The 54157-nt window shown below is 39.9% G+C and overlaps 1 protein-coding gene and 1 pseudogene across 5 annotated transcripts; one reads left to right on the plus strand and one right to left on the minus strand.

The window, feature by feature from the left end:
• Positions 1 to 251: 251 nt before the first annotated feature.
• LOC123393595 lies at positions 252 to 939 on the plus strand (annotated as a pseudogene).
• A 3403-nt stretch (positions 940 to 4342) lies between these two features.
• On the minus strand, positions 4343 to 52436 carry SLC35D2 (solute carrier family 35 member D2). Of its 5 annotated transcripts, XM_013048355.2 has the most exons (14): positions 52196 to 52320; positions 48356 to 48488; positions 43568 to 43601; positions 41210 to 41296; positions 37019 to 37086; positions 28439 to 28510; positions 27524 to 27592; positions 22069 to 22171; positions 20467 to 20559; positions 18651 to 18691; positions 14745 to 14826; positions 6826 to 6904; positions 5710 to 5792; positions 4343 to 5062 (listed from the first exon to the last, which is right to left on the minus strand). In XM_013048355.2, the coding sequence occupies exons 4-14, from the start codon at positions 41294 to 41296 to the stop codon at positions 5006 to 5008; spliced, it is 834 nt and encodes a 277-aa protein (XP_012903809.1). In that variant the 5' UTR covers positions 43568 to 43601; positions 48356 to 48488; positions 52196 to 52320; the 3' UTR covers positions 4343 to 5005. The 5 variants fall into 5 exon arrangements, with proteins under 5 accessions (XP_012903809.1, XP_012903806.1, XP_004777462.1 ...); XM_013048352.2 differs by lacking the exon at positions 48356 to 48488 and having other exon boundaries at positions 52196 to 52436; XM_004777405.3 differs by lacking the exons at positions 18651 to 18691; positions 48356 to 48488 and having other exon boundaries at positions 14759 to 14826; positions 52196 to 52436.
• Between the last annotated feature and the right edge of the window lie 1721 nt (positions 52437 to 54157).

Genomic DNA, 54157 nt, shown 5'->3' on the forward strand with positions numbered 1-54157 from the left:
GTCACTAGGGGTCAAGCAATGCGAAAACACTCTCCATGCGTTATCTCGTTTAATTCTTACAATAACACTTGGAGGAAGGTGCTGTCTTCATCTGATGGATTGCATGGCTGTAGGCTGAGGAAGGAAAAGGCCTGTAGTTACCATCTCTGTGCCTTGCACACCTGCTCTGTCCTAGCACTTGCCACACACCCAAGCGGGTGTCCATCCATGTGCATCCATGTGTCCCGCACAAGATTTTGCACACTGGCAAGCTGAGAAGTTATTTCCTGGAACACAGGAAAGATTATATTAATGCTTATGGCCACCTCATGCCTGAATGTGGAAGGATGACATATGCAGAAAATCAGATAGACCAGGACGCTCAGACATTGGTGAGGATCTAATCAGAGCTAATTCAGCAACGAAACACACAAGCCCACAGGAGATAATTTCCAGCAAGCACAGGAGTGCTATTTCGGATTTCACAGAAGGTTACTTTAAAACCATATACAAACTTTACTCAGGACAAAGAGTCACCGGATTTAAGCAAGTGGTGATGAGAAAAAATTGGAACCAGAACCAAATACAAAGCCAAGAGAATCCACGTCTTCTGAGAAAGTTCACAGAAACCTTCAAAATTCTCTGAAGGAAAAACCTGTCCCTGAGGAATATCCAAACAAGACTCTGAGCAAAGCACAACCTGAATCCGGCTCCCGGAGAGACAGCCGAGGGGAAATGAATTATTCCCAGAAGAAATACAAATGTTTGGAAAAGAAAATTAATGCCTAATCGGTGAAATCAACAGCCTGTTGGATGAAGTGGGGCAATTCAAAGGAAAAGAGGTTGAAATTTCCAGACTCTAATCTAGTCACAGAGAAGCTTTTACAACAAGAAGCCGAGACTGATGGTAATCAGCAGTTAGTTGTAGAAGTAACTGAGGATATGAAAGGAGGGCGATAAAGAGCGGCTTCTGAGGGTGGGCGCTCCTCTCCCTAGCGATCTGCTCCCTCTCCTTGATCTTGCTCTTCCTCAATCCTTAGGACAGCTTGTCCAGGCAACGTCTGCATCTGTGGCGGGCTCTGCCCAGTTACTCCCGGCAGAAGATGCGCTGTCTGGGGTCTCCGGCATCGGAGTGTGCTTTGTGACCAGATGTTATCCCTGACCCGAGACAAACACCTGTGCTCTCACAGAGGGTACACCCAAACCTGTGGTTTTAAGCTTATTTTGTAGCTGAAAAACAATGAAGTTGAAAAGAAAGGAGAAAACTAAATTCAAACAATTGTTGGGGGCGGGGAGAAGAACTGACTTAACACTCTGGAATTATTGACATATTATTGACTTCACCATTTTCCTGAGGGACACATACTATAAATATAACTGTGTGTATATGTATATATATACATTATATATATAATATATAACTCTTCTCTAAACTAAGTTCAATTCTTTAAGGAAACTCAGCTGTCCAAAACTCCAGTATTTGAGATACATTTGATATGCAAGGAAAATATTAAAACATCAGGAAAAAGTCCAAGTTAACAAATGGTGTCACTGTTATTTGCAATACAATAGGCAGAAGTAAGCCAGATATCAAGGATATTAAACTAATTTTCTTTGTCCTACCCAGGATGGCTTTTACAATATCTTTCAGTAAGAAAAAAAGAAATCTGGAGACCTGAGGCATGAGGCTACATTTCCTCATTAGCCTCCTTGATCGTACAAATCCCTTTCATACCACCTCTCCACACCCAGCTTCCTCAACTAATCTTAATTCAAAAACCAGATTGGAGCTCCCACCACCGTCACAGGGCAGGAAGCTGGGTCTTTAGGGATCTTCTAGAAACTGCAAATGCTGCCAGGCTGCTCGTCGTGTGCCCTCTGCTGGCCACACATGGAAGCAGGAGAAGTCTCCACAGAAAGGTAAAAAAAAAAGGGTCATGTAAGAAAAGGCCAAGAAAAAGATTCAGGGTGATTGCAGAAGAAAAAAAACAAAAACAAAATAAGAATCCCCAACAAGGCATCCTGGCTATGAAAACAAACAAAGGATTGACCATATTAAGAGTAGAAAAACACAAAATCATCTTCAAGGATTCGGAAAATAAAAACCAGAAAAAAATTGTTGGAAGAAAGCAAAAATGTGCTGCCATTTTATTTGTCAATGAGAAAATGAGAAGTGGGTTTTCACAGTTTTCAAATCTTAGCATTTTTGGCCTCTGGGCTTCAGGACTGATGCTCAAGACACAGGAGGAGGAGGTGGACACAACAACTCGGGGGCCCCACGGTCACACTCTAGAAGTTTTTCCAAAGTAAGGTTAACCAACGAAGGACTCCTAGAACTCAACAACAAAACACACAACCCAATTCAAAAATGGGCAAAGGATTTAGAAAGCCATGTCTCTAAAGACATACGAATGGCCAACAAGCACATAAAAAAATGTCCAACATCACCAAGAATTAGGGAAATACAAATCAAAACCCCAATGACACAATCACCTCACACCCATCAGAATGGCTACCACAAAAACAAAACAAACAAAAAGCCCCCCAGAAAATAACAAGTGAGACAAGATGTGGAGAAACTGGAGCCCTTGCACGAACGTAAAATGATGCAGCTGCTATAGGAAATGGCAAGGATGCCCCGACCGTGGGGTTTAGAGAGCTTGGGGCTGGCAAGCTCATCAGTGTGTGGGAGGGCGGTGGGCCCAGAGAGGGCATGGAAGCTCCAAGATCCTTCCCACACCTCTTCCTATGCATCTCTTCTTTCTGGCTGTTGCAGAGCTGTATTCTTTGTAAGAAACCAGTAACAGAGAGTTGAGTACTCTCCCTGAGTTCTGTGAGCCATTCCAGCAAATTATCCAACCTGAGGGAGGGAGTGTGCAAACCCCTGATTCATGGCCAATTGGTTAGAAGCATAGGTCACAACCTGGGACTTGGGATTGGCATCTGAAGTGGGGACAGTTTTATGGGACTGAACCCTTCACCTGCGGGGTCTGCCCTCCCTCCAGGCAGTTAGAATTTAATTGAATTGTTGGACATGTAGTTGGAGTCCAGAGAGAAAGAGAATTCCTTGATAGGAGGGAAAAACTCCACACATTTGATGTCAAAAGTGTTCTGAATATAAAGGAAACAAATTTTAATATCCAAAAGAATTAAAAGTAGGGTCTCGAAGACACATGAGTACACCCATGCTCTTAGCAGAGTTATTCATAAATAGCCGAGTGTCCATTGATAGATGAATGGGTAGCCCGAATGTGGTATATCCAACCATATGATAGAATACTATTCAGCCTTCAAAAGGAAGAAAATTCTGACATCTGCTACAAGGATGAACCTTGAGGACATTACCTTAAGTAAAGTAAGCTAGGCACAGAAAGACAAACACTGTGCAATTCCATGTAGATATCTAGAGCAGTCATATTCATAGACACAGAAAGTAGAATGATGGTTGCCAGGGGCTATGCTGAGTTACCATTTCATGGGTGCAGAGTTTGTTTTGCAAAATGGAAATATTCTCGAGATTGTTTACACAACAATATGAATATACTTAACACTGCCAAACTATACATTTAGCAATGGTTAAGATAGTAAATTTTATGTTCTATGTGTTTTACAATTAAAACTAAAATTTTTTTGAAAGATAATTGGAAACAATGCATCAATACAGTCACTCCTTCATTTGCTGCTCTGCCCCACAGCTGGCTCAGCTTCTAGAAACTTAGAAAGTGAAAGCTAGCAAGGGTTTGGAGATCCAGTTCAACTTTACAGATTAAAACAATGGAGGTCACAGTAGCAAGGTAACCTGAGAAGGTATCAGGTGGGTAGTGATGGAGATGGGATTACAAGGCTCCTGTCCACCAGACTGTCCACCACCCTACACCACAACCCCAACAAGGATGGCCCATTGCTTTATTTTATGTAGGCTCCATACCCAGCGCGGGACTTAAACTCATGACCCTGAGATCAAGAGTCATATGCTCTTCCAACCGAGCCAGCCAGGACCCCAGTCCATTCCTTGATGGAAATGAAAATAATAATGCTTATCGGTTCAGGGCTCCTTCCCACACACCACTGCTCTGGGAGGTCAGATGAACCTATGATGAAATGTGCCTTTGGTTAAAATCAAGGTGATTGGAACTTCAAAGGCCCCTGAACAAACCTGGGGAGATGGGGAGAGAAATATGAGCTACTTAAATGTGAACAGGGCACATGGAGAGTTTTTTTGTTTTGGGGGGTTTTTGTTGTTGTTGTTGTTGTTGTTCCCATTGAGTTATTTTGTAATAGTTTCCAGCATGAGCCTTAAAAGGAATATCACCCTTCAGGCAGAGTCTTTCTGCCTATCTAAATAATGTCACAGTATGACACCTGCCTATAAATTATTTTTTATTTTACTTTGATGATGGGGAAAAGATATCAACATATATGATGAAATCAGAGCTAACAACTAACTTGTAGTTGATGGGCTAATTTTATTAAAATAAGGACATGTTTGTTTAAACTGAAAACTGTTCTCACTGGCACTCTGCTTTGTCTGGGATCCTTGAAATTAAGGCCAAGGTGCTGATAATAATGACTCTCACACCGTCGGCCATTTCCGTCCTCTTAAATGCACATGGTACTGGGCGGGGACAGCAGCTCAGAGATGCGGCTAGCCGACCAATCAGTTCTCTGCCCGCCCAAAATCCTTGGTTGCGGTCCCTTTCCTCATTGGTTTCCTCTGAAAGATTCGCTTTCAGATGGTAAGGCTTTGCCCAAATAAGCTTCCCAGGGCTGGCGATGGCTCGCTGTGCAGCAGCATGTGAGGTAGATTCTCTTCGCAGTTGGCAGATGCTCCTGCTGTGCTTTCACCGGGTGTCTGAGTGTTGTCCGTGACCAAAACGTCTGGCTTCAGGTTCCTACAGCGGGGATGCCCTACCCCCAGCCCCGCCCCCCAGTCCCGCCCCGCCCCGCCTATGGTCCCAGTCCGCAATCCTGCCTCAGATTCTAACTCTTCAAAGCCTGAGGAATGTTTTCTTCGTCCACAGGTTGTTTAGGGTTCAACTGGCCGCTCAGAGTTAAAAAGGAGTATCTCAAGCCCCCTGCCATGCTGAAAGGAGAAAAAAAGTGCAAATAAATAAACCTCACAGGTAGTATCCCTGGTCTGTACAAAATATACCTCTTTATAGATCTTGCCAGAAGGGAGTGATTGAGACCCCTGTTTTTCTCCTAGCTTGTGGCTCACTTGATGAGAATTACCCCCTCTTAGTTAGAAATCTTTGGAGGCAGAAAAAGAGGAGATCAATCCCATGCAAAACTTTGGAGAGAAAATAAATATTTATTACTGAATAAACTATACTGTTATCCTAAGACAGTGTTCCATAGAACCCAAAAATGCCTTTCAAAAGTGTATCAGCCCCTCCTCCCAATATCATTAATGTATAGTGCTTTGACGGAGCAGGACCTCAGGAAGGCCCACTTCACAAAAGGGAGGCAGACAACTTAGACTTTTTTTTTTTTTCCTGAGAAAGACGTATGACTTAAATTCGGATCTCAGCCCCCTGAATTTTCATCACACACATCACGATCTACATGAAGGAGCATGTCATAAAAACAGATGAACGGAGTGATTTAAGTAAAATTATCTTAGAAACTAAAATGTCAAAACACCTCCCGTTCCTTCACTTGCAACAGATTAATCGCACTTTTTAAAATTCATATTTTACTAAAATGAGTTCATTTAGAAATCCCACTCACCAAATATTTAACCCTACAAAGTTTAACATAGAGAAAATATAGTCTCCACCAACTAACATTCCAATGTAGGCAATGGATACATTCTGCAGAAAAAGAGAGAGGATTAGTCATTTTAAAAGGGAAGGATTTAGGGGCAAAATACATATAGATGGTAAAACCTGAGACTAAATATTGTAGTTACTTTTCCCAGAGACATACACAGTAGCTGCTCACAGAATGTTGAATGAATGAAAAAAAACCATTACATATAGCTTTCCGTGGCATGATAATTACAGAACACTGCATCATTCATGCCCCTTATAGTTAATACACAGGAAAAGAAAAAAAAAAGATGTAAGCATTGAGCTGTAATCAGCTTTCCAGATCCCATCTCTTCAGCATCACTGGCTGGTAAATTTTATCATACTGAACCCTAAACTTGCATGGATTAGACATCCAGCAAATTCCAAGCAGTGCCCTGCCCTGTGTATTCTAGGAGGGTCCAGGCGGCCAACAGACAGTCTACTGCTAGAGCAGACAGTCTTTCTCACTCGCTCTATTGGTGTGATTGGAAAATCAAAGCAACTGTGGGACAGAGCACAGAACACCCCGCCCTCCTCTTCACTGCTGTGTTTATTCAGACACACAGACACAGACACACTTACACACAGTCCATGAGTTTAGTACCTTATACATTGTGCATATATCTACATTAAAAACAGGTCTTCACAAGGCTTCCCTTTCTTAGTCAACAGGTTCTCCCAGAACCAAGTTTACAAACAAGGCACCTAACAAGGCATCTTGGTGAATACAGAGATTTGGGCATTTTTTTCTGCTTTGTTTACTTCATTTTCTCAGACCCTCCCCTCTAAGACCATCCTCGAATTAAAGGTCGTAATTTGTCTCTTCTTTTTAAATTAGCAAGCCCTCCCTCTCGTTCATGGATTAGGGGATGAGAAGATCTAAGAAGAGGTGACCCAGGTACAGCTGCGAAGGTCACAAGTCTGCACGCTTTCTCTACCCACCCACCCTCACCCCTGCCCCGCCCCCATTGCAACCATAAAATCTAACCCTGCTCCTCTTGTGAAGACTGGATTCACAGCCAGTTCCCCATTTCCCAAGGCTTCACCTGCTTACCTTGATGGCTCCAACCACTGCTGTTGTGAGGGCCGAATTGTAAAAGCTGCACAGAACTGTGGAATACATCAACAGAAACCTGGGGCAAGGAGGAAATGCTTGGATGCGCGCCTGACTCGTGGGGCAGAACAGATTAAGAAAAGTCTATGTATCACCAACCCACAAGTACTTCAAACAAATGGAGACAACCCTACCATGAAGAGTTTATAACCTACATCTTCAAACACCCCCATTACAATTCCAGCTTTCTACAGGAAAAATGGCCCAGCTGGGCACTGGCCAAATTTTCTGCCTTAGGACTTCTTTTCATTCTGTCTGTGCATTTCCCATTATGTTTCCATGTAAAGGCGGAAAGAATGGGGAGTTTCTTTTAATGGTCTGAAATCTTTTAACAGCTGGGTCACAGCAATGGTCTTTAATCCCTGGGGTGCATCAGAATCGCCAGGCACACTTTGTAACACACAATGATGCCTGACAGCAGTTCTCCCTCAGCTGGTTTGAGGTGGGTCCCTCGGCTGGGCACAGCATCGAAGCTCCAACAGGTAATACGAATGTGCAGCCACTGAGAACCACTGGTGTGCAGAAGGGAAAATCAACAAGGGATTGCTGGCTTTGGATGGAAGAGACTGAAATTGATGGATTCCACAGTAATCAGACCACAAAAAGAAAAGGCATCCAGTCTGGTAAGGAAGAAGTCAAACTTCCACTGTTTGCAGATGACATGATACTATATACAGAAGATCTGAAAGACTTCACCAAAAAACAGCAAGAACTGATAAGCGAATTCAGTAAAGCAGCAGGATACAAAATCAATGTACAGAAATCTATTGCATTCCAATGCACTAATAATGAAGCAGCAGAAAGTGAAATTACAACAACAACCCTATTTACAATGCACCAAAAATAATACAAAACCTAAGAATAAACTTAACCAAAGAGGTGAAAGACCTATACTCAGAAAACTATAAAACATTGGTGAAAGAAATTGAAGATGGCACAAAGAAATGGAAAGACACTCCATATTCATGGATTGGAAGAACAAATGTGGTTAGCATGTCCATACAAAGCAATCTACACATTTAATGCAATCCCTATAAAAATATCCATAGCATTTTTCACAGAACTGGAACAAACAATCTTAAAATCTGTATTGAACCACCAGAGACCCTAAGTAGCCAAAGCAATCCCATAAAGCTGGAGATATCACAATTCTAGACTTCAAGTTATATTACAAAGTTGTATCAATCAAAACAGTATGGTACTGGCACAAAAACAGACATATAGACCAATAGAACAGAATAGAAAACCCATAAAGAAGTCCACAATTATATGGTCAATTAAATGTTGACAAAGGAAGCAAGAATATTCAAGGGAAAAACAGTCTCTTCAACAAACAGTGCTGGGAAAACTAGACAGCAACGTGCAAAAGAATGAAACTGGTCCACTTTCACCATACACAGTAATACTCAAGATGGATGAAGGACCTAAATGTGAGACTTGAAACCATAAAAATCCTAGAAGAGAACACAGTAATTGCTTTGACATTGGCCATAACAACATCTTTCCAGATAGGTCTCCTGAGACAAGGGAAATAAAAGCAAAAATGAACTATTGGGACTACATCAAAATAAAGAGCTTCTGCAAAGCAAAACTGTAAAGTTTGTAATTATTAAGTTTTTATAGATTTTGGAGACTACACCTTTATCAGATCATTTGCAAATACCTTCTCTCATTCGAAAGGCTGCCTTTTAGTTTTGTTAGACAAAGAAAAATACCATATTATCTCACTCATATGTGGGATTAAAAAAAAACAAAGTAAGTGAGCAAAAGGGGGAAAAGGGGGAGCCAAACCAAGAAACAGCCTCTTAACAATAGAGAACAAACTGATGGTTACGAGAGGGGAAGTGGGTGTAGGGATGGGTGAAACAGCTGATGGGGATTAAAGACAAAAGAAAGGAAAAGGAGAAAGAAATTAATGGATTCCACATGCCAATAACACTCCTGTGCCCTGTGTCCAAAGTTAATTCACCAGCCATTCAACATTGATCTCTATATTGACACTTACTGCTAAGAAAATGACTAAGGAATTGTGACCAAACACCAATCAAAAAAAAAAACATATATATAATATATATATGAATACAGAATCCAATCAGAAGAAATATGTTCATTCCAATCAAGAAGTAAAGAAAATTAGCTTCAACCTAAGTGGGGCACAAAATTCAATCCACCCATAAAAGATACAAAGAGATCATAAGGTGTGTTGGATTTTAAAACTAAATCCCAGTTAAGAGGCATAAGCCTGAATCCCCATGGGCAGAACAGAGGGAATCAGACTCTTAGGAAAGGGCTCAGCCTATGTCCCTATGTGTTAGGTAGTCTCTTCTGAAAAAATTTAGTGCCCAGTCCCCAGTCCAGGCCAGAATCTCTCTTAATAACAGAATCCAGATCACAAATCAACACAGTAACCACTCGGCCTGAGTGTGTTTCTTACCAGGATGGATGGTAAAGAAAAAAAAATCTTAAGAGCTAAAGCACACCAAGCTTTTATGTTAAGGAAGAAATTCCATTATAAACTTAAATTCTGTAATCTTCAGAATTACTATATGTCTCTGTGATGAAAGTAATTACAATAATTTGACAAATTACAGGAACCGACATCTTGGCCTCTGTGGTTTGAAACTGAAATGTACAATGGGATTAGACTTACAGCTTTCATTGGAGAGAAGTAAGAAAACCTGTGTCAGTCTGAACACAGTATTTGACATTTAAAAGAAGCTGATTTACCACATTTCTAAGTTGGGTTTACTAGATTTCAAAGAATTGCTTAGGTTTGTGAAGCAACCTGGCTCATAAGCTTTGCAGAGGACCTCATTAGGGCTTGAAGTAGCTGGAGAAAAATCAGGAGAATCATATTTGTAAATATAGTTTAAAATGCTTACTTTTTTTAATTCACTGAGAGGTAAAAAAAAAAAAGACCAACTTACAGTAAATTGTTTAAGAGATTTTCATCAGCTAAACTTGTGTTAATAAGCCATTAATCAAACAGTTAAATGTCCTTATGTTAATACAAAAATTGCTAGTGTCATAAATAGAGCAACAGTATTTTTTTTTTTTAAGATTCTATTTATTTGACAGACAGAGATCACAAGTAGACAGAGAGGCAGACAGAGAGAGGAAGAGAATCAGGCTCCCCACTGAGCAGAGAGCCCGATCCCAGGACCCGGGGATCATGACCCAAGCCGGAGGCAGAGGCTTTTAACCCACTGAGCCACCCAGGCACCCAGAGCAACAGTATTTATAAATTGAACCTAAAGCCTTAAAAAATATCAAAGTTTTTTAAATGTTTATAATTTTAATAAATTCAACATGAATCCAGAACCCCAGGAAAATCCTATTCATGCATAAAATAAAAAGATTAAAAAACTCAACGTGATGTTACTGAGTGCCTACTCTGTTCAGCCCAGACAGTACGAGTAGATAACCCATAGCATCTTCCCTGGAGGAGGGAGTCTAATAAAATAATAGAGATTATAGCACAAGGGAGCGCTATAACCCAACCTAGGGACACAGAAAAGTTTCCTGCAGGCCTCCTGAATGAATGCAGCCTTAAACCCAAGGCAATCGTGGATATTATTTTTATTTTTGCTTAAAAATTCCTACTCTGGCGTTCCAATCATGCAATGTTTTCTCCATCCTACGTTTTAGTGAAACCACCTCCACCTGCATTCAGAATTGGCTGATACCTTGGATCCACGCACCATATGAGTGTGGGCAAGTAGGACACACACTCACCAGCTGGGCTGAGCACAGGAGGAGCCCCCCACCCCTTCTCTGAGGTCTGGGGGTGTCTGAAATAGCCATGTCTTAAGTAAGAGCCTCTAGACAAAAGGCTGCATTTCTCAGTATAACCAGTAGGTGTCACCAGAGAGGCTAAAATAAAACGGTAAGTAGTCTTCCAATTTTCTAAGAAACAATCTATTTCTACATGCAAATAGGCACCTATGTAGTCCTTTGGCTAAAACGACCAAGGTTCTAAACTAAAAGAACCTCCATTAACTCAGTACAAAGAAAACCAGACCACTTTTAATGCTTAAAATGTCAACTTCTGCCTGACAGTAGTTTTGATTTTAGCATCTGTGAATTTATAAAATGCAAAGATATTTAAAAATAGCTTCCTGCCATTCTGTATTTCTAAATCAGATATCATCTATGTCTACTTGAAAAAGAATAGCACATATATGTGATTCACATTCAGACAACAGATGCCAGCAGTATGCTTGGGTTTATAAGTCCCCAAGAGATGGACATGCTCATGAAGAAACCCCTAGAACAGAACTCCTGCTCCAAGGTACTTACTCTTTCTGAAAAGAAACTAACTGATTTACCCAAGTTGTATGACACACTCATGGTAGTCACAAACAGTACTCGAATGACCTCCTTTACAATGTGTCCTGGTTATCATTCTGTGAAGGTGCATTTACATAAACTTAACTTTACACTCCTCCCATCAACCACAGTGGTACCCTAGCACAGTATTCTAATTTCAGACTTCAAAGAATTTCAAGTAATCTCATCTCACCCATCTCTTGTAAGAACATACTCCTACCCAAGGCCTCAGTGGTATCCCAAGGATGCCAAAGTCATGGGGTTTATATGGTCCATCTTCCCAGAGCACCAATTTTACATTAAGCTTTGGTTTACTGGGAATGTGGGAATATTGCTCCTGTGCCCCAGCTATCCTCAGAATCCTGTTTTCTTTTATGCACACATTATAGTAATTATTAGGGATGGGTCAAGAAATAGAACATTTGTTATCCTGTGATTTAAAAATACTTGGTACTTTTGTGTTTTTACTGAGAAATATATTAGGGCTTCAATGGGACCAAAGGGTCTGCTACTGGGACAGAAACAGATTAGGATAATCATTTCCAAAGCCTGAGGGCTGGTGCCAGTTGCTGGTATGAATGAACCAGAACCCATAATTTTTCAGCAAGATTAAAAATACCTGCAGAGCTAGCTTTTTTTTTTTTTAAAGATTCATTCATTTTAGAGAGAGAGTATGTGTGTCTACAAGTGGAGGGAGGGCCAGTGGGAGAGAATCTTCCAGCAGACTCCCCGCTGACCACTGAGTCCCATAGGGATTGATCTCACGCCCTGAGATCATGATTTGACCAGAAATCAAGAGCCAAACACTTAACTGACTGAGCCACCCAGATGCCCCAGAGCTAACTTTTTAAAATCTAGTTTGTCAACTTAAATTTCAGTCTAAATTTTACTTTTGCCAGGGTGCCTGGGTGGCTCAGAGGGTTAAGCCTCTGCCTTCAGCCCAGGTCATGATCCCAGGGTCCTAGGATCTAGTGCAGCATTGGGCTCTCTGCTCTGCAGGAAGCCTGCTTCCTCCTCTCTCTGCCTGCCTCTCTGCCTACTTGTGATCTCTGTCTGTCAAATAAATAAATAAAATATTTTTTTTTAAATTTAAATTTTACTTTTCCCTGCGTTTAACTATCTTAGCGCCCACAATCCAGTTTACCTTCCTGACATAAACCCCCTCATATGCTTTATCAACAAACTCCTGATTACAAATTGCATTTCTGAAAGCTGAGTCTACCCTAACACAAAAGAAAATTAAAAGTCTGCCCTTTTTGCCATTGCATTCACTAATCATCCATTTTTAAAGTGTTATAATTTTGTAATTGTATATTCAACATGGGACAGGGGTTTGGTGGTTAGAAAACCCAAGTTTGAAATGCAAACTTGAAGGAGTTGAAGAAAGTAAGAAGCTGAGCATCACATTTCTCTGGAATCAAGGGTTGGGATGCCTATGTGTGAGCCCTGAGTCATTCCTTGAGCAGGGACCAAAGAAAAGGGGCGAGCCCTGTACCAGTTATCCTCAAAAGGGAGAATGTGCTCAGAAGCTTACAATGGCTTCTCTTACTATGAAGAAGTAAATATCCCAATCCTTTGAAAGAGAAACTTCAAGAAGGGATTCTGAAAAAGCCACCATACCAAAATTGAAACTTCCTTCCAGAGCAGTTTCAGGATTCATATTTAAGCAGTGAAAGAAAAGTACAGTTGACCCTTGAATGATGCAGGAGCTAGGGGTGCTGACCCCCTGCCCAATAAAAAATCCAGAGATAACTTTTGACTTCCCAAAAACATAACTGCTAATAGTCTACTGTAGACCAGAAGCCTTACTGAGAACATAGGTAATTAACACACATTTTGTATATTATATGCATTATATACTATATTCTAATAATAAAGTAAGCTAAAGAAAATATTATTAAGAAAATCATAAGAGAAAATGCACTTACAGAGATGTATGTATTCTTCAAAAAAAATCCACACAAAATTGGACCCACACAGTTCAAATATGTATCATTCAAGGATCAACTATGTATGTAATAGCAAAAAGATTTTGAAGCCATAGACTGTTGGTAGAACCAATTCTGGCTGGGGTGAAAACACACTGACCTCAAGAAATAGAAATACTGGGGCACCTGGGTGGCTCAGTGGGTTAAGCCTCTGCCTTTGGCTCAGGTAATGATCCCAGGGTCCTGGGATGGAGCCCCGCATCAGGCTCTCTGCTCAGCGGGAAGCCTGCTTCCCCTCTATCTCTCTGCCTGCCTCTCTGCCTACTTGTGATCTCTCTCTGTCAAATAAATAAATAAAATCTTTTTTAAAAAGAAAGAAAGAAATAGAAATATTAACAAGAACAACCACACTTAACATTCCTGAGCATTTTCTGTGTGTCCGCCATGTGCTGAGGGCTCATCACTCTAGCTCATTCAATCCACCTAACCCCATTCTGTGAATCACATACTTTATCTCATTGTTAAAGATCCCATTTTAAAAATAAGGAAATTGAGGCTCAGAGTAGTTAGATAACTTGTCCAAGGACTCAGAGCTAATAAGTGGCAAACCCAGCACATTTGATTCCAGAGTTTGGATGCCTAGCTGTTGCTAAGGTGCAATGATTTCAGTGTCCTCAAAAGACCCACTTTAAAAACAGACCTACCTAATTTTCATCTTTAAATCTGGTGAAACCTAAATCTTAAAGATTTTGTCATTTTTTACTGATTTATTTACAATTGGAATGCCTTTATGGCATTTTCATTTGCAAAGGGACTTCGGATGACATAATACATTAAGAACTTTTATCAAGAGTATTTGTTTTCTAAGAAGCACATTATTAAGTGGGGCAAAAATGTATGGAATTATATACAGATAGGGTCAAACCTCTGACAGGCAAGCCCCAGAGAATGGAGGCTCCCATCTAGGCACCGCTTACCACATCACCACTGAGGACAAAGACTTTGCAGAGGTTAGTTCTTGAGTTCCTTCAATAGTGCAAGTAAAACAAACAAGCAAACAAAAACAGGAACAGCATCTCATCAAGTTTATAGTGAAATGAGAAAATACTTTGAAACTCTGCTCTGTTGTTCATAGGGGAATCGGGGCTTTGAGAAAGGTACTGTCTAAGTTTGTGTGATATGGATTGAGTTTTTTTTTGTTGTTTTTTTTTTAATCAGAGAGAAAAGAAAAGATGGTTTGACAAAGTGTGACTCAAAAACATAGCTTGGATTTTATTTTTTCCGGGTCAAATGGGAGACAACAACTGAGAAAACTACAACTATTTCACTTAATTTATGCTTTCAAAAATTAATAGGCAACATCACGTTTTGGAGTAGAATGTGATATCAAGCATGACTTGCAAAAATAAAACTGTTTCATGCTTGCTCCTGGCCTTTCAGGCTGTGTTCCCAGGGACCCTGGGTCCCGTCCCACTCCTTGCTAAAAGGCTACTTTCCAGAGAAAGGTGGAGAAGCAAAGACAAAGGGGTTTTGACAGAGCAGACAGAATATATATTTTGACTTGATTTGTTAAGACATATCACAGATCAAGCTTCTACTTACGGATGATTTCTTACCCCAAAAAACAGGAAAGAAGAAACTGTATGATAAAGAGAACATTCTTCCATTCATTGAATTCAGTAGCCTATTATGTAAAAAAAAAAGAAAGAAAGAAAGGAAGGAAGAAAAGTAAACTAATGGTTAGAATATTAATTGCAGTTTAAACCAATGGCTTTTACCAAATTGTGTGTTTTAGTACAGGAAACACTTTCCCAAACAGAAAATACAACTTTAGGGGGCACCTGGGTGGCTCAGTGGGTTAAGCCGCTGTCTTCGGCTCAGGTCATGATTTCAGGGTACTGGGATCGAGTCCCACATCGGGCTCTCTGCTCAGCAGGGAGCCTGCTTCCCTCTCTCTCTCTCTGCCTGCCTCTCTGCCTACTTGTGATCTCTCTCTGTCAAATAAATAAATAAAATTAAAAAAAAAAAAGAAAATACAACTTTAAAAAAAACCCTAAGCATTTCCAGTTTGTAATGTTGGGCATATTACTTTTACTTCCCGAATCTCAGATTCACTTTACAAAACAAGGATCTTTTTTTAAAACATCTTCAAAAGGTCAACATGAAGATTTAATGAAATTGTTTAGAACCTGGCAGGTGGCACATATACAACATAACTATTGTTTCTGTGACTATCTCTCTACTAATCTGTGTTCACAAAATCATGGTTGGGTTTATTTTGTATAAATAATCTTAGAAGAAAGCTTATGATAAAATTAATAATGTTGGAAGGTTCAGAAAACTATGAACTTTTTCCAATAATTTATAAATGCTTGGGGTGCCTCAGTGGCTCAGTCAGTTAAGCATCTAACTCTTGGTTTTGGCTCAGGTTATGATCTCAAGATCATAAAATTGAGCCCAGGGTCAAGTTCTGGGCTCAGCACAGAGTCAGCTTGAGATTCTCTCCCTCCCCCCTGCTCCTCCCACTGCTTGCTCACATGCACTGTCTCACTCTCTAAAATAAATAAACAAGCTCGTTTAAAAAAAGAATTTACAAATGCTTAGTAAGCATTATGAACAAATAAAGTACCTTGTGTATTTACAAAGCAAGCAAGTAATCGGGTGGAGGAGCTGGGACAGAACATTTTACAAGACAGGCTCAACTCTCCAAGACTTTAGTCTTAGTCTCTTAGCTGAGAAAATGAAATTAACCCTCTTGGAATGACAGGCAACAATCAAAAGGAGCATTTCATTTGTGCTTTGTCCTTTGCCTGCACCCAAAAATGATTTTAAGGTGACTCAAGACTATGCATTATGTTAGTACTGGATAACATAATTGAATATCAGTTCTATTCACTTTCTCCTAGGCAAAACTTTATTAGCCAAGTTTTAGTAATTTTATAGATTTAAAGTTATTTAAATCTTTATCAAGTTTATAGTTCAGAAATTTTAGGCCAATTAGAATGGATTGTTCTCCAATTAATACATTTTTGCAATACTTGACATTGTTTCATTAGTGAGACTTTGTCCGCCTCTCTTAACAAAAACAAACACATTAAATGTTGATAATGGTTGAACCTGATGTATGGGTCCATGGTGTTTGTTATTACTATTTGTTCTCCTTATATACATAGGTTTGAAAGTTTCCATCATAAAATTATTTTCTTTAAATGCTTACTTGTGAAAGAAAAATAATAATAAACATGACTCCATCTTACTGGCAAGCCCAAGCCAATCAAAGGTGCAGAAAACATCCAAGGCAGTCAAAGACCAAAACCAAACAAAAAAACATAGAAAACAATCTATATCTAAAATTAAAATAGAACTGGAAATAATAGAAAACTATATGCTCTGAACTTCAAACCAAGGGTAGCAAAACATTTATTGATTCAACAAGTTGGAAGTATTTCTGCAAACAGTAAATTAAAACTATATATTCCTGAACCACTTCAGGGCCATGTAGTCATTTTCATAAAAATATCTGGATTCTTTGCCACTGTAAATTTTAGTAGATTTTAGCTTTATTTTGTTCCTTTAATAATGATAAAGCTATGCTGGTGACATTTTAAAAAATGATGTAGTAAGACATTTATTTTAAAACAGAGGGGCACCTGGGTGGCTCAGTCAGTTAAGCATCTGACTTTGGCTCAGGTCATGATCTTAGAGTCCTAGGATGGAGCCCTGTGTCGTGTTCCCTGCTCAGCGGGGTGTCTGCTTCTCCCTGTTCCCTTCGTCTCCTGCTCATGCTCTCTTTCTTGCTCACACACACACAAATAAATAAATAAAATATTTTTTAAAAAACAGAAATTAAAGATGAATAACAATACAGTACTGCTTCCTTTAAACTTACTATTGTTGTAAAAGTATGGTAGAGTATTAATCTTTTTATTTTGCATTTATGTGGGTTTTTTAATCAGAAAAATAAATCTTATTATTTATCCCTATTCATCAACTATAATAAACCATGTACTCTGAACCTATTGCAGCAATTCAAATGACTAAAGAAAGGTCACCCAATCAGTATTCTCCAAAGGCCTATACTGTTGACAAGAGGAGCTGGCGTTGCTGACTTTGCTAATCAGAGACAGAATCAAGGTGCTGTTACCAGATCTGTTGACTATATAAGTCCAAGGTCCAGGAGTGAACTCTAGTGCCGTTAGTCATACAAGTCTTACCACAACCTCTGATCTTTTCCAGTCAACCAGGAAAAATGACTCATCAAAGTACTTCTTCTGTTAATAAGTTAGCATTTTACCCTAATTCATCAATCAACTTTTGGCACAATCACCCCAAACTGCAAATAAAATGCAATTTTATAGACTAACAGACCTAACTACATAAGATCTCTTCTTTATTGTATTTGGTTCACAATCTAAAATGGATTCAACCATAGTTAAAAGTAACCAACTGAAAGAAACTTGCAACAGAGCAGAACAATCTTACTAGTGAAAAATACCAAATATTTTCTACAGGGATTTAAAAATGACTGGTTACAGAAACTGTCCCATATCTTCTGGTACTCTTATCATACAATACTTGTAATTAAAATAGAGTCAAAGTTTTAATTTCATGACTTCGTATTTTTTTATTTTTATAATAGACCTTTCTTACAGCTTTAAACACATTCTTTTTTTTCTAAATTATAATTTTCATATAGATTTTTTTTAATCTCTATATTTAGTTCTGGAATTACAGTAACTAGTAACCACAACTGGGGCTTGAAGGTACCTTCTGTTTGAAATCTTAGGAGCCTGGTCAAACAGAAGAGGCTAGCCAAGGGTAAATATTGAGAGAGTTTAGCACCAAAAGCCAGAACAGGAGCATTATATTCTCCTAGAACACCACTATTTAATAAGTTAAAGTGTATGTTCAGCCTCTTATACTTTCTAAAGATATAAGCACTAGGTTCTGGTTTTTCGTGCATGAAGGAAAGAAGCACTTTTCATATACAATGAAGTAACTGGGAGGACAGTGGAAGATGTGTTCCTCGAGCAGACTTCCTGGATGGATCCCCTGTATCTCTGGAAGTTATTTAAACACTGGGTTCATCTAAAAGATTAACATAACAGCAGTACCCTCTCCTCTGAGGGCTGTTGTGGAAAGCAGTGAAATAGTTCATGTACAATGCTTTGAACAAAGTCTGATAAGTCTTCAATAATTATGAGCTATTATTTTTATTATTAATTGAGGAAGTATAATTCTGCAATGTAAGCATTATAAGCAGGTGAAACCTCTCTTTAAAGGCTTATTTATCTTAGAGAAAGAGGGAGTGGGAGGAGGGGCAGAGGGAGAGAAACTTGAAGCGGACTCTCCACTGAGGGCAGAGCCCATTGTGCGGCCCATCCCACGAACCCATGAGATCATGACCAGAGCCAAAACCAAGAGTCAGACGTTCCCATGAGCCACCCAGGGGCCCCACCCAAGCACCCCACAAGCAGGCAAAACTTCTAAGAATACCTGTTACAATACCTGTTCATAAAGCAAAGGTTTGGATGTGGGAACACACATTCCTATGGGAACAATGTTACAAATTATTAACATGATACATCCAAGGGATTTAACTCATAAGGTACCTAAAATTCAGTTTCTGGTTACCATGCCATTCATAGTATTGCTGCTAAGTTCTTCTGCCCCCTCTTTTGGAAAGGGATTGTACCAATAAGAAAGTACAATTTTAAGAAAGAATGAGAAGCCCCAACATCCACCCTAGGAGCCCACAAGAGGCTGCAAACTTCTCGAAGTATTCAAACCCCGGAAAGGCTGCAGATGGGATCCACTCAACCTGTGTGCCCCGCAGATGCCTGCTGATCAGTACACACAGAAACAGTGTCCTGTGGTGGGTGAGCAGCCACTGCACAGGGCCCCTCTGAACCCTGATCCTGGGTCCTGCAACCAGAGACTTAGTGTCTGGGGCTTGGCTCTGTGGGCAGATGCAAGAATGGATGGTAAGTGCTGCCCAGCAAATTTTCTCGCATGAACTTAAGAATCTCCCTTAAGATACAAGAAAATGTCTCAGAAGTGTTATGGTTAGCAACTTTCTTTTTATTTATCTGTTTATTTATTTATTTATTTTTATTTATTTGACAGACTAGAGATCACAAGTAGGCAGAGAGGCAGGCAGAGAGAGAGAGAAGGAAGCAGACTCCCCGCTGAGCAGAGAGCCCGATGCAGGGCTTGATCCCAGGACCCTGGGACCATGACCTGAGCCCAAAGCAGAGACTTTAACCCACGGAGCCACCCAGGTACCCCGGTTAGCAACTTTCTGAAAAAGCAGTGGTTGGCATAGGCTGGCACACTTCAAAGCGGCCAGTAAGGATGCTATGGGCTGAATCTTCACCCTTCCTAAGAGATGGCCTCCCGCCAGCTGGGCCTCCTCTATTCCTAGACCATTTTATTTGTCTCTCAGGTGTGTGCAGCAAACAGGTGAGCAGGGCAAATACCAAACAACACATTCTCAAAATTCCAAATGTACCTTCCAGAATACTTAGATGCAAAACTCCATGATCTCTGGAATTTGCTTTAAAATATTCCAGGAGGAAAAAAAAAGAATGAAAGCAGATGGGAATAGATGAAATAAGAATGGCAAAATGCCAAAAAGTGTTGACACAGGGTGGTGGGTACGTGAGATTCATTGAATTAATCTACTTTGCATATGTTTCAAAATGTCCATTATAAAGGCAAGAGATAAATCCATTTTTTAAACGATCAAAATCCCCTTCTAAGTTACTTTTCCCAGGATACCCACATCAGCAAATAGAGATATTAAGACTCAAATTCAGATTTTTACTGTCATTCTTTTCAAAAAAGCTTCAAGTCCAGAGTTCTTGTGACTACTTTCTGCTGCTTCTCATGTGTCTGAAGATAACACCAAAGAAACGATTGTGCCAAAGGTGCTGCTGGGGATATCACAGGCCTCGCTTTCAGGGACCCTCCTGCTCATCCTACTTACCACCGTTACACACTTCCCTGCAGTGAGTGCCAGAATTTAACTATTAAGACTTTAAGAGGGGCACCTGGGTGGCTCAGAGGGTTAGGGCCTCTGCCTTCAGCTCAGGTCATGATCCCAGGGTCCTGGAATCGAGTCCGGTGTCGGGCTCTCTGCTCAGCAGTGAACCTGCTTCCCTTCCTCTCTCTCTACCTGCTTCTCTGACTACTTGTAATTTCTGTCTGTCAAATAAATAAATAAATAAATAAATAAATAAATAAATAAATAAAATCTTTAAAAAAAAAAAAAACGACTTTAAGAGTCTGCTCAGTCGGACTGTGATGACCATCCTCAGCTTACCTGTTGAAGGTCTCCAGTAGAGACACTAATGATAAGAGTCGGTATAATCATGAAGCAGGCATTGTAGAAAAGCACTCCATATTTCCCCAACTCCTACAAAAACAAAGAAAACACTCAATTTTAGAAATACAAAGCATCAGATTTCCTGGAGCCATTTGTACAATTGTGTATTTATGCAGAGTTAAAAATCTATTCTGACCAACTCTGTGTTGGAATATTTTCAGCAAATTCCTTTTTTTTTTTTTTTAGCAAATTCCTAATGTAAAAAGCTTCACTTCAAGTACATCATGATAGCAAAATAAACATTTATTTTATACAAAAATGACAGATAAAAATGGAGGGCCTCCGAGGTCCCACCCATCTTTACCATTCCGATTTTGTTTCTTTTTTCTAAGTATTGTATTCAGAATGGGAAATCTGGAACAAAATAAAGAACATTGAAAGTGTTAATATAAACAGAACTCCTTAAAAACATCTGCTCTTTCTGTCAAGGAGCAGCAGTGTTAAAACACCAGGTATCTCCTTTTCTAATCTTGCATAAATTTATTTTTCATCAAAGTGGCTACACCCCTTCTCCACCATTTCTCATAAAGGGTGACCTACTGGGACCCTCAAAAAGCAACAAACCTGTTTTTGTAAAATTGCCACCGGTTAAAAAAAAAACAAAGGGCCGTGCAGAAAAAAAACAGCTTGTAGAAACAGGTCTGTCCTTCTGAGCAAACTCCCTCACTCAACACAAAGAACTTGAAACGAGGCAACATATGCCTGGCTCATCCTCCAGGACTGCTGGAACAGCTGGGGCGGGGGAAGCACAAGGGGCCTTGGCAGGGGGGTAGCCCCGTGCAAGCAGGCTCATCTGCCCACCGGTCTCTGGGGGACTGCTCAACGGCTGATCAGGAATGGCACTTCTCCATGGCCAGGACCAGACACAATGGCCATGCCACAGAAGAATCTGAAGTCTGGAGGAGTTAAGGGTTCAAGTCACAGAGACCAGGAAAACTTATGTCACCCACATCTTCAGGCTCCCAAACTGGGGTTGCTTCAGAATACCTCCGACTTTGCCTTGCTCACTGAGGAGGACAGCAAAAAACTTTTAAGTTTATTTTGCCTTTCAAAATAATCTCCTCTTTACATACATATTCTGACTCTGCCTCGAAAATAGTGGTATCTTTTTCCTCCCTATCTGATTTTCACCCAAAACTTTGTAGGGTCAGGGGTAACAAGAACCCACATAGACAGGATAACTGAAAAGAAATCAGTGATTTGGGGCACCTGGGTGGCTCAGTGGGTTAAAGCCTCTGCCTTCGGCTCAGGTCGTGATCCTGGGGTCCTGGGATTGAGCCCCGCATCGGGCTCTCTGCTCAGTGGGGAGCCTGCTTCTCCCTCTCTCTCTCTGCCTGCCTCTCTGCCTACTTGTGATCTCTGTCTGTCAAATAAATAAATAAAATCTATAAAAATTTAAAAAAAAAAGAAATCAGTGATTTATAAAGCATACCATGTTAATTATATTATAAGCCAACTTTACAAATTCATTTCTTTTTTCATGCAATTTCAGGGGCCAGATGACAAAGCCTAAAAACCACAGGAGTGAAGATCTGGTACCTTGGGGTCCATTTTCTGTTTGGTATAAACTCCATTTGCTGCTGTGAAGATATCATTCAGGAATACAAAAATATAGCCTTCCAAGTTAAAGGCGAGGTCAGAACTGGAAGGAAGAACACAAAAAGGAGGATGATTATTCAGAAACTCACACAGCTTGGCCTTCAAAGCCTGCCTGTTTTATCTTTCCCTAATCAAATCCACTTGTGATGCTGGTAACGACCTTTTTTTTTCCCCTCTGGCATATTTTCCCCCTCTGTGGTTAATTCCTCTGCTCTGCCTCCAGACAAAACAAAACCAGGCCATCAGGTGGCTTCAATTTAATCATGAATTGCTTAACACCAAAGGGACATTAACCATCTTCCTTCAATGGCAAAGGCCTTTCTTTCACTAACAATCAACTGGCATAATCAATCATTGGTGATGCCTTCTTTTCTAAAGGGAGTGATTTGTCCAACCTACCCAATGGCTTTGTTTATTGTAATAAACAGGGCCATCTCCCCGTACAGCGCTGTGGGGACAGCTGGGCAGTTACTGGGACAAGAGAGATCGAATGAGGAACGGACACCTCCATCTGGTACCCAGCCGGTCACATCACCCACCGTGATGGCTGGGTACCCAACACACCCTGTCCAACGATAAAACAAGGCAGGGATCCATTCCTTCTCCACAACTCCTCTAAGACTCCCTTCTCCCCATCCTTTTGAACCATCTTCTCTTCAATTTCCATTTTATATAAATAATACTAGTATAAAAATGTTCAAAGAGGATATAAAAGTGTTCAGGGAGGACTAGTATAAAACTGGCTCAGGGAGGACAGAGAGAGCAGCTGAGCCCTGAGGTGACTAATCTACCACACTTGGTCTTACAGACAGTATGAGAGCCATGTCATAATTCAGAAATACTTAGCATCAAAGGGATTTCCTCTATACTCTCAGGTTCAGTGACTGGAGCCTGCAAATTTGACTGACAGTAGGTTAACAAGAGAAAGGGAATACAACTTTTATTAAATATTTTACATGTAAAGGATCTCATAAAAAATAAATCTCAAATAAGTAGTTAGACTCTGGGGCTTATATATCATTTTAAAAATGAAGAAGTTTGGATTCCAAGGAACAAATAAATTATGGAATAAACACTAGGAAATTTATAGGGGAAACTAATGGAAGAGAAGGATTATTGTAGTAAGGGTTATTTATGCAGACTCCTCTTGGTACTGATTCTCCATCACCAGTAATAAGAACTGCTTTCCTATTCCTGGTGCAGGGTTCAGGGTGAAGGGAGTAGGGGGACCACTCTTACAAAAGGAAATTTATGGTCTGCTTTTAGCCAGGAAAGGGGAAGACAGAGAATTCTTTCTACATCTGTTGATTCTCAATTAATTGCCTTCAGCTCAAAATAATGTTTATGCCTAAGTGGCCTATTTTGGAGTGGCATATCCTGATCCCTGAAAATTTTAAAAAAATAAATTTTTTAAAGACTATTTCTAACCAAAGAGAAGAGGAAAAAGTGGCAAAAATATCATCAAAATCTGAATCCAAATTAAACCAGATTTATTCAAGGCTTCTTCTGGAACTATTAACTACAAAGATATTTGTGAGAATGCAAATTAGTTTTCGATCATCATAAATCAGAATTCTCTGGCTCAATCACAAAAAATAGAATCTCTCAAAATAAGGGTCTTCCAAATCTCACGCCTACCCACATTTGGCTCTGTGTTAAGAAGAGTCTGATGCTGCATAAAATGGCAAAAAGTTGAATGGATTAAAAAAAAAAAAAAAAACTCAGGTTCCTAGGGGAGTGGAAAGGTATTGCTCACTTCCTCGGAGAGCCTGAGGGAAATTCCCACAGTTCTCAGGTCTCCTACTCCAGGGGCTACACATCCTCAACACCACTCATTCAGGCCACTGGTAAAAGCACAGAAGTTTGAAAACAATTTGCTTGCTTTAATACAGGAGAGCAGATTCATGGTTAGCACTTGTAGTTGTCATTTAGGGCTATTTTCAGACATAATAGTTTGACTTTTTCTGGCCATGTGACTTGTCTGTCAAGTAAAATGTAAGAGGAGATAACACATGGCAGTTCCAAGCAAAAGTCTGAAAAGCCAACACATGATTCCCCACATGCCTTCTTCCCTCCTGGGTGAGGAAAGAATTCCCTTTTGAGGCAGGGGTTTCATCAGCCTTGGTCCCTAAGTAACTACAATGAGCAGAGCACCCCCCCATCCCCTCCCACTATGCAGTGGGAGCAGAATATATTCGGTGTGTAAATGTGGGAGCTATGTGTTACAGCAGCATAAACTGGCCCATCTGACTGAATCAGCTCTACAGTAAGTTGCATTTGGATAAGAAGATCTTAATGAGAGGAGAGAAGGGTGGGGTGATGTCCAGCCTTCAGCGAAGGGTGCTTGTCACCCACCCAGAGAGTATCCATTATCTGGGTGCGAAAGAAGGGAAACGTCAAGAAGTGCTGCTCCAAGCTAGCTCTTGGGGGGAAATGCAATGCTCTGAAAACACTATTTACCCTTGCAGCTCATTAGAATATCATATGTGGTAACTATGAGCTGAATTTCCACTCACTGGGGCTGGAAATATGCCTCCAGAGACAGCATCTAAAGTGCCATTTCTCACCAAAGCCTTCCAGACATTTCTGTAAACGATTCTTTTAGAAAAGTGTACAACTGCCTCAAAGTCAGTAGTTTCCAAATTGAGTTCAAAGGAACTTAATTAAAGAGAGGCTGCCCAGGGGACACCCCAAAGCACTGTGGGAGGAGGGCACTTTCAATAGAGCACCTCCCTCTTTTAGCTCCTTTGCTCCTAGGACTTTCTTGGAACAAAACTTCAAGACTACAATAGGCTCTCAGTGCTGCCATTTCCTGTCCATGCTGGCTCCAACCAGAGGCCGGAAATTAGTGCTCAAATCAGGGGCCAGCTCACAGGAGGGCTCAACTCAACCACCGCCAGGACCGAGAAGGAGGACGTTACCAACAAAACAATAAATAACAAACTGTGGTCTAGGCAAGAAATTAACACATGTAAAATTTTTTAAAAAAATACATCGTCATTATCTGTCACCATCTGGCATGCCCTGTTTTCTAATCTGTTTCTTTTGCTTACTGTCTGTCCCCACCAACTAGAAAGGAAGATCCTCGAAAGCAAGGATTCCTGTCGTTTTGTTAACTGCTGGATTCCCCCTGTCACACCTAAGCCGACACCTGACAGTAAACACTCAACATGGTTTTGGCCACGTACTAGTATATAAACCCCACTTTATTGTTATGCCATTTGATTCACACAAAGATCCTATTAAGTGGGTCTATTTTTTTTTAATTAACATCTAATGTATCATTTGTTTCAGGGGTACAGGTCTTTGATTCATCAGTCTTATACAATTCACAGCACTCACCATAGCACATACTCGCCCCAATGCCCATCCCCCAGCTGCCCCACCCCACCCCCTCCACCCCCCCAGTAACCTTCAGTTTGTTTCCTGAGATTAAGAGTCTCTCATGGTTTGTCTCCCTCCCTGGTTTCTCATCTTATTTCATTTTTCCCTCCCTTCCCCTATGATCCTCTGTCTTGTTTCTCAAATTCCTCATTAGTGATATCATATCATAATTGTCTTTCTCTGACTGACTTATTTTGCTTAGCCTAACACCCTCTAGTTCCATCTACATCATTGCAAATGTCAAGATTTCATTTCTCTTGATGGCTGCATAGTATTCCATTGTGTATATGAACCACATCTTCTTTAGCCATTCATCTGTTGATGGACATCTGGGCTCTTTCCACAGTTTGTCTATTATGGACATTGCTGCTATAAGCAGTGGGGTGCAGGTGCCCCTTCAGATCACTACATTTGTATCTTAAGGGTAAATACCCCATAGTGCAATTGCTGGGTTGTACAGTAGCTCTACTTTCAGCTTTTTGAGGAACCTCCATACTGTTCTCCAGAGTGGCCACACCAGCTTGCATTCAGGTAGGTCCATTCTAATCTCTATTTTATAGTTGAAATAACTGGAGTGCAGGGAGGTTAAATAGCTCTGCCTGCTTATACACCTAGTAAGTGAAGAGACTAGAAAAGAATATCCACACCCTTATTTATTTTGCAATTAGTGATCCAGAACTTTTATTATTTTTTCAAGATTTTATTTATTTATTTATTTGAGAGAGAGAAAGAGAGAGAGCAGCGGTAGGGAGAGGGACAAGCAGACTCCGTGCTGAGCATGGAGTCAGATGCAGGTCTCAATCTAAAGACCCTGAGATCATGACCTAAGCCAAAATCGAGAGTTGGATGCTTAACCAACTGAGCTGCCCAGGTGCCCCCAGAGAGTAAGTATCATCCAAATAAATAAGTTAAGGAAACTAGTTTAACTGAAATTCATCCAATCTTTGCATTCTTCCCTTCATTCGGGCAGGTTTTTCTTTTCTATTACATTCTTTATCTTAAAGATGAGTAAAAATGAGGCAGAGAGGGGCTGAGAAACAGGTGACAAGAGCCAGGCTAAGTTCTGGACCCACAGAATATAACTGCACACAGGCTTTAACCACTAGGCTGTAAAAGCCAGGAGTCTGAGTGTCTGGCTTGTAACTGCAAACCTGGAAGTCCATATTCCTCCTCTTGCATATTAATAAATAAGACACTCTAGCTGACCCTGAACAACACAGGTTTGAACTGTGCTGGTCCATTTATCTGTGGATTTCTTTCACTAAATACAGTACAGTAGAGTAAATGTATTTTCTCTTCCATATGATTTTCTTAACACTTTTCCCCAGCTTCCTTTATTTTAGGAATACAGTATATAATACATAGAACATACAAAATATGTGCTAATCAACTATTTATGTTATCAGTAAGCCCTCCAGTCAACAATAGGCTATCAGTACTGAAGTTTTTAGGGAGTGAAAAATTAAACTCAGATTTTCCACTGTGTAGGGGGGAGAGGGTGTTGGTGCCCTTAATCCCCATGTTGTTCAAGGATCCACTTAGTCATACACTGGTATTGGCTCATGTCCCAAATATACAAATACATTTAATGAGAGCATGCCACCCTTGGAAACAGACTGCTAAGGCATCACAGGTGACAAAACAAATCAGCCTGCAAGGGCTTTATAAAGCTGTTATTCTTGACCAGATGCTGAAGAACTCTTCAAGTGAATTTCTGTATTAAAGACAAACATTCAGTAATAATAGCAAATAGTTTACTCCTTTTTAGGGAGAAAAGCTGTATTCATATCTTCTAATGTTCCCTTTACATGTTCTCAGAAATGTTCTGGCCAAGTTGGAACCCAGTCTGACTTTCACAGGAACACACGGGGAACCCACTGACATCAACAGACTTGTCTCTTGGCTGCTCAATTCAACTGCAGCCAGATGGAGAATAGAAAATGAGGGTGGGGCTGGGCCTATTGTCAAAGGCACAAAGAAGTTATTGAGCAGAAACAGTCCAAAGTCTTACCCAGCTGCTATGAAAGCACCAAGCACAATGGTAGAAACACTGACAATGATGCTCAAGGAATACTGTTTCCTAGATGGATAGAGAAGGGAAGGAGTAAGACAGGAAAAAACATAGATTATGACTCTTAAACTGAAAACAGACATTGTTCACAGTCTTATGGCTAAAATCTAAAGGACATCACGTTACCTAGAGAAAGCACTGTAAGCAGCTGTCTAATCTAATTATAAGTGTATTTCTCTGTTCTCATTGGAAAGATGCTGTGACAAAATGCAGAAGAGTCCCTGCTGGTAGTTCTAGTTGGTCTTCTATCAAGCATCCAAAGATTAGGATAAAATTCAACAGTAGGACTTACAACACTGGGTCATCATCCAAATTTCATTGCTAAATAATCTTCCCAGCAAAACTAAGATTCACCCTTTTAGATACCAGCCTGAGTGTCTTTATGAGAGATTTTTAAACCAACATTATATAAAAATTAATTTATTCCTATGTTATATTACAATCACTATATCAGAATGGATTTCTGGGATTTCCTGCATTTCTATCCTATACACATATACATGGACAATTTTTCCTCTGTATTCCAAAATCAGTGTACATTCCATCTGATTCAGGAAACATATTTACATCTGTTTTGAGGTTCTTGCATTTTTAAAATAATTTTCTATCATAAACACATATTACTAATCTAATATAAAATTACGATGTAAAAAAAAATCACACATTATGTTCTTAAGTTATCATGGAAACAGGAGATACTTTTAAGTGAATAAACCATGGGGGCCTAAGTTATTGCTACCAGCAATTCAAAACAACTATTTGGAAAAATAACTAGATGTTGAGAATTTGCTACATAAAAATAATGTGGGATGAGGAGAAAGGACACAAGAGGAATAGAGGAAAAACAAGAATCACCCAAGTATGATGGTTTCCAGGAGTAAAGTGAGTGGAATGGTAAATTTCCTGAGCACGGTGAACATCGGCAAGCTGTGGGGAAAAGATTCAAATATAATAACATCAGATGCCAAGTATTTTTTAACATGTTTTACATTTTTAATTAAGCTCATTAACTTTCCAAATTAAACATAGAAATTAACCTCAATTCTCATCTATACCATTAACAAATCACATTAAATAATAAAAAGAAACGGAGATTTAATAGTTTCATGCCACCTTCAATTAGCAATTATTTTCACTTATTAACAATTTTTAAAAATCATGCAAGCAGGGAGAGTCAATTATCATACGGTTTCACTTATTTGTGGAGCATAACAAATAGCATGGAGGACAAGGGGAGGTGGAGAGGAGAAGGGAGTTGAGGGAAATTGGAAGGGGACGTGAACCATGAGAGGCTATGGACTCTGAAAAACAATCTGAGGGTTTTGAAGGGGCGGGGGGTGGGAGGTTGGGGGAACCAGGTGGTGGGTATTGGAGAGGGCACGGATTGCATGGAGCACTGGGTGTGGTGCAAAAGTAATGAATACTGTTACGCTGGAAAAATAAAAAAATTTTTAAAAACTCATTAAAAAAAATCATGCAACGAACTACTGAAAAGATTGTGCTAAAACTACAAAGACCATGCTAAAAGATTGTATGCAATGTAAACCAACACCCCCTTCAGCAAATCGAGTTGGAACAATGTATCAATAGTCATTAAGTTCTGCTAACCTTGGACCTAATTATTTCTTGTTGGGACACTTACCCTGAAGTAATAATACAAAAGAAAGGAAAAAACCACGTGCACAAATGTGTGCACTGCAATAATGTCTTTGGGGAAAACATCAGAAACAACTTAAAAGTCACACAAGACAATGATAAAAATATATATATATGATAAATTTACCCGAGGGAACATTATGTGTTAACTCTATAATGTAAAACTTTATGTTACTATTAGAAAATTAATATTAAATAAAGAGGGCACAAAACTACATAGAGTCTACTACTAAAACAAGATGCAGTCCACCATATGGGAAAAGACTGAAATCGATGTTTAAAATAGTAAGCATACTATTTTAATAAATGTTACATAATAAATATTTTAATAAATGTTTTATTTATTTTTATAACATTATTATAACATTATTATACCATTATAATATAACATTATTATAACATTATTTTAATAAATGTTACATAATAAATATTATATTTATGTTAACATAAACATAATATTAATTATGTAACATTTATTATGTTAACACCCAGGGTGCCTGGGTGGCTCAGTGGGTTGAGCCTCTGCCTTCTGCTCAGGTCGTGGTCTCAGAGTCCTGGGATCCAGGCCTGCATCGGGCTCTCTGCTCAGCAGGGAGCCTGCTTCCCTCTCTTCCTCTGCCTGCCTCTCTGCCTACTTGTGATCTCTCTCTCTCTGTCAAATAAATAAATAAAATCTTAAAAAAAATAAAATAAAATAGTATGCTAACGGTGCCTGGGTGGCTTAGTCAATTAAGCATCTGCCTTCCACTCAGGTCGTGATCCTGGGGTCCTGGGGTCAAGCCCCACATCAGGCTCTTCACTCAGCAGGAGTCTGCTTCTCCCTCTCACTTTCCCTCTGTGCCTTTCCCCTTCCTCAAATAAATAAATAAAATATTTTTAAAAAATAAACTAAATAGTATGTTAGAGAATAAAATTATGGGTTATTTTTCCCAAAAAACTTTAGGTAATGAAGATCTATTCACTGTCTTTTAAAATATTTAAGAACATTTCACTAGCCGTCAAAACCCAGAGATTCTAAGACACAGCTCAGTGCACAGCCAACAAACTGCCTGGGCTGAAACAGCCCACTTTCATCTGCTTCCAGATGTGACTCTGAGAAGATGGAGACCTAGAGAAGGAAAGTCAAAACCAGAGCCCCAGGACAGTGGCCAGCTCCTCCTGACCAGACCTGAGGAGGGGTTGCATGTGATCAGTGATCCCACAAAAAGAGAGCAGGTACAGAAAGAATTTTCAGGAACTTTGTAACTTATGAGACTGGGTAGAACTGCCTTTTTCAAAGTAAGCCAAAAGTCAATTAATTCCTAAAAGTATTTTTACATGATGTCTTTTAAAAGCAAGTAAGGTATATTTAATGATGAAAAACTGAATGTTTCCCCCCTAAGATCATTAATAAGACCATAATGCTTGCTCTCAGCACCACATCAATTCAACAAGTACTTGAGATTCTAAATGGGGCAACTCCGCTGGAGGGGAAAAAAAGGCATACTGTTTGGAAAGGAAGAAATGAAGTTATCTCTATTTGCAGATGACATATATAGAAAACCCTGAGTAATCCACTAAAGAGTTATCTGGGCTAATAGTTAAGCAAGAGTGCAGGGGAAAAAACTGAATATATAAACATCAGTTATACTTTTTTTTTAAAGATTTTCTTTATTTATTTGACACAGAGAGAGAGAGAGAGTGCAAGCAGGCAGAGCGGCAGGCAGAGGGAGAGAGAGAAGCAGGCTCCCTGCTGAGCAAGGAGCCCAATGCAGGACTCGATCCCAGGACTCTGGGATCATGACCTGAGTCGAAGGCAGCCAATTAACCAACTGAGTCACCCAGGCGTCCCACATTAGTTATACTTCTATACACTAGCAATGAGCAATCCAAAAAGGAAATTAAAACAATTCTATTAATGATAACATGAAAAAGAACACAATTCTTAGGAATAAATTTAAGAAAAGAAGTATAAGACTTGTATACTAAAAACTACAAAATATTGTTAGAATATTAAAGAAGCATGAATGGAAAGATACTTCATGTTTCTGGATCAATAGGCTTAACATTATTAAAATGGAAATACTCCCCGAAATGGATCTATAGAGCCAACAGAATCCTTGTCAAAATGTCAGTTGGCTTTCCCCCCCAGAAACTGACAAGCTGATTCTAAAATTAATATGGTAATACAAGGAAACCAGAAAGCCAAAACAATCTTGAAAAAGAAGAACAAAGTTTGTGGACCCAATTTCAAAACTTACTACAAAGCCACCATAATAAGTATAGAAATATAATCAAATGAATAGGATTAAGAATCAAGAAATTTTTTAAATAATCAAGAAATAAATCCATACAATTATGGTCAATTCATTTTCAAGAAGGGTGCCAAGACAATACAATGGAGAAAGAAATATCTTTTCAAAAAAATGGTACTGGAACAACTGACTATCCACCCACATGCAAATGAAGGAATATGGACCCCTTCCTCAAACCACATACAGAAACTGATCTCACAATGTATCAAAGACCTAAAGTCTTTGTAGGAGACTTCCAATAGGAACTAAACTTATTAAAATCTTAGAAGAAAACATAGGGGTAAATCTTCATGACCTTGGATTAGGCAAGGTCTTCTAAGATACAATACCAAAAGCACAAGCAGCAAAAGAAAAAATTGTTAAATTAGCTCCATCAAAATTTTCAATTTATAAACGGATAATCAAAGGTGATACATACAAACAGTAGAATATTATTTAGCTTAAACAAACAACAAACAAAAAACAAACAAACCAAAAAGGAACAGAGGTGCCTGGCTGGCTCAGTCAGTAGAGCACTCTTGATCTGGGGTTGTGAGTTTGAGTCCAACACTGGACTTAGAGCTTACTTTAAAAAAAAAAAAAAGGAATAAAATTCTGATACATGTTATGACATGGATAAACCTTGATAACATTATGCCCATTGAAAAAAATTCATAATTTAAAAGGACAAAGATTGTATGATTTCACTTGTATGAAATATCTGAAGTAGGCAAATTCATAGAGAAAGAATGTAAAATAGAGGTTACCAGTGGCTGGGAGCCTGGGAAAATGGGGGAGTTACTATTTAATGGGTACAGAGCTTCAGTTTAAGATGATGCAAAAGTTCTAGAAATAGTGGAGATGGTTGCCCATCACTGTAATATACTGAATGCCAATGAAATGTACACATAAAAATGGTTAAAACAGGGGTGGCTCTGTGGCTCAGTGGGTTAAGGCTCTGCCTTCAACTCAGGTCATGATCTCAGGGTCCTGAGATTGAGCCCCACATCAGGTCCTCTACTCGGCGGGGAGCCTGCTGCTCCCTCTCTCTCTGCCTACTTGGGACCCCCCCCCTCTCTCTGTCAAATAAATAAATAAAATCTTTTTTAAAAATTGGTGAAAGTGATAAATTATACATTATGTATATTTTACTTTGTTAAATTTTTAAAAACTTAAAAATTTTGCTTCAAAATATACCATTTAGAGAGCAAAAGCCCGCAAAATAAAACTTTGCAATCATACATATAATAAGGCACCTATGTATATAAAATATAAAGAAGACAATACTTAAAAAGATGAATAACCCTATTAAAATAGGCAGAAGGTTTGAATAGATATATATAGATATATAGATAGATACAGATACATATCTATATGTATAGATCTCCAATAAGCACATGAAAAGATGCTTCACATCATTAGCCATCAGAGAAATGTAATCAAAACCACAACAAGATACTACTTTACAACTATTAAAAGAACCATAACCCAAAAGATAGACAATAACAAATTTGGCAAGAATGTAGAGAAGGTGTAGCCTTCTTACACTGCTGGTGGGACTGTAAGTTGGTGTAGCCACCTTGGGAAACAGTTTGACAATTTCTGAAAATATTTAAACAGAGAACTGCCTAATGACCAGAAATCCTCCTAGGCATAGATCCAATCAACGGTAATCCCATTCTTCCAAAAACCATGAAGTCATCTTTGTCGCACATTACACATATTAAACAGGAAACTGTGTTGGCTGATCCTTCACAATATATACAGCACCCAGACTGTGGCCTCAACATAACCTTTAACATTAAATTAACCAGGAGATCCTTGGAGAAATGGCAGGAAAACTCCAAGGTAAGCCTGGGACATCATGTGCCAAACAGCAAGGAAGTAATCAGATTACTGGGGGCCTAGAACATAAAAGCCTACTCAAAGGGGCTCCCATTGGCCTGAGATGGTATAATGTGAATATCAAAAGAATTATTTATAAAATGACTTGAAATATCAAGTAATGAAATAGATGAAGTGAACAGACTAGAGAGCCCAGAAATAAGCCTACACAAATATAATCAACTCATCTTTGACAAAGAAGCAAACATAATTCAATGGAGAAAGGAAGATCTTTTCAACAAATGATGCTCAAACAACTGGACACCTATATGTGAAAAAACAGAATCCAGATGGACCCTATACCTTTCACAAATAAAATCAAAACAGGCCATACATTTAAATGTAAAATGCAAACTATTAAGTTCCTGGAAGATAGCATAGCATAGGAGAAAATCTAGGTGATGTTGGTTTCAGCAATGAGTTTTTATTTTTATTTTTTTGTAAGATTTTTTTAAGTAATCTCTATACCCAATATGGAGCTCAAATTACAACCCTAAATTCAAGAGTCTCAAGCTTCACTGACTGAGCCAATGAGGCACCCCTTGACAATGAACTTTCATATATACATATATATATGTGTGTGTATATATATGTATATATGGCTTTTTCTTTTAATAGAGGGAAGTGGGGAGAGGCAGAGGAAGAGAGAGAATCCCAAACAGACACTCCTTTGAGCATGGAGCCTGACATAGGGCTCCATCTCAAAACCCTGAGATCATGACCTAAGCCGAAATCAAGAGTCAGACACTTAACTGAGTGAGCCATCCAGGCGCCGCTTGGCAATTAAGCACAGGGAATCCAGGTGGCTCAGTTGTTTAGGCCTCTGCCTTCGGCTCTGGTCATGATCCCAGGGTCCTGTGATCATGTCTCACATCAGGCTCCCTGCTCAGCAGGGAATCTGCATCTCCTTCTGCTCGCCACTCCCCCTGCTTGTGCGCGCTCTCTCTCTCTCTGTTGAATAAATAAATAAAATCTTAAAGGAAACAAACAAAAACAATACCAAAAGCATGATCCATGAGAGAAAAAATTGATATGGAACTTTATTAAAATTTAAAACTTCTGCTCTGAAAGACAACATTAAGAGAATGAAAAGACCAACTACTGACTGAGAGAAAATATTTGCAAAACACATATCTGACAAAAAAATTCTATCAAATAAATGAAAATTCATGAGTTTATAATGATAGCAAAAAACCAAAGATAAACAAAAACTCACTGGTCACCACTGAAGGTGACAGGACACTAATTTATTATTCTGAACATGTATAAATAAAGCTTAATCTTGCCTTTCTTGTGTGCCATGGTGAATGTTTGTATTTATTAAAGTTTAGACAACACATGCAGATGGGGTGATATAGTTAGAAAATCACCATATTGCAACTTGTAATGAAATAATGGATCAAGGAAATTATCATCAATGAATGTTAAAACCATTAGGTGACAGACGGATGGGGCACTTTCTAAGGAAGGGACCAGACTGATCCCTTAAAATTATTAAAAGGGGAGGGGTTCCTGGGTGGCTCAGTGGGTTAAGCCTCTGCTTTCGGTTCAGGTCATGATCTCAGGGTCCTGGGATCGAGCCCCTCATCGGGCTCTCTGTTCAGTGGGGAGCCTGCTTCCTCCTCTCTCTCTGCCTGCTTCTCTGACTACTTGTGATCTCTCCCTCTGTTAAATAAATAAAATCTTTAGAAAAAAAATTATTAAAAGGGGAATTGATCAATTTAATATCATTATAAGTAGGACACCTGAGGAAATTTTTGTGGGTGTTGAATATTGTGGTAATGGATTTCACAGATGTAGACACATAGATCAAAATTTATCATAATGTGCATTTTAATTATATGTACTTTATGCCAATCACACCTCAAAAAGCTATTTTTTAAAAAGTGGGGTGTGTCACCTGGGTGGCTTAGTTGTTAATCATCTGCCTTTGGCTCAGGTCACAATCCCAAGGTTCTGGGATTGAGTCCCATGTTGGGTTCCCTGCTCAGCGGAAAGCCTGCTTCTCCCTCTCCCACTCCCTCTGCTTGTGTTCCCTCTCGCTGTGGTGTGTGTGTGTGTCTCTCTCTCTCTGTCAAATAAATAAATAAATAATTTTTTTTTTTTTAAAGTGGGATAAAATATTTTGTGGTCCCGTGATACAATAGGAAGCACCCAACATACCAACAGACTGATCTTGCCTGAAAAACTGAACCTGAAGATGATCAAACCAGTAGAACCAACCACCCATTTACAGAAAACATGAGGCACAGGGAAACGCATTACATGATACCCTGCATAAACAATCTTTCTTCCTACTCAGTCTCATTTTCTAGTTCCTTCTCTTTTCCAGAAAGCCCCCTGGCACCCAAGCCATGCCCCCTCTACTCTCTTTCAGATGCACGTAAAAAGAGTTTTAAGAACACGTGTGGTAAAGATATTTCTAACACTGCTACTTGCTTGCTACTGGAGAAGAGTGCCGTATCGGTGAAGAGAAGTTATACCCATTCTGCAATGCATGTAGAGCATTTTAGAACACTTGTAATAGGGTGTTTCTAAAATCACTTTTTAAAAAAGAAGAAGCAGCTCTCTCTCATCTAGGAAGCAGAGACCCCCAAAGCCCTTCAGCGTGAGGGGCAGCGGCAGGTGCACTCACTCAGAGACAGGCCAACAGGATACATGGTAACATAAGGATAGCACCTACCACAAGACACTTTAACACAAATTTGAGACAAATAAGGAAAACTGATTGTCCTGAGTGAAAGAAAGAAACAAATAAACAAACAAATAAACAAGGAAAAAAAAAACAACTAAAATGTATAACTACAACCAACATTTCACATTTTGTTTTTCATAATCACAACCTGTCCTTTCCAAACAAGAGGAAAGATGACAGGTCTGATTTCAGTTGTCTGTTTTATCTGACCTTCTCCTTCTGGTCTACTTTCTACTTGCCCCCTGTTGCTCTCACCAAACTAACAAGGTTTTCCTCAATCTCTGTCATCCTTTGCACAAACTTCATTTTCTCGTTATTTATACCTGCATTCATATGTGTTAGTTAGGCTACACAGCTCGCATCCAAGTTTTCCAGTGTAGAGAGTGGCTTGGTCTTTCTATACTTCCATTTCCATTTTTATAGTGACCTTAAACAAAAGTAGTTAATCAAAGGACCCTAAAACACATGGAAATGCAAATTTCAGAAGTATTTAACACACTTAAAAATAACATCTGTCCCTTATTTTTCTCTGGACTAAACCTGACCTACTAAATCTGACAGGATGTTCCTGATTTTACAAAACCATGATAAAACCAGTTACTCAGACCCATTCATATAAGTGTATTGGATATTGGTTATACAATATAAATAAATCCACCTGGATAAGTCAGACATTCTCTGTCTTGATGCCCACAGATCTCACATTCTATGTTCAGACTTGAATAAAAAGGAAAAACATCAGCTTTTTAAGTTTTCTAAAAATATAAGCAAATTAAACTCAAAACTCCACTTAGTTTTCTTAAACTGGTAAATATGATTGTCTTCTGTACGTAGCCCAGGCAGTATATTCAAAATCAAATTTGGTCTTTGTACCACTGGAAATAAATGAGTCAAAAACCTCCCATCAACCATTCTCCTGCACTCTACCTTAATTTACTTGTGCTTGATAATCCACTTATGTGGTTTCCAACGTAGAGGAGAGGCAGAGGAAACAGCTTCCATAAAAAAAAGGAAGAATATTTGATTAGAACTCCAATAACGATTTTCTTTCACATAATGGTGACACTTCCTGTCAGTAAGCAAATCATTTGAGTCTATTTCCCTGTAACAACTGTGAATTTCCCACAATCTAAAACACATCATGAGTTTCTCCATGTGACCAAAATAGTTAGGTGGGCAATGATATCTATAATCATGGTGTGGTGGAGTGGATCTGCGCTGAAATGGAAACTTTGACCTTATCAACACTGGCAGACTATCTCCCTAAAGGGAGGCTCTGAATAAGCACCTCTCTTTTTTTTTTTCTTTTTTTAAATTTTTTATTTATTTTCAGCATAACAGTATTCATTGTTTTTGCACCACACCCAGTGTTCCATGCAATCCATGCCCTCTCTAATACCCACCACCTGGTACCCCAACCTCCCACCTCTCCGCCTCTTCAAAACCCTCAGGTTGTTTTTCAGAGTTCATAGTCTCTCATGGTTCACCTCCCCTTCCAATTTCCCTCAGTTCCCTTCTCCTCTCCATCTCCCTATGTCCTCCATGTTATTTGTTATGCTCCACAAATAAGTGAAACCATATGATAATTGACTCTCTCTGCTTGACTTATTTCACTCAGCATAATCTCTTCCAGTCCCGTCCATGTTGCTGCAAAAGTTGGGTATTCATTCATCCTTTCTGATGGAGGCACGGAGTATTATGCCTCCATCAGAAAGGATGAATACCCAACAAGCACCTCTCTTAAGTGTAGACCCCTGGCTGTATTGCTGAGTTGAGGAGGGGTATTTGTAGTTCGTGCCTCAGGTTCAGATGGCCCCTAGAGAAGGTTTACAAACTTGTTATCTATGCATTATGCACTTTTTTGGATGACAGCAAAGATTCCTATCTCACTGGAATGTCACAAGGCTGGTGACCCTTCAAAAAGTTGTGTCTACCAGCCACATTACTGTGGAGTTACTTTATTTGTTTTCAAGGCCTAGAATGATTACATATCTACCAAGGTTAAACAATGTACAGCAGTACTTGAATTAGGTTTCCTGAGCTCTGAGCTCCTGAACTGTTTTCTGATTGTCAAGAGAAATATTGTTCAAAACATACTGAACAAACACACAAAATGGAAGACCTAGGCTTCCATGAATGAAAAATATATATATACCCTTTCATAAGGTCACACAATAACTGGGAGAACTTTTTGACTGATATGATAACCCATAGCTATCCTGGTGAGTCTAGCATTTCTTCTTCCACTAAAAAGACATTAAGCAGTAACTCAGATAAGATATTCTTTGAAGGATTTTGAAATAGTAATTGTCATCTATCCCCCAAAGAATTATAAAATTTTATTATCAGGAGATTTGCTCAAGAAAGAAGACACAAAGAAGAGAGGACCTCAGATCCAGGACCTTCCCCTCTTCATTAATAGCATTCTGGTTGGCAGCCTACCCCGGCTCAACAATAGCACTGCTCAGATATTACAACTTTAGAAGTTCTTAGGCATTGAAAAGAATCAGTTGCCCCCCCTTTCCATATATAATTCAAAATAAAAACAATACTGACTTCCAGTTTTTAGAAACAGTGGGCTAGATTGTTTGTGTTAATCTCTCCACTGAAAACAATTAAAAATGCTATGTAAAATAACTTAAAACCTTCATAAAAGTATGTGGGGAGATAGTGAGTCCCCAGGCCAAAACTTAAGTGAGAACAGAAACCCAGAGAAAAACAATGGAAGCCAGAAGACAGCAGAATTGCATGCTCCAAGATCCATTAAGTTAGAAGGCAAGAGTATCTTTCAAAAGCAAAGGAAAACCATCGTCTTTTACAGACAAAACCTAAGGGAATTTAACTGACCATTCGTACATTCTAAAGGAGGTACTTTAATAAGGAGGAAAGTGGAAAATGGGGGATGCAGAAAGGAAAGAATAACATAACATAGTTTAAAAAAAAAAGGAAAGAAAGAAAAATCTCACTGATAACCAAGAAAATGCAAATAAAAGCCAAGTCATTATACACCCACCAGATCAGCACAATTTAAAATGAATGACATATTGACACACAGTAATTAAAATAGCATAAAGTTAAAAAAAGTAAAGAAATAAATAAAACAACTGACATATCAAGGATTGGCAAGAATGTGGAGCAACAGGGACTTTCATGCACTTTTATCAGCAGTGTGAACTGGTACAACAACTTTGGAGAACACTGACATTAATTACTCAAGTTGCAGATGTGCATAGGATAGGAGTCAACCATTCCACTTCCTGATATGCCTCCAAGAGAAATTCATGCCACAAGTATCATTTTAGGCTAAATTGTCTTTAAAAATCATATTTTGAAGCCCTAACCCCATGTGACTATATTTGGAGATAGGGTTTTTAAGGGGTAATTAAGGTTGTATCATAAGGATGGGGCCTAATCCAAGGTCCGAGGTCCTTCTAAGAAGAGGATATACCAGGAGTGTGCACATACAAAGTAAAGGCCACATCAGGACACAGAAAAATGGCAGTGGTCTACACACCAAGGAAAGAACTTTCACCAGAAACCAAGTCTGTTGACACCTTGATCTTGGACTTTTTTGCCACCAGAACTGTGAGAAAACTCGTTCCTGTTGTTTAAGCCCCTCAGTGTGGTATTCTGTTATGGGAGTCCTGGCTGACTAATACATGTGCACTGAGATCCAACGCTAAGGATGTTCAGAACAGTATTCTCTTCCCAGAACATTCAATAATCGCAAAACTAACTCAGCAAAACATAATTCAGGAATGCATATTAGAACAATTTCAAAGAAAGCAAGAAAAGTATTACACAGAAGTCAGAATAGTTCATAAGGAAAATTGTGATCCTATCTCTTGACCTACGTAATGACCGCACAGCTTATTATTCATGCAATTACACATTCATGAATGATGCCTTTTTCCCTACATATAGATCATTTTTCACAATTTCAAAATGTTTAAAATTATAGTATATCCTAAACTAAGTATAAGCAAACCCAACGATATTCTGATTTTTCCAGTTATGATTGTGTTTATAGCTTTCGTTACACTTCAATATTTTGTTTTTCTCTTATTGTGAATGTCCCTGATTATTGATGCTCTACCCATGTGCTTGGTCAGTCTAATTGAATAACCTAGTGATAGATGCCAGTGTCTTTCCAGGCCTTAGAGATGTGGTAGTGAAGAAGCCATGTGAGGTCCTCACCCTCAAGGAACTGACAGGCTGATTTAACATCCCTAAATCCAAAAAATGCCATCATAATCCAGTTAATACTACCTATTGTATAGAATTTCTCTAAGAATTAAATGCCTGGCTTATAACAACTGTTTATTGAGCCAGCAACTGTTCAAGAAAGGTAGTTCTATTCCAAATTCTAGGAAGGAAAGTCAGGTTTTATGCTTTATCAATCCAAGTTAAAAATGAAAACTTAAACCAAGATCAGAAAAGTAGGGCCAAAGAGTCAAATTTGGACCAGTTTTGTCTATGTAAATGAAGTTTTATTATCACATAATCACAGCAATTCATTTATATATCATGATACAGTGGCAGAGCTGAATAGTTCCAACAGAGACAGTCTAGCCCACAAAGCCTAAATATCTACTATCTGTTTTTTTTTTAGCAAAAAATTTACCAATTCCTGGTAGGGCTTTGCCTTTTCAGAAGACATAAGTATTTATTTAATGTCAGTTCTTGAGCACGTACTTCCACTATTATTACATTACGTTAATGAACAACTGAATGAGTAATACAGTATCTCTATTAAGAAGTCTCTACCCAGGGACGTCTGGCTGGCTTGGTCGTTAGGCGGCTGCCTTCAGCTCAGGTCATGATCCCAGGGTCCTGGAATCGAGCCCCATCAGGCTCCTTGCTCAGCAGGAGGCCTCCTTCTCCCTCTCCCTCTCCCCCTCCCCCTGCTTGTGTTCCCTCTCTCGCTATGTATCTCTCTGTCAAATAAATAAAATCTCTGTCAAATAAATAAAATCTTGAAGAAGAAGAAGTCGCCTCTACCCAGTGTAAGCAGGAAGCACACTGCGTGTGGAAATTGACATGTTTTCTTAGATCCATTTAAATTCTATAGCATTTTCACATGTTCCATCAAAGCTCTATGTTCTTATCATCACATACCTTCACAGGAATTTTCTTGTCAAAATCAGGGAAATGAATTAGTTTATTTAGTTTGGATACATACAGTATCATTATGGTCACTGCCATCTAAAAAAAAAGAGGGGGAGGGAGAAACTTTAGCAAAATACCTGGAAAGACTGAGGTACAAAGACATCATCAGAAGAAAACACATTCATCAAAAAGAAAATATTATTCAGAAAAATCCATTTTCTAGGTTCCAAATAATAACTATTTCCTAGAGTATTAAAAATTATTTTTTTGTCAATGTATAAATTCCATCAGAACTATAGGCAAAAAGTATAAAATCAAATAGCTCACATGTATACATATTGTCTCAAGGGGCTCAAGGAACAGTGACAGAGGGGGAAAAAAGAAATGGCGTCCCCAAAACTGGCCAGAGTGACTACAGTTAGAGAGGCCACTCCTTGATTCTGGACCATATTTCCTGTGTAGAGCATATGGTCCCCTTTCCACATAGAGACTGGGGCTCCCTTGAGGGGGCAAACTCTACAGATAAACACACTTTCTGTGATGTCCAGTATTCCTGTAACACAGAAGACAAATTAAGAGAAAAGCAGTTTTAAAAGGGATTTATTTTTCTCTTCAATCAAGCCAGTCCTGCAAAAATGTCTCATTCAAACCCTATTAACCTGGAGTATAGCAAGTATATTAGAAATACTCCAGATTATCATTATGAATACAAAATTTTAATTTTTTAGTAAAAAATTTTAATATCATTTTCCTATGCAAATTTTAGAACTTACTTAATTTTCTCCATATTATGATGCAAAAATTTAAGAACTACTTCAACATGATTATCATCCTAATCCTTGAGCTTAATGAGTTTACAAATGTAATACTTATGATAGATTAATATAACATGAGCCCATCTTGAATTATAATTATAGTTTATATTTATAACTTACTTTGTAATTCTTACAGAAATATACTAACCCTTATTTAAAATATTCTGCAACTCAAACTTTTTAAATTGGGTCTGCTGCTCTCTTTCCACACAAATTGCATATCAGAAAGGCTTTACTTGGAGTAAGCCAGTGAATTTATTTGCCTTGGGGTTTACTAAGGGCACATTATCACATATTCACTGATCTTTTAAAGTACTTTTTTCTGCCTATTTTGAACACTAAGACACATTGAAACACTAAGACAATCTATTTTTGACCTTAAGGAAAATATTGATTTCTTACTACTTTTTCCCTAAAATTATGTTGTAAAGAGTGACTTATCAGCAAAACATTTAACCAGAATAATATTTAATCATATAAATGACATCCTTTTCAAGACTCACAATTAAAAATTTAGTTAACAGATACAATTTTCCTAATTTTACATTTTTTTCCCTGTAAATTAAAGCAGAACCAAACAAACATATCAAAAATGTGCCTTTGGTGCCTGTTTCCACTTGTCTACCAGAAATCACCAGCATATGACCAAGAGAGTAAACAAGCTATGAATTAATATTAATGGGAAATTTCAGAAGGAGCCAAATGAGGTTAGTCTGAAAGCTTATCCAACCTCATCTTTATACTTGAGAACGAAAAAATCACAAACTGCAGGAAGCAAAATACAAGCATGTTTAGTTAGGCCCATAGAGAGTTTTGTAAAAATTGGAACGTGTTGCCAGCATTTACAAATTTGATGTAAACATTCAAAACCCCTGCCTTTTGAAACACCTACAGGGTTTTGATAATAAGGGTGTATAATAACCCAATCTCATCTCCCCAACCCTTTTCCTCTCAGCACAGTGGCTTAAACTGAGTACAAATAGCACACTTCAACTGGAGGAACTGTGCTCCTAGTCCTACCCCAGGCTTCAAACCCATTCGTTGCCCACCAGGCCTTGGAAGCTTTCAGTCTTCTGGCCCCTAGTTTTAGGGTAATTAAATCCAATTAAGGAAGCTGAAACAAGTAGTTGTTTGATTTGTTTTTTTTTTCCTGAAAATACAACATTTCCTAAATTATAGAAAGACATAAGATATGTCAATATTTCATGCTGTTTCAGGGCACCTGGGTGGCTCAGTGGGTTAAAGCTTCTGCCTTCAGCTTGGGTCATGATCTCAGGGTCCTGGGATTAAGCCCCATGGGGCTTTCTGCTCAGCAGGGACCCTGCTTCCCCCTCTCTCTCTGCCTGCCTCTCTCTGTCTATTTCTGATCTCTGTCAAATAAATAAATAAAATCTTTAAAAAAAAATTAATGCTGTTTCACCAAAAGTACCATGATCCTCTGGCTCTCTGCCAGTTGAATGAATCTGTAAACCATGGTCTTAAACAAAAGCACTAAAATTTCATCATGTATGATGACAACTAATTAAGCAGTTAATTTTTCTTTTTCACTTACCTGCCCAATTCCAAGAAAAATTGGTGATGGGAATCTGTTTAAAAACACAGAATAACAATTTTAACAACTGACAAAAGTTTGCAGACTGTCTATAATACATAATGTCAGGAGTTATTAAAAAATCTTAGACTGAAAAAAAAAATCTTAGACTGACCATGACCCTGGGATCGTAGGATTGAGCAGGGAGCCTGCTTCTCTCTCTCCCTTTGCTCCTCCCCCCTCACTCATATTCTCTCTCATTCTCAAATAAATAAAATCTCTTAATAATAATAATAATAATAATAATATACCCAGGAACAAATCTAATAAAAGGCTAATTAAAGATTACAATTGATGAGGGCGCCTGGGTGGCTCAGTGGTTAAGCCGCTGCCTTCGGCTCAGGTCATGATCTCAGGGTCCTGGGATGGAGTCCTGCATCGGGCTCTCAGCTCAGCAGGGAGCCTGCTTCCTCCTCTCTATCTCTCTGCCTGCCTCTCTGCCTACTTGTGATTTCTCTCTGTCAAATAAATAAATAAATAAAATCTTAAAAAAAAAGAAAAGATTACAATTGATGAGAAGAAAAAACTTGTGATTCTTGCCTGTATGTTCATATATAATCTTTTGAGCTTTTACAAGACATAAAAACAATATATAACCCTGTAAAAACTGTTCATTCTCTGGAGCTCTTTCTTCCTTGTGAAGAGCATGTTTCTCAGGCAGCTATCCTAACTTGGACTCGAATAAAACTCTCTCTCTAACTTTTAGAGATTCTAAATGGTTCAAGAACAGAGATAAGGACAGATACACACATATGTGACAAAGAAGATAGCGTAGAGCAGTGTGGGAAAGACGGTCTTTCAACAAATGGCACTGGTACTTTAGATACACAATCCTGACCCCTGCTTCACAACATTTTTAACAAGGCAGCACTGCACTGTCTCCCAGCCATTCCTCAGGCTACTACAATAGAGGGAAATACCACCCCCCACACACATACACCCCCCAATCTGTATGTCACCGATTTCAGCGAGGGCAAGAAGACAGTAAAGAATGGACTTAACTTATCAAAGGAAATGGAATGAATGGACAGGACCACCAGGAGAATAAAACTAATTCCAAGGGCTGGATGCCATTTTTGCCATCCAGACTCCCTCTGGACTGAGCATTTATTCCCCCAGTTGCCCAAGAACATCCTCAGCTGAGGAAGGCTATCTTGTCAAATAGTAAACACCCTCCCTGTGAGTCTCCTGCATTCCGATCTCTGGTCTGTACAAAAAGTCTGAAAGGCCAGGGTCCCTACCCTAGTTCAGGATTGGTCTGTTGGGCCATCCCAGCTCCACAGCCCCTGGGATCAGGCTTTGCTGTGCTTGCACTACAGCCAAATCCGACTTCCCTCACTCTTCCTCAGGAATGCATCCTAAGAGCTCTCCTCAGTATACTTCCTCCACCTCTCAGAGTCTGCTTGCCAGAGAACATAACCTGTCACTGCAAATGAGATCACAAGACAGCAACATAAACGGTGAAACGACAAGAACAGGCTTAAAGAACACAGACAAAGAGGCCAGGTTAGGGGAAAATATAATACAGGAAAAGAAGGAATTCAAGAAAGAAAGAAAATGATTCAAAGATAAATAGCAAATTTGTTGATGCAAGGAAAATAAATAGACTGAATCTTCAGATCTAAAAGCACGGCTTTTAGATCCACCGCTGCCTTCAGGTCAGGTCATGATCCCAGGGTCCTGGGATCAAGCCCCACATCGGGCTCCCTGCTCTGCCAGAAGCCTGCTTCTCCCTCTCCCACTCCCCCTGCTTGTATACCCTCTCTCGCTGTCTCTCTGTCAAATAAATTTAAAAAATAAAATAAAATAAAAATAAAGACTCTTCAACCTAAGTAAAGCAGCAGCCATGAAACCCATTTTTTTAAAAAAACAAAAACAAAAAACCCTACCTGACAATGGAATCCACCAATTAGGAATGAAATCAAAACAATAAATTTAGGAATGGAGACATTGTGGTAAAAAGGTTGTTGCTGATTACTATCTCCATTTAAATATAGAACAGATTCAAACAGCTGTGGGATTATAATTACACAACAGTTTGCTTCATATAAAACAAGATGTGGAGGGGAGGAGGGGAGACAGGAAGAACCACGCAAGTATCTTCATCCTTCATAGCAGGGAGAGAGACAAGCAGACTCCCCGTTGAGTGGGAAGCTGATGTGGGGCCCCAGCCCACCGTGACTGGAGCTGGAGGCAGACACTGAACTGAACCAAGTGAGCCATCCAGATGTGCTGATGAGATCAACTTCTTAATGTTTTTCATGACCTCTTCATCTAAGAGGGATCTTTTAAGAAATACTAGCACTTGTAGTGAAGAAATCTATATCTGAAATTCAGTTAAAATTAAATTTCATGGGGCACCTAGGTGGCTCAGTGGGTTAAAGCTTCTGCCTTCAGCTCAGGTCATGATCCCAGGGGCCTAGGATTGAGCCCTGCATTGGGCTCTGCTCAGCGGGGAGCCTGCTTCCTCCTCTCTCTCTCTGCCTGCCTCTCTGCCTACTTGTGATCTCTGTCAGATAAATAAATTTTTAAAATCTTAAGAAGAAAAAAACTAAATTTCATGCATATGTGCAACTTGCAATCCCCACTTAAATAAGCCTTCAAAAGCAGCTAAGATGACAAATAGTAGCACAGCCCCGAAATGATACAATAAGAGTTCACAGGGTCAGCAATGCAGCACCCTTGCCAAAAAGGTTTAATCTGGATGTAATCAAGCTCTTAGATCTAAAGTTCAGTTGGGAAATAAGCTAAGCAAGCCTTCAAAACATAAATCAGACAATCCATAATGTGGGACATTTTATAAAATACCTGGCCCAGGCTTTTCAAAAAGTCAGTATCATGGGGAAGAAATGGGATGAGGAACTTTTCTAGATTAAAATAAACTATAAAGACATAACTCAATGCATTTCATGAACCCTGATTGGATCTTGATTTAAATGTTTAAAACAACCATAAAAATATCTTGGGACAACTGGGATGATTATATATTTGGTATTAGATTACTTTAGGAAATCATTAAAATTTGTTAAAAGCAAAAATGATACTATGCAGGAGACTATTTCAGGAGAGACATGTTAAAATATATGCACCCCCAAAACTGGAGTGCAGAATCAGGATGTTTGCAACTTACTTTCAATGGCTGGGGGGAAGCAAATATAATAAAATGTTCATTACTGCACTTCAGTGATGTCTGTTCTCCATTTTTCTGTATGCTTGAAACTTTTCACCATGAAAAGTGCTGGGGGGGCACCTAGGTGATACTTGAAAAAATAATTAAATTAAAGCCCTTCTTTCCAATGTCCATAATAGCCAAAATATGGAAAGAGCCCAGATGTTCACTGATAGATGAATGGATAAATATACATATATATATGTATATGATATATGCCTATATATCTATATCTAAGATGTATATATTTAAAAAGTAATCTATACATCTTCATAGTATTTGTTTTTTTTTTTAATTATTTATTTCTTTGACAGAGAGAGACAGCGAGAGAGAGAACACAAGCAGGGAGAGAGGGAGAGGGAGAAGCAGGCTTCCCGCCGAGCAGGGAGCCCCATGAGGGGCTGGATCCTAGGGGGATCATGGCCTGAGCAAAAGGCAGATGCTTAATGACTGAGCCTCCTTAATATTAGTACATATTTCTTAGTATTTCTAAAATACTAAGTATTTAGTGGTATTTCTTAAAATTTCACCTTAATATTTTTCTTCTGTTTGAATTCTTTGTAATGATCATGCCAGAATGATTTTTCTTGGGAAAAAAAAAAAAAGGAGAGAGAGAGGCATGTAGCTAGCTCAGTCAGTGGATGATGTGACTCTTGATCTCAGGTTCATGAGGTCAAGCCCCACACTGGCCACAGAGCTTACATTCAGAAAAATTGTTTTTAGTAGATATTTCAAGATATTGATTCTAGGTAGGTGGGAATATAATTATTATTATCTTCTTTGTACATTTCTGTATTTAAATTTTTAAAGATTTTATTTATTTATTTGACAGAGAGAGACACAGCGAAAGAGGGAACACAAGCAGGGGAGTGGGAGAGGGAGAAGCAGGCTGCCCGAGGAGCAGGGAGCCTGATGCAGGGCTTGATCCCAGGACTCTGGGATCATGATCTGAGCCAAAGGCAGTTGCTTAAGGACTGAGTTACCCAGGCACCCCAATAACCTCCAATTTTTTAAATGAATTCTTATACTAGTGAATGTGAGGAAGTGAAGACCATGGGTACACAACTTCTCAACAGTCAGACTCTGAAAGGAACAGAGAAATGAGGGTCCATGAGGGATCGAGTATGGGTTACTTTCTCTTAAGAAACCTGAACATGTTTCCAAGGGCAGCACAGAGGTGGAGACAGAAGGACCTGTGGAAGAGGAGAGCTAGACCTTCCACAGGGACCAAAGAGTCCCTACATCCTACCAGCAAGGGTAAGGTGAGGGCCTCTTTGATGGCTTTTACTTTCTCAATAGTAGCAGAGATGGGGAGTGTGGGGTGTGTGGGAAGTTTTAGGATGAAGGAGAAAGCGTGAAGGAGTTGCTTCTGAGATGAGGAAAGCAAGCCCCCAGAAGAAACAACGGGGTAGGAAGGAGAGCTGGGTAAGCTTCATAATCATCCTTTTAAAGTCAACCCAGTCAGATCAGAAGTGGTTTTCCTCCCACAACAGTCTGCGCTGCTCCGTGCTGAAGGAGAGAGGCAGGTGGTAGGCTGTGCTGGATTAATGCTGCCCCAGTGGGACTGAGGAAGGACTCACAGGGTGGGATGTGCAGACACGAGCTGGAGGCAGGGTGGAGTGTGGACACCTGGCAGGTCACGCCAAGCACATGGCCCTGGGAGTGACTGCAGGAAGCGGGGCTGCACCAGCTGAGAGGGTTCGTCCGTGGATCCTGAAGTCCCCAAGGTTGACGACAGTCCAGGGGGAGAGGAAGACCAGGACACTTTGTAACGTGAAAGACAGGAGCTCAAGAGCCACTGTAGAGGCCCACAAGCAGTGGTCCCTCTACTTTTTGGAGAACATGGAGCCTGGCCATTGGGGAAGCATGAGGACCCAACCTCACCTCCTGGCCAGACCCAGGGTAAAACCAAGATCCAGCTGCTTCCAGGGGCCAAGGGAGCTGCATCTTCTGGAGAGAACAGGTTTTCATCAGAGTAAGAGAAAATTTCAAGTGGGTTTTGTTTTTAATATGAATTTCCTTGTTCCCACTGCTGGAGACTCAATTCAATAGCTTTTATAAAAACCTCTCCAAGTAATTCACGCTCCCAGGCAGGTTTGGAAAGCACTGTGCTAAATAATCCCCAAAGTCCTGGGATGCATAAAGAAGAAGACATACAGCAAATGTTTGTCAAACTAAATACAACTAAGCTTTATATTTTTATTAAGCTCCATTATAAATTCTTGCATGTCATAGAGAACAGTATATTACAATGACAACCAAAAAAGCCGACCCAGACCACCTGCACAACTCTCATGAATCTGATTCCAAAGACCCACTGGTATAACCAACTGGCCACAGACTCTTAGATGACCTTGCTTTTCCCCTCTCACCTTAACAGGGTCTGAGAGTTCACATCCTTCAAAGACCTCTCTGTGCAATCAGATAAATCTAGCATTACAATGAACCAAAGAAGTCTAACAAAACAAAGAACAAAGACCACCCATCAGTCTTATACCCCAAACAGAAACAATCTGTTCAAAATGGAAAAGAAAAAACATCCTTTGAGCTACCTTCTCATGACCCTGTGGATTAGTAATTATTGAAATGTCCTTCCTTCTATTCCACAACGCAACATTCTATCTTCAAACAACTAATGTTTGGATCAGATTTCTATGATTTATTGTTGTAACAAAATTAACCCAACCCTCTTCCCCTCAAAAATGTGCTCCTAAAGCATTTTGAGATGAGAGAACAAACAATGTTATTGGAATAGGGTTCTCCGATTGTATATTACATTACGGATATGTGAAATATTTACTTCTAAGGATTGAAAGAGTTTCACCTTGCAGAGACAAAAACTCCATTTCCTCCTTCAATCATGGAACTCAAAATTTTAAAGATGGAAAGACTAGAGCATGAGATGTCTCATATAATAATAATTCTTTCCAGTTGGATACTGCCCTTCATCTTCAAAGCACTTAACCAGTGTTTACTGGCCCCTGCTTCCAACAAGACACATGTTTTTGGAGGCAGTTAACCGCCATGGCCAGAGAGCACACAGCTCATTCAAGGGCAGAAAATTGAGACTGACCTTCAAATTTTATCCAACATAATTGTCAACCATTCCCAAACAACCCTCTTAATACTATCCTCTTGTTTTTCTTATCATAGATGTCTTAAGTTTTCTTTTTCTTCACTTAGCTTGCCTTGTATGTGTTAAATAATACAAGTTTAGTTATATGTTCATTCTAATTTTTTTGAGGCAGCATTTAGATTTTCCATGGACACCAACAAGCATACTTGCAACACAGTGGTCGAGACCTAGTTAGGTCTGTAGGATCACCAAAAAAATATCCCAAATCTCTCTCTTTCTCCATATCTGCCGCTACCCCTCACCCCACTCCCAAAGCCATCTCTTAGAATTATCTAGAAAAATTGCTTCCTAGCTCCTCTCCCTTATTCCAGTGCCATCAGTTCTCCAACCACCCACCAGCCAAAGAAATCTCTTTAATCTCACAAATCATGTCATATCACTCCTCATGCTAAAACCTTCTAAGGGACACCCAAATGCATTTAGACTAAAATTAAAACTATTTATCCTAGTTTCCTTGCTTCCTCCCTGGTCCCCCAATATCTCCTTTCAACACAGCAGCCAGAGGGATTTAGTTCATGTTACTCCTCCAATCAACACCTTCTAATGGTTTGCACGGCTGCTTCATAGGCCCTATACGATATAGCAATTCATTACCCTGGGACCTCACCTAGTACCAACCCCACCCAAACACCTTTCTCTTTCATGTTTGCAATGTTCTTCTCTCATTTCCCTCACCTCACCCAACTCTTGGCTGGCATGTCACCTCCTCAGCAAAGCTTCACTGATCACATGAGACAGCAAACTCTTTCCCATGCCCACACTCCCTAACTCCCTTTCATGCCTTACGTTTTTCTCCTGACCACACAACTGCATCTGAGATAACATAAATTCTATCAGTTTATTTACTGATTCACTAGAAAGCTCCATGTAAACTCTAGGAGGATGGATATTTGCTTCATCACATTTGGGATTTTGATCTGCTTTATTCACTTCTATATCTCAGGTGCCTAGAACAGTGCCTGGCCCATAACAGGTGCTTAATAATTACTACTGAATGAAGGAAGGATCTGATCCTGCCTTCCCTGCCTCCCTCCCCCCTCATCTCTCTCTCACCTCCTTCCATGTTCTCACTCATTTCCTCCAGCAGACCAAACTCATGCCCCCTTCCTCACATTCCCTTCAGCTTCGAAGGCTCTCGTGCAACCACTCCTCCCCAGGAACTCTCATACCACACCTGAAATCACCCTGATTATTCATGAACCCACTTCTTTTCGGTCTCTACCACTAGTATAGAATCTCTGGTGTGGGGTTGGGGGTGGTGAGAGGTGGGGGCTGGGATTTCTGTGCTGATCACAGCTGCTTCCGCGGTGCCTACAATGGGCTTGGCACATAGTAGGTGCTCAGGAGCCAACTGTTGGAGATGTAACCAGCCAAGCTCCTGTGGGTCTCAGCTGTCTCAAGTATAAAAGAAAAAAGGTGAAGATGTTCTCTGAGGTCTCTTTTAAGCTCTTTATAAAACTATGATTTCACGATTTTGCAGCACAGTATGGTTTACAAAGGCCCTCTCACTTACGGCAGCTCCTGCAAAGCTCTGGGAGGTAATTAACAGGCTTGTAATTATCCAGCTTTGGCTTCTAAGAAAACTGCTCACTATGAGTGTAGCCCAAGAGGCACAGCTATTAGATGGTTTAGCTGGATCTAAATCCACAGTGCTTTCAGTGCTGCTGTAAGGATAGCAGAATTAAACAGGAATTTCTAGTCCTTATAAATAGGCTCAAGGAGCCACAAATCTGGCTTAGGGCACACTAATCCAAAAAAGTACATCATGTGAACTTCTCATTGTTTTCCCTCAATGCACTGGTAATTTGAGAATGAAAGACCAAACAAGGCACGTCCGGGCTCAAGACTCGTCTGATGGTGGAACATCTAGATCTTTGTAGAGAACTATTCTCCTTTAAGGTTAGCATTCAGATCACTTGTTCCAGCTCACCGGTACCTTGGAAAGCTTTGGGGTGTAGCTCTCTTTGGGGTGTAGCTCTGCAAGCACAGATATGCAGTGTTTTACAGCAGCGGTAAGCAGTGGGGCAAATTACTGTTAGGTTGGGATCTGGATTTTAGAAACCTGCGAAGGTCCCAGCTGACGCCGTTGGCTTTAGAGTCAGCAGGAAGACTCCGCGCTCTCCGTCCCAGTCAGCCCGCGGACCCGGGCGCGGCCGGAGTGCTGGGAGGGCAGGGGCAGCCCCGCCGCGCCCTCGCCCCGGGACCTCGCGCGGCACCGGGAGCCGGAAGGTCCCGGGACCGGGCGCCCCGCGGCCCCCGCCCGGCCCCCTGAGGTCCTCCTCACCGATAGGTGGTCAGCAGTGCCTTGTTGACCAGCACGATGAGGAAGGAGCAAGTCCCGTAGAAAAGCGCCGACAGCAGCTTGGGCAGCCGGGAGGGCAGCCGCGTGGAGGCGGGGTCGAGGTCCGCGCCCTCGGCCTGGCGGCCGGCCGTCATGTTCCACGGCCGCCCGCAGCCGGGAGCCCGCAGCCCTCCGCCGCCCTTCGCGGCGCTCCGGCCCGCCCCGCCCCAGTTCCGTCCCCGCCTGCGGCCCGCCCGCCAGAGGGCGCGGCCGAAACAGGAAGGGCCGCGGCCGCCCCGAGTGCGCGCCTCCGGGGAGTGCTCCGCGGCTGCGGCGCGGACCTCCTTGGCACCGACAGACTGCAGGAATGGGCTTGGGAGAGTTGAGCCGCCCTTCCCCGTCCCCAGCTGCCCTCCTGGGAAGCAAGGCTTCCGTTTAGCCTGAGCATGTGTTTTGCCTTTTTTCTTCCCCCTACACTTTTTAACGTAAAGGAAAATGCAGGTTTCACGAGCCCACCGTTCTTTGTTTGGTGTGTACACCCTTGTAACTACCCAAATCAACACCTTTCCAATCACCTCAAATAGTGCCCTTTGTGCCCACTGAAGGCAATCCCATCTCATTCAGATTTCTGTTGCAGAGTTAGATTGGCCTCTTCTAGAATTTTATTTAAATTTCATATTAGTAAGTACTTTCAAGGCTTTTACCACAGCCCGTAGTCTCTTTAAATTGCAGAGAAGGACCACAGTTTATCCATTCACCAGTTGATGGGCATGTTGGTTGTTTTTATTTAGGGCTTTTTTTTTTACAAAATGTTTCCATGAACCTTAATGTACAAGTTCTTGTGTGAACGTCTGTGTTCATTTCTCTCCAGTAAATATGTAGGAGTAACAGGGGTTGAGGCGGGTGCCAAGTCTCAAGTATTTTCTTGCCTCTAGCTGCTCTATGGCTTGGTTCCCTCCTTAACTTCAGGACCCACTGCTTTCCTAAGTGAATAAAAACCTTCTTCAGTGTTTGTTGTTCCTTGAAGGAGAGCCTCCCAAAACTGCCTACTTGGACCACATTCTACATGATGTAGCATTTTTTCAAATAAGTGTCCCATATTTTCATTCTCAATAATCAACTTAAAAAATCTGAAATTTTAGCTTTTTAGAAAAGCTAAAAATTTCAAATGAAAGAAATGTTTGCACCAACTGTTGATGCCATACAATTGTTTTTCTGTTGTAAGCACTGAAAAACCATGAACATTTTCAGCACTTACAAGAACCAAAGCAGAACTTGTAACAAATAACTAGTTCTAAGAAAGGAAGGAAGTGGGACGCCTGGGTGGCTCAGTTGGTTGGACGACTGCCTTCCACTCAGATCATGATCCTGGAGTTCCCCAATCGAGTCCCACTTCCGGCTCCCAGCTCCACGGGGAGTCTGCTTCTCCCTCTGACCTTCTCCTCTCTCATGCTCTCTTTCATTGTCTCTTTCTCAAATAAATAAATAAATAAATAAAATCTTTAAAAAAAAAAGGCAGGAAGTAAGAGTCCACATTACCCAAAATAAAAAAACAAACACACATTGAGACCATTTTAAAATAGAAAACAGGGCGCCTGGGGGGCTTGGTGGGTTAAAGCCTCTGTCTTCAGAGTCCTGGGATGGAGGGCCACATCGGGCTCTCTGCTCGACAGGGAGCCTGCTTCCTCCTCTCTCTCTCTGCCTACTTGTGATCTCTGTCAAATAAATAAATAAAATTTTTGAAAAACAAAACAAAACGGGGTGCGCCTGGGTGCCTCTGTCGGTTCAGCAGGTGATTCTTGATCTCAGCTAAGGTCTTGATCTCAGTCTTGAGTTCAAGCCCTGCCCAGCATGGAGCCTCCTTAAAAATAAATGGATGCAATGAAATAGAAAATAAAATCATATTCCAGCTGAAACAAAATCTCTGAACTTAATGTCATTTTGGATAATTTCCTTTAAAAAGAT

The sequence above is a fragment of the Mustela putorius genome, unplaced genomic scaffold (assembly GCF_011764305.1).
Source record: "Mustela putorius furo isolate JIRA1106 unplaced genomic scaffold, ASM1176430v1.1 tig00000876_pilon_pilon_pilon, whole genome shotgun sequence".
In the NCBI taxonomy this organism is placed as follows: Eukaryota; Metazoa; Chordata; class Mammalia; order Carnivora; family Mustelidae; genus Mustela; species Mustela putorius.

What these genes read in the sequence shown, in the direction of transcription:
- SLC35D2 (XM_013048352.2), bottom strand. Translation starts at nt 52,347, where the DNA reads ATGACGGCCGGCCGCCAGGCCGAGGGCGCGGACCTCGACCCCGCCTCC. An exon ending in CTGGAAACCATCATACTTGG is followed by an intron (nt 27,593 to 28,438) that starts GTGATTCTTGTT and finishes CTATCCATCTAG; the next exon opens with GAAACAGTATTCCTTGAGCA. An exon ending in TTTGGGGTAAGAAATCATCC is followed by an intron (nt 6,905 to 14,744) that starts GTAAGTAGAAGC and finishes TCCTTGCCCCAG; the next exon opens with GTTTCTGTTGATGTATTCCA.